Source organism: Pollicipes pollicipes, unplaced genomic scaffold, assembly GCF_011947565.3.
Source record: "Pollicipes pollicipes isolate AB1234 unplaced genomic scaffold, Ppol_2.1 Scaffold_4002;HRSCAF=4701_pilon_pilon_pilon, whole genome shotgun sequence".
NCBI classification, from domain to species: Eukaryota; Metazoa; Arthropoda; class Thecostraca; order Pollicipedomorpha; family Pollicipedidae; genus Pollicipes; species Pollicipes pollicipes.
This window is the reverse complement of record NW_023596420.1, coordinates 13,969,771-14,020,370: the sequence shown is the minus strand read 5'-3', so window position 1 is coordinate 14,020,370 and position 50,600 is coordinate 13,969,771. Positions and strand designations below refer to the sequence as shown.

The 50,600-nt window shown below is 51.9% G+C and overlaps 1 pseudogene; it reads left to right on the top strand.

The window, feature by feature from the left end:
• The first annotated feature begins 12,942 nt into the window (after window positions 1–12,942).
• LOC119093622 (acid phosphatase type 7-like) lies at window positions 12,943–34,656 on the top strand (annotated as a pseudogene).
• The last annotated feature ends 15,944 nt before the right edge of the window (window positions 34,657–50,600 follow it).

The following is a 50,600-nucleotide window of genomic DNA, read 5'->3' as shown; positions in this document are numbered from 1 at the left end:
TCGTATGTCATCACCCCCGCCCCTCCCCCCCCCCCCGATGATGTCATTTCGCCAACATTTTTTTACATGACCTCCATTGTCCCACCAAAATGTCTTGGAGAACAGCCTTTAGCCGTTATCGACGACGCTGCAAGAGTGGCCGGAGAATCCACTGCGGTTTATACCGCGATGAATTCGCCCCTGCCCATTCGGAGACAAATGTGGCGCGGCCGTGCATCGCCGCCGACGACCAAATTATTGACGAATGGGCAAATTGTTGACGGGTTATTGACAGCACGTCTCTACATCTGGAGGCTGAATGTATTCTATAGCCTTTAGGCCAAGGGGAGAAGGACAGTGCCCCCAGGCAATAAATCCGCCCTTCGGTCGTTCTGTCGGTGCAAAACCCAACGCAATTTAAATTTCATTCAACGTCTAGCCATAATATTCCGCGACCTTTAGCGTAACGGGTTTTCACTTACTTGTTTCATCAAGTTTGCACGCTCCCAGACGTGCTTTCCACCAAATCTTGATTCGCTGTTTTCGAAAGACCGTTTCGCGAAACCAGCTGCAGCGTGCCGCGAGCTTCTTTTCTCAGTATGCATGAAGTAGGCTGCCATGTTTCATCACTTGACCTCGAGAGCCCGTATAAGGAGGTTCTTCTTGTTGATTGAACGGTGTCTGAGTGGCATTAATGAGTGGTTTGTGCAATGCATCATAAACCACATAGCCACGAGGCGTTCCTACAAGAGTTCTTATCTAGGCCTGGCTAGACGGCAATGATTTGTCGCCGGGAGATATGCATCCACATTGCCAGGCGAGCTGTAGCTTTGTGCGTGATATACTCCAATAGATTGTCTTTATATGCGGAAATCACAGTGGGATAGCAAAGTGATCATAATTTTCCACCACATGTCCATGGGCGTTTGCCATATAACCCACCTAAGAAACCCAAGGGGACCGGAAAGTGGATTACAGGACGTTTCGGAAAGGAGACGACAGCGTGTGGTTTGGCTTGAGTGATCTCCACATTTCTTTCACCTAAGCCCATCGGATGTGTGGTTTGACTTGAGTGATCTCCACATTTCTTCACCTTAGCCCGTCGGATGTGCGGTTTGACTGAGTGATCTCCGCATTTCTTACACCTAAGCCCATCGGATGTGTGGTTTGACTTGAGTGATCTCCACATTTCTTACACCTTAGCCCGTCGAATGTGCGGTTTGACTTGAGTGATCTCCACATTTCTTACACCTTAGCCCGTCGATGTGTGGTTTGACTTGAGTGATCTCCACATTTCTTACACCTTAGCCCGTCGAATGTGCGGTTTGACTTGAGTGATCTCCACATTTCTTACACTTCAGCCTGTCGGATGTGTGGTTTGACTCGAGTGATCTCCACATTTCTTACATTAGCCCGTCGGATGTGCGGTTTGACTTGAGTGATCTCCACATTTCTTACACCTTAGCCCGTCGGATGTGTGGTTTGACTTCAGTGATCTCCACATTTCTTACACCTAAGCCCATCGGATGTGTGGTTTGACTTGAGTAATCTCCACATTTCTTACATCTAAGCCCATCGGATGTGTGGTTTGAGTTGAGTGATCTCCACATTTCTTACACCTAAGCCCAGCGGAGATGTGGTTTGACTTGAGTGATCTCCAAATTTCTTACACCTAAGCACATCGGTTCTTCACCTGTAGGAATAAAAACAGAAATCGTCTTCAAAAGTCAACCAGCGACCCTTCCTGATCTAAAGGAAACAAACACAGAACAATAAAGTAATTCCCAGTGGCCACATGCCAGCGTATGCCCGATTTTTGCGCACAGCGCGTGCGCGGGAAAAGGCTGGCATACCGACTCTGTCACTCACAATGGTATGTTTTAGGGCTGAGGGCAGTTATCTTTATCTATCTAGTTCTGATGTTTTGATATTGTATAGACTTCAGCTGTCGATAGCTTCAGGCAGATGGCAGAACACATCAAAACAATACGGTAAAAAGTTCGAGCAATAGTTACAACGAGTATCGTACATAGATAAGTCAGGCCTTGCCAGAAATATTTCCGCCGTTAGTGTGCAACCAGTGTGAAGTGTCACAAATTGGTATATATTGATAATAAATAACTGAAGTTAGATTCCTGACAATTATAGTTCATCTGTGGCCATCCGTTATGGTAAGGTTGGCGAGCAATAAGCACATTTATGGAAAAGTCTTTACATGAGCATGCAATGGTCTCAGTCTTGTTGTAACGGGTCCAAAGCAGTCTTCAGCAAACGTCGCCGTAGGTGCAAAGCGAATGCATGCCATCGTGTGCATCATTCGTAAATTGATTGAATGTTCCATTGTGGCGCAAAAAGGAAGTCGTTAATCATTCTTGCTAGTGAGTTCGCCTTTATCATGTCTACCCTAAATATACCTGTAATTTAGTTTTTTTCTGCGCATTCGCTAAATGTTGTCGGCTGTGGACTTGGTCACCCCAGGAAGGCGGCGTGAGCTTAGTTCCCTCTCAAAATATACCCTCATATCAAGCAATGGAAATTGAAAGGTATACAGTAAACAGGAGCATTGGATGGGTCATAAACACTGGACTTACATCATTTCCACGCCCTAAATCATGTCAGAGTCGAGGCAATTTTCAGGCCCTGGTTCGTATAGGTACAACAGTGTTTCATGTTTGTCAACGCAAGGAATACAATGCCGAGGTAATTTTTTTCAGGACAGACTTATTGACCTGGTGCCGTCAAGTCCTGAACTCCTCGGTCAACCACCCTAGCGCCCACGTGAGCTCTTCCAGGTTCAAACGCGACGAGACTGACGCGATGCGTCAGTACCACACTCTCAGCCCCGCTAAGGTCCGTCGGCAGCCGTGTTCCGCGCGGTCACCTCCGGCGGTGGCCGTGCTCCGCGCGATCACCCCTCACCTCCGTCGGCAGCCATGCTCCGCTGTCGGTGGCCGTGCTCTGCACGATCATCCCTCACCTCCGTCGGCAGCCATGCACCGCTGTCGGTGGCCGTGCTCCACGCGATCATCCCTCACCTCCGTCGGCAGCCATGCTCCGCTGTCGGTGGCCGTGCTCCGCACGATCATCCCTCACCTCCGTCGGCAGCCATGCTCCGCTGTCGGTGGCCGTGCTCCACGCGATCATCCCTCACCTCCGTCGGCAGCCATGCTCCGCTGTCGGTGGCCGTGCTCCACGCGATCATCCCTCACCTCCGTCGGCAGCCATGCTCCGCTGTCGGTGGCCGTGCTCCACGCGATCATCCCTCACCTCCGTCGGCAGCCGTGCTCCGCTGTCGGTGGCCGTGCTCCGCGCAGTCACTACTCACGTTTGTTGGCGGTGGTGCCCCGCTGTCGATGGCCGAGCTCCGCAAAAAGTCACCCCTCACGTTCGTTGGCGGCCGTGCTCCGCCGTCGGTAGCCGTGCTCCGCGCAGTCACCACTCACGTTCGCTGGTGGCCGTGCTCCGCGAAAAGTCACCCCTCACGTTCGTTGGCGGCCGTGATCCGCCGTCAGTGGCCGTGCTCCGCGGTCACACCTCTCACGTCCGTCGTTGGCCGTGCTCCGCAGGTCGCCGTCACCTCCGTCGGCGGCCCGTGCTCCGCGCAGTCACCCCTCACGTCCGTCGTTGGCCGTGCTCCGCACCGTTGCCGTCACCAGCGACCGTGTTCCGCGCGGGTCGCCCCTCACGGGGCACGGCAGGCTGCTGACTGACGCTGCCGCCGAGCCGTCGGCGGGCCGCCGTCACACGGCGACCAGTGGGCGTTCACCGGCGCCCCGGACCGAGCCACCAGGGCTGCTGGGCGGACCAGCACCGCTGGGCGGACTGACACCGCTGGGCGGAAAGTCACCGCTGGGCGGACCGACATCGCTGGGCTGACCGGCACCGCTGGGCGGACGAGCACCGCTGGGCGGACCAGTACCACTGGGCGGAACGGCACCACCAGATAGACGAACACCGCTGGGCGAACTGGCACCTTCGGGAGTTGAGCAACAGACGCTGACTTCACAGACCAGCACCACTCAACGGATCAGCTCCAATGGGCGGATGAGCGCTGCTGACTGGATCAGCACGACTGATCGCACCATTATCACTGCATGGAGCGACGCCACTAGACAGACCAGCGCCACTTGCATTAACAGACCAGCACCGCTGAATATACAGACCAGCACCGCTGAATACAAAGAACCAGGACCACTGAATATAAAGAACAGCTTAGACAACTTCTGCAGCTCGGCAGGGTGCAGAACGCTGAAAAAGTATGGCGGAAATGTTCCAATTCCCCGAGGTCTTTTCATGACACGTCAAGTAAGGGTATTTCTGAGCCAGGTTGCAGACAAAGGGAACCTGGTTTTTACCGGCCAAGTGCGAAAGGTTTTATTTCCAACGGGGTGGAAAGCTGGACAAGCTGGACCCGCCTTAAGTTCTTCATGCAAACCAAAGTTCAGAACAAAGGACAGAACTGAACATTCCTGGTCGTCACCGCTTCAATGAAATCACATGATACCCAAGTTGGCATGAACCTCACGCTTGCGACGAGTTCCTTCACCGACTAACTGGGTCTGACCGCCTTCAAGCGCTGGCCCATTGTTCAGACATCCCTTAATCGATAGGCGGGCATCAGTGGTCGTTTTCGTGTGCCACTTCAATTCCAGAGTAGTGGTGTGGTGTGAGCTCAAAATGGCCTTGCGCAAGCTCGTTCGCTATGGTCTCAGCTCTCGTAAAAGGAAGCCTTAACACACGCTCGATCAAGTAGCTCAGATCTTACTATAGCTTGCGAAGATGACAACGGCCTGAGTTACAGCTGGGCGGATTTACAACGGCCTGAGTTACAGCCGGGCAGATTTACAGCTGTCGGCTAAAAATCAGCTCACCAATCCAGAAAAACTAGCCTAATCAGCATTTACATACAGTCAAGGTGAATACCCAAATGTGAAATTGAAGCAATGCCGCCGGCAACATGCTGGGGCAGATCCAGGTTATTGAGAGCAGTCCGTCCCAACCCACTGGCGGCTATAGAAAACAAGCCTGACCGAAAACAGAAAACAGCCTGACCGCTCGGCGGTCACCGCCCAAAACGATGAAGAGACATAATTAGGTTCCTTTTGTCTTAAAATTCGCGTGAACCACACGCTATTTGAGGCTGGACCCCCACGATCCAATGTACTGACCCGTTCTTAAACATGCTCGGTGTGACCAGTTAGCCCAGCGTAACCTCACCAACATAAACAAACTAACCTAATCTTGCTTAACATGACGCCTGTTACGTGTTTCGGATGCGTACGGTTTTGGCTTGCAGTGAGCTCCATCTGCGGCCGATTCATGAAACGCCGCGTCGCCCTGTACGCTCGCAGCGTCTCGACTCGCCTCGCCTCTCCGGGAGCGCGCCGAGGAGGTCGATCACGAGCCAGCTCCATGGCGACGCTGGTCACAGTCCAGCCCCAGTGCCTGTGCACGCTGCTGAGGCGGTCAGTCACGAGCCAGCTTCAGGGCGACGCTGGTCACAGTCCAGCCCCAGTGCCTGTGCACGCTGTGAGGTCGGGTCCCGATGCGGTGAAGGCGAGGTAGCTATTTCGACCGACTCTTGTTGGTCCCAGTGTCAAGCCGCCACGGACCTCTCTTGTGTATTCCGTAGGTATGCAATGAGATAAAGTAAATTATTACTACTATGGATTCTTTTGTTCCCCTCAAACTATGTCTCTGTATCGCACTAGTCCATTTTTTCTTCGGTTTCAATACTTATTCCCGCCAATACTTACCATGCGGATATCTTGCGCTTCGATGATTTTCTATTTCAACATCCATCCATATCGATATTCATCACACCGATATTGTGTCTTCAATCATCTGCTGTGCCCGTATTTATGATTGTCAATATGCGTTCTTGCTTTCATGTTTCTTTCGGTTGTGGACGTTCGGGATCTTTGCACCTGATCCTTCAGCATTTGAATTTCACCCGGTAGTCCGCATTTTCTCATTACTAGACGTGTGACACACGACGTCAGGTACAGCGACGTCCTGGTGGCCACGTGGGTAGCACATGGAGCTCACGTATCAAAAGCTAGAGACAGACGGAGAGGGTCGAGACGGAAGCAGTACCATGAGTGGGTTTCGTATTGATCTACCCCTAAAGAGGCGTTACATTTCCCGGACGATTTGATACTTTTACTACGGGTGGCTGTCTCATTAGCCGCGTGCCGCGCTAAAGCTGCTCCATTACTATTGTGCTAGCATTTGGAACATAAATTATTCCTCAAAGGACTTGAAGCCAACTGGGCGATGGTGTCTAGCAAACACGCAACAAGTCCCGCTAATACTTGGTGAGGATCCTGCCACGCTGCGGGCTCAAACAAATACACGCGGTAAAAGTAAAAATATGCGTTTATGAAGCCACTATGCGATATATTTGCTTGACGAGCAAGGCTTGTAGTGGTCTGCTTCTTAATCACTCAGTCAAAGGAAATCCGGTGTACGGGTTTTTGACATGGGGAAAACAGTTTTTATCACACTTTGGTGATGCAGATGGTCTGTGGCGACGGGACACTGAATATTTGTTAACAGCGTTCCTTTAAGGAAATCCTTTGTGAATATACACGAGTGAAACATCGGCAACCCTCATCATCTTCAGAAAAAACAAAATTCGTCACGGAAACCTGCTCATAACTTTTTCATTCTCATCTGGCGAGATAAGAATCTGTCCCTCTCTCCAAATGACTGAAGTTGTCAATAATTCATCTTTGAAACAACAACGTGAGCGCATGGAGTTCTTCAGAGAGGCCCCGGGTCGATGAATTAGTGAGCTTCACTATCAATACACGCCGATTTTATGTGTTGTAGGAAAATTTCATGGGTTAGGTAAAACAATGGACATCAATATGAAATGGGCAACAAGTTGGGTTGGGCACACATTTAAGCGACATTTCTGGCATTGGTAAGACACTTACGAAAAGTCAGACCCCGATTCTATCTCTCTTCAACATGCGTTATGAAAATTAATGGCCTTTTCGGACAACTAATATAATATGACCTTTTAAATCTGAGCTTTCTTTTTAATCCACACTGAATAGGGTACGAAAACGGCAATGTTTTTCCGGGGTTGGCACTGCACCGTCGCTAGGTGCGTAGTTTCACAAAATAAATGGGGACTGAAGCTAGGGAAGCAGCGATCACTGGCTCAAGATGTCTCCAAAGTACGCCCAGTGAGGTTCCCCTGGCTTTGGTCCACAATTCTTTCAAAGTTGGATGGGCTGCAGCCTCCCGATCGAATTGTAAACGACAGTCCTGACCATGGACGGCGGCACGTGTCTTGGATGAGGGAGATAGTTATGGTCGACTTCGGTTTGTCCGTACTCCAGAGTTTCTTTTCGCTCCTTCCCCCCCCCCCCTCACACACACGCAGACTGTAAGCATTATGGTCCGAAATGTGTCAAGTTTGCTGTTTCGTGTGGCCCTACTTCTGTGACTCAGCGCGTCGTGGGAGCAAATTTAATTTTCTTATGCCGGTTCACTGGTATAAGAAACATGTATGTTAACATTTTGTTTTGCATGTTGTTCGCCCCCTGCAATGGGGCGTTCCAATGCCGATTTTTCAGTTTCAGTTCAGTTTCAAAATCAGTTTAGTGTGAGAGTTGTCAAATCTGGATGGTAAAAAGCGCGACTTGGTTTCGTTTTATAATAAAGATGTTTCCTAGATTTCCCATGCGCACTTACTCTATTGCAAGTATGACGCAATGACAGTGCAAATATGACGCTCTAGTGCAAAGACGCAATGGATCGCTTACCGACTGCCTTTTTCAAAACCGACTCATCCAGCGGGCACCGAAATCGCTTGTCCCGCACAACACGGTCGGCCCGTCGCTTTCCCAAACGTCTCTCCGCTAGCGTCGTGTACCTCAAGCGGTCTGAGGCGGCGCGGGGGGGGGGGGGGCAGCTGCTGCTCAGGGGCGTGGCAGGGATGAGAAATCGCGCTTAGACGTTCCGCTCCACACTAGCCATATACCAAGCGTGTGGCCATTATAGTCCACGTGTTGCCGCAACGATAATCAAGCGATGCTTGGCGAGATGCACCATTCTAAACACCAAACTGAACAGCACTGGTGAGTCGGCCAGTAATCCTACAAGGAGTCAGGTAGCCGACAGGAAATGGCCAAAATGATTCTCCTTTGTTCGACTACAGTGCTTTGAATAGACAATTCAACCCGAAACGTATAATACATCAGTTTAGGACCATTTGCATGCCACCCTGGTGCAAAAAAAAACCGGGCGTTGGTGAAAGGGTGACAAGGGCGACGGCGACATACCCACACTGCAAGCACAAACTGTTGGTCCAATATAAGAAAGGGAAGAGCAATGCTGCAGGTGTGATGAAATATACTGGTGCGTTTGACAGAGAACGTCAGCAAAAGAGACCACAGCGCTGCGTGGGGTGTATTCATCCAGAAACCACAATCTGCATGACCTTCTGGAAGTAGGGATTTCCTGTGTACATCTCGCGGGACCGCGGTGCCGACGAGTAGCAGCTGCTGTCATCCTGAAGCCGTAATATGCGCGGCCTTCTGCAAGTGGAGGCATCCCTATGCACAGACTGCAGGGAGCTTCCTGTCGGGAAGTTCCCTCAGTCTGGACGGCCCACAATGATGTCGCCACATTACGACCAGCCACCGACGAGGTTGGCACATCCAGCGCACTCCGGGCCAAAGGAGGGCAGTACCAGCGGCCAAGTGGAGCACAAACCAGTGGCTTATACAGACCGCATGACACTAGAAAAATTCAGTACACTTTCACAGCACTTGCAACACGTTTGCAGCACCTTTTAACACTTACATACACTTCTGTAGAATGCATTGAGAAGATGAGCGCAGAAAAACAAACCTGATAAAGCACAATTTGCTAGCAAAAGCGCAAATCGTGTAATTGAGAGACTTAAAACACATTTGAATGATGAAAAGGTCATTTGCGGATGGTCTCGTTGGAAAAATGCTCGTTTGGTCTCAGGGTTTCTGTATAATATTTGCTTTGGAATGCAGCACGAGCATCAGAAACAGATTGGTCACAATGATTAGTTCGCCGCGTATACGCGACGAAAGGATCATGCACCATGTATACACGATATGAAAGACGGTGAGAAAAAGCACCCAAAAGTTTTAGAGTGCGCAGCAGCTGCACGCGGTACAAACCAAGACGATGTAAGCATTCCAAAGCGCGATTATTTGAATGTTGAGCACGGAAAACATCTCAATCCAAGACATCTATAAATTTACCGACGGATAATATCCCCAATTGGCAAATATATAAATCTCGGAACATGTATCTTCACCAAAATGAATTTCAGCTAACTGCGCTCGACACTTCTTCACAACATCCTACGGACGAGGGCAATGTGACGGAGTAGACAGAACAATAAGGAGACTCTCCGTTCCAGCCAGTTTCCAAAGGCCGACGGGCAGTCAGATCATACCTCGAGCATATGTTTGAGTTCTTAGCTGCCGCCCTAAGTGCCTCGTACGTTTTCCGGAACGGTAGCAATGTTATCCCGGGCCGGATCCCACCAGCTGGTCTAAGTGGTGATCAAGGCACCGTGCGTGGACTGAAACATTTGAACCAACTGGGTTATTTTTTTCGATCGGTATGCACGCTGTCACAGTTCAGGTGATTACCAGGGCATGATTTAACATGGTATCCGATGGGTGAGATTTTTTTACGGTTTCGTTGATTCCATGCGTTTAAAAACAGGGGGGAGGGGAGCCATGGCTCCCCCACTTTTCAAGGGGGGGGGGGGGGGGCAGCAGCGTTGACTGCCCCCCTCACTTTTCGGGTTAAGGCTGTGTTTAGCTTACATTTGCACTACACTAAACATATACGTCAGTTTACTTAGTTCACCAGCCATCTTCCACAAGATGCGTCATCTTTTTCGTTTGCTTATTGGCCATCGCTAAATGTCATAACCACAGGACCGACGTCGCGCGGCCTATGGAGACTGCAACGCCGGGTGCCGAGGCTGTTGTTACTACTACTTGCGAGCGCGAACGTTCAAAACCATATTGCATGCTTTTTATCAGTAATCAATTCTGACTGGATCTTGAACATCTTAAGATGAACATGGATTAGCCATGTGAATAAAAATTGTTGACCTCATTTTATCTACAATCTACGTTAAGGGAGTCCTCAATATCTCTGGAGAACACCGAAAAACATGGAACTGGAGTCCATGTGACAATTATTGGACCACCCGCGGCGATCAGGCATGTCGTTGCATCAGTAACGGTTCCTGCACCGAGCCGGGGCCAACTGCGTGGGTCAGAAGGCCCCCGCGTCAGGGAAGGGAACGTGATACGACATTTCCTTCTAACGGCCTCCGGATCGACCAGGAGATCCCGCCCCGTGTCGCCAGAATGGCAGCCAGAAGACATTTCGCGATGTGTTGGAGTGGCCCCTCAGCCCTTGGCTGGAAAAGATAATGTGCCCCTCGTGTTCTATTCAAGGGCCCCTTGCCCGGAAGGAGATAAGGGTTCTTATCATTGTTAAGTAGAGTGGGGTCTCATTGTTGCTGAAGAGAGTGGGTCGAAATGAGTAAAAAGCAAACCAACAAGACCATCTCATGTTTACCTGAGCAACTTCATTTTCAGAATGGATTAGTGAAGCGAATTATATCAAAAGGTTTGAACATGCCCACCCGCAACCTCGGGAGCAAGGACAGCGATGACCTGGGTTGCAGCTTGTGTAAACCGAAAGGCATCCTCCACTGCCAGTGCCACCAGACAGCAGGCGCCGCCGTGATTAATAGTTACAGAAACACGGAAAAATGAAGTTTCTCCCCTTACTCTTCCAGTTCTATCACCAGATTCCAGCACCGCCTCGCGGTAATTTAGGGTGTCAATCCGTTCTTATCATCAGTCTAAAAATCGCACACATGAAAAATCGCACGCACGCCCAGGCTGCCTTCTAAATATAACATTTGATGTCCTGAAGCGTTTAAATGAGCTGTCTTACAAGCGTCGTTATTTTCGTCCACCAGTTGCCACGGCTCAGTATCAGCTGCTGGGCCGACGCTGCGCGGCCCTACGGAGACCTGCAAAGCCAGGCGTCGACGTTTTGTTTCTAATATTTGTGAGTGCGCATGCTTAAAATCACGTCAAATGATTTGTATCACTAATAAATTGAAGTGTTGAAAGGTACTTATTTCAGAAGTACCATCATTTTTGTTCATCAGTGGGCCAAGGCTAAAAGTTAGCTACTGGGCTAACGCTCCGCGAAATAAGGAGGACTGCAGCGCCTGGTGTCGAGACTTTCGTTGCTAAGATTCGCGAGCACGCATGTTAAAAACCGCGTTACATAAATTGCACCCCTGGTCGATTTTGACTGAATGTTGAACATTTCCAGACAAACATAGCTTGTCATATTGATACGCATTGTTAGCCACTCGATCTGCGCACAAATTTTCATTTTTAAGTTTTGATCAAACATATCGATCTACCATCTACCTTTGCGAATGTCCATAATGTTTGTGGAGCCCAGATAAAATATTCTGACACAACTTCTGAATGCTATCGTTTTAGAAAGAGCCCACTAAAACCGTTGCAAACCAAGGATGCCAGAGATTAATCCATGCGGGCCGTTCAACGCCTGTTTTATGCAGTTATGGACTTCAGAATACAAGCAGAATTAATCTCACGGCAGCTTCTGGTTTCTGTTCTGGTTACACAGTAAAAAGGCAATAAAACGAAAAATACCGTGTCCCTTGTTAACGTGCAAGCTATATCCGGGGATTTTTTTAGCGGGGGGGGGGGAGGGCTTCATCATAAGAAATGGCTTTTGTCAACCCTGTGTTCCCCCTTGGCAAGGCTTTGGCTACGCCCCTGCCTACACACAAAAACAGATCAAGTCGTCTAGGTTGAATGATGGGCAACCAAATGTCCGTTGGGCCAACTCATGCCTACGGCAGGCAGCTTCCCGGAGGCTTTTTGCTGCGGTGGTGGGGCGTAAGGAAAGATAATTCTGAAAAAGATGCTGTTGCAGGTATCCAACACATGCTTTGCACACCAATTACTGGCAATGCTGATCCAGAAATGTGTAACAAAGCAGCCATGCGATCAGTTCGCGGTCAGTCATTCGGAAGGACAGCCGTGCCAGGACAGTGGGCCGCCGACGGCGTACGGGAGCAGGGCTCAGATAAATAACATATGACGGAAGGGCATTCATTCTGTGGGTTGGTTTTCAAAGGAGAGCCTCCTGTTGTACGGCTTTTGTTACATTGTTTTTGGCAGTTTCAAGCTTCCTAATTCGTTTCCGCCTCAAATGCTGCGGCAAGTCTCATCTTTTGGAAACCAGCCCCGCGAAATCAAGGTGCATGAAAAATCTGTCCGGCTATGAGCCATCGATCCAATATCAAAATTCTCACTAGCCTATATCCAGGCCGTATTTTGGCACTTACCCTGTGGAGGCAGGACGCCTCCTCAATGACCCAAAATGCCTGCCCGCTCGTGGAATTTCGCCTCCCCAGAAAAGACAACATGGAATTCGATGAATTATCCTGGGAAGATGGATAGCCTTATTTGCCGAATGGTATAGATGAGTCGAATAGGCAAGAGTGTGCAACGGTGAGAAACAGCTCTAGATGCATATCTAGACTAGCAGTCATTACATTTGAAAGAGCAATAACAGCCTCCATCTGCATTCCCCCTTCCCCATTCATCGGGCTGCTTTCCAGAAAAAGTTCCTGAAGTACACCCCGAGCTTGCCGTCCAAAACATTTTGAAACGTTCCTACGTTTCATCAGGTTGATCCCGATGTTAAATGCATGTAGATTCCAAACATCAGATTTTTTATAACACGTTTTTAACAAAACCTTACAAAATATCGCTGCAACGCACCTGATCGACGTAAACAAAGAGAATCGCCTGTGAAACCCGCCTTATCGCAGCAAAGCCGGCCCGTGACGGACCAGTGACAGGGGCTGGCGGGTACTGGGTCGGGGTTGTTGTGTTCGGGACAAAGAACATTGTACCGGTGTGTGCTCAACGGTTAGTATTAACATGTGATAAATTCAATGACTGCATTCTGTTTTCGTATTCAGACGGTTCGTGAACGTTGATTAACGGTGAGGTGTACTACCTAATTTATGGGTTTGGTTCAAACTTCGCTGCATCCTCAGAGCAGATTAAGACTGCGCAAAGCAAGGTTGCTTGCATACAGATGTAGACAACACACATTTAGGATTATGTCCCTGGTAGTGTTAGTTTCCCAGCTCCAGCTTCTACTTTGTTGACAATAACCACTATTTCCTGTTGTTATATTTCTTTCTTCAGATCCATGCATGCCCATTCCTTAAGGTTCTGCTTAAATTTTCGAATGGTTGATATATAAGCTACATTATTAAAAGGCTTGCCTCTAAATGATACAGTCAATGCTTCTGTTCTCTGACTTGATTAATTAGATTAAGGTTGGCCTGAAGTGTATGGTCAAGATTTTTCTTCAGCTTTATCAATTTACCCCTTCTTGGCAAGTAATTTAGAAGCCCATTGCGGCTTCCACATCTTTGGCAACACCTGATGGAGTTAATAACATGATGTCTGTTAATTCGTAACTTATTTTTCAGACAGCTGTTTTGAAGAAATTAGGCATCAGAATGCTTCCCCTCAAGCTAAGATGTCTCTTTTTGGCAATGCTGTGTCTGTGTGAAGCAACGGACAAGTACCAACCAGAACAGATACATCTCTCATATGGAGGTTGGTATATGCTTTAGTATTTGTGGCTGCATGGCTGGTGTTTGTATTCACTACTTGTCCATCCTGTCATGCTACTATGGTCTGTTACCAATTTAATAGCTCAGGAGTGCTTGAAAGCTGAAAGAAGGATGCTAAATTCAAAGAATTTGGGATCAGTGACATTGCTACTGAATTTCACCACCATTGGTCCTGGGTCCATGTGCTGTTCTTTGCTTTGGGGACTGTCCTCTGCCCTCATGTATGCCATCCACACAAAATGTGGTATGCACAGTGCTCATCTAAATGTACAACCTTCTGAAGCAACAGCATTGGCAGCTTAGCCCGGTGAAAAAGCTGATAGATTTTTTTATGTACATTGAAACAAAATGCTCCATGTGGAGAGTAGCAGTGAATGTTGAATAAGGAAAGAATGTAAGAAAATGGTTCATTTGTTATAGCCAGCACCACAAAAAGTCTCCACGGCACCAGCCGGAACTGTAATTTGGGAGATGTGAACAGGCAGCTGGGCATTTTGTGTCAATTGGGTGCAGTGAAGAGCAGCAAGTTGTTCCAGCCATGCAAGCACAGGCCTTACTTACCTGACATGTCTTCATGCTTAGGAGACCTGCTATTGTAAGTCTAGCTTGAACACACCTTTGGATCATAAGTTTCACTCCAAACTATGTTGAAGAGATAGTGACACTGAAAACAACACTCTTGGCCTTTAAAATTATGTTGAAAACATGAACTTGCCCTGGGTAGTCAAATCAAGAGTCACCAGGATCACAAAGATAATGGTTTAGCACTGTGAAGTGCAGAATTTTATCATTGTGCTGATGCATTTCAGTTGTATGAAGGCATCCTTGCACGAACCAAGCCAGATCTCGGTACGTTATGTATGTGTATGCCATGCACCTGTGCAAGAGAGCACAAATGGGACCAGAACACCCATTGGCACTATCAATATTTTGGTGTACTTGCTAGAGTTTGTTGTACAAACTATGAAGAACGGGAATGAATGGTGCAGCGCATCCGTTGGTAAACTCAAGACTGCCGAAGCCAGTGTATGGCTAGGTTAACAGACTGCATACAGCACATGCTTTGATGTGAACAAGAGTGAAGATATTGGTGCTGGTAAGATTGGTGTTGTGCTCGCGTTCGTCTTTCGTTTTCACTCGTTCAAAGTCAACATCGGTCTTCGAAAATTTCTTGTCATTATTCCAAACACCAAACCAATCTCCAATCTCAGCAAACCGCACGCACCCGCACCCTCCGGCCGCCATCCGCTAAACCCCGCGGTGCGCGCACTACCCCGTGCCCCCGCGGAACTGCTCAGCTGATCACACACATCCACGGTCCCGGAACTGCTCAGCTGATCACACACTCCCCTGCCCGCCTGAACTGCTCAACTGATCACACACTCCCTGCCCGCCGGAACTGCCCAGCTGACACACACTCCCCTGCCGCCGGAACTGCTCAGCTGATCACACACGCCCTTTGCCCGCCGGAAGCTCAGCCGATCACACACTCCCCTGCCCGCCGAACTGCTCAGCTGATCACACACTCCCCTGCCCGCCGAAGCTCAGCTGATCACACACTCCCCGTGCCCGCCGGAACTGCTCAGCTGATCACACACTCCCCGTGCCCGCCGGAATGCCAGCTGATCACACACTCCCCTGCCCGCCGGAACTGCTCAGCTGATCACACACCCCTGCCCGCCGGAACTGCTCAGCCGATCACACACTCCCCTGCCCGCCGAACTGCTCAGCTGATCACACACTCCCCTGCCCGCCGAACTGCAGCTGATCACACACTCCCCTGCCGCCGGAACTGCTCAGCTGATCACACACTCCCCTGCCCGCCGGAATGCTCAGCTGATCACACACCCCCCTGCCCGCCGGACTGCTCAGCTGATCACACACTCCCCTGCCCGCCGGAAGCTCAGCTGATCACACACTCCCCTGCCCGCCGAACTGCTCAGCTGATCACACACTCCCCGTGCCCGCCGGAATTGCTCAGCTGATCACACACTCCCCTGCCGCCGGAACTGCTCAGCTGATCACACACTCCCTGCCCGCCGGCTGCTCAGCTGATCACACACTCCCCTGCCCGCCGAACTGCTCAGCTGATCACACACTCCCCTGCCCGCCGAACTTGCAGCTGATCACACACCTCCCTGCCCGCCGGAACTGCTCAGCTGATCACACACTCCCTGCCCGCCGGAATGCTCAGCTGATCACACACTCCCCTGCCCGCCGGAACTGCTCAGCTGATCACACACTCCCTGCCCGCCGGAAGCTCAGCTGATCACACACTCCCCGTGCCCGCCGGAACTGCTCAGCTGATCACACACTCCCCGTGCCCGCCGGAATTGCTCAGCTGATCACACACTCCCCTGCCCGCCGGAACTGCTCAGCTGATCACACACACTGCCCCGTGCCCGCCGGAATTGCTCAGCTGATCACACGCTCCCCGTGCCCGCCGGAACTGGTCAGCTGATCACACACTCCCCGTGTCCGCCGGAACTGCTCAGCTGATCGCACACTCCCCTGCCCGCCTGAACTGCTCAACTGATCACACACTCCCCGTGCTCGCCGGAACTGCCCAGCTGATCACACACTCCCCGCCCGCCGGAACTGCTCAGCTGATCACACACGCCCTTTGCCCGCCGGAACTGCTCAGCCGATCACACAGTTCCCCTGCCCGCCAGAACTGCTCAGCTGATCACACACTCCCCTGCCCGCCGAAGCTGTTCAGCTGATCACACACTCCCTGTGCCCGCCGGAACTGCTCAGCTGATCACACACTCCCCGTGCCCGCCTGGAATTGCTCAGCTGATCACACACTTCCCCTGCCCGCCGGAACTGCTCAGCTGATCACACACTATCCCCGTGCCCGCCGGAATTGCTCAGCTGATCACACACTCCCCTGCCCCGCCGGAACTGCTCAGCTGATCACACACTCCCCGTGCCCGCCGGAATGCTCAGCTGATCACACACCTCCCCGTGCCAGCCGGAACCTGCTCAGCTGATCACACACTCCCCGCGCCCGCCGGAACTGCTCAGGCTGATCCACACTCCCCGTGGCCGCCGGGACTGCTCAGCTGAGCCCCGACCCGTTACAATTGGTATCGATGGACTAGGTGACCTAAACTCGTGCGTAACCGAGAAGGGAGGGTGTAAATGTTGGTACAGGAATAACGAAAATACTGTGAAAAGGGGCCAAGTGCTGGAAGTTTGTCACTAACTCCTACGTTTTGAACATGGGGTAAACACAGTCAGTTATGGTTGAAATGTTCGATAGTGGAAAGTATGCCAACTGGCACAGGAAAGTGTTCATTTGCTAAGAAAATGTGGATCTTGACCACTGTGGCCCAGCCTAGTGTGTAATCACTTGGTCTAACTGTATATTTGTGTCAGCATTGCTGCTTAGTGTGCATATTAAATTAAGAACGTCGCCCGTTTGCTGAAAGGAAACACCGATAACCGATGCGTAGAAAGAGCCTAGCGCCCCCAACATGCGCCGCGCCGAAGACACTGTGGCACGTGCCTGGAGCGTAGGCGGTGAGCGCTGCCTGCCATTCCAGAGGACCCGTCTCACATGGTGGTCACGTGGAACACGGGTGAGCTGGTGGCCTCGGAGGCGTACTTCGGCGAGTCGCGGCTGCACACGCAGGTGGTGGGCAATGCGAGCCTCTTCACAGACGGCGGCGTGCTGAAGCGCGCCCAGTACGTGCACCGGGTCAGCATGGGCCCGCTGAAGCCCGGACACCAGATACGGTGAGTGCCCCGGGTGTGACGTCACTGCCGGCGATGGTGGCTGCCAGGGGCTCTGGCGTCACCAGCTGTGCTGTGTAGTACTGAATGGGGTAATAGATGGGTTTGTATATGTTCGTCGATCGGTCGGTTAACCAGGGCGGTCCTTTGTGTCGCAACAAGGACTCGAATATCGCCCTAGCCAGCGTCAGTGACACTGCCGTTGCCCGTTAAGTGCGGCCCGGCAGCTTACTTCAAGCGGCTCTGTTCCGCAGTGTATCAGGTCGGCAGCGACGCCGGCTGGTCGGAGGTGTTCACCTTCACCTCGATGAAGGCCGGCGTAGCGTGGAGCCCGCGCCTGGCCGTCTACGGTGACCTCGGTTCACTGAACGCCCAGTCACTGCCCAGGTCAGTGGCCCCGAGTCTGCCCGCCCCGGCGCACGTCGCTGACTCTTGGACTGGCGGGGCACCGAGGTTGACCCTTGACCCGAGCGTAGTGATCCCCGGTCGGGCAGTTACCCGATCCGTCGTCCCCTGTCGGGCAGTGCCCACTGTCCAGGCCTGGCGCGTCGGGGCAGGGAATACACCCGCTGTTGGTCACCTGACTCCAAACAGACAGACCCGTCCCCGTAAGCTCAATATTTTGTTGTCAGTTTTAGAGTGTTGCAATGCGGTTGGACATTTCTCAAGGCATCCGGTTTTCCCACTCCTTCGCGAGCTCGGACATGTGTACCTCACGTGAGCGTGTCCTGTGCGCCGTACGCGTGCCAGGAGCTGACTCGTCTGCACCGCAGACTGCAGCGTGAGGCGCAGCAGGGCCTGTACGACGCCGTGCTGCACGTCGGCGACTTCGCCTACGACATGGACACGGACAACGGCGAGGTGGGCGACGAGTTCATGCGGCAGCTGCAGCCACTGGCCGGCTACCTGCCCTACATGACCTGCCCCGGCAACCACGAGCAGAAGTAGTGAGTAGTGCGCTGTCTGGCGCTGAAAACCACGGCTGGATGTAGTGAGTAGTGCGCTGTCTGGCGCTGAAAACCACGGCTGGACGTAGTGAGCAGTGCGCTGTCTGGTGTAGTAGGCTTGAAAACCACGTGCAGATGCCGTTGGCAGCACGCCGTCTCGTGTTGAAAACGACGGGCGGATGCAGGGAGTGGTGCACTGTCGGGCAGTAGAAACTTCGGCAGATGCAGTGCGTAGCGCACCCTCGAGCGCCGGCAGGCCCGGGCGGATGTCATGCAGTGCGCAGCGTCAACCCAACATGCTGTCAATGGTAGGCAGGTGCAGTGTGCGCGCGCCGCGCACCCTCGAGCGCCGGCAGGCCAGCCGGATGTCATGCGGTGCGCAGCGTCAGCCCAACATGCCGTCAGTGGTAGGCGGGTGTAGTGCGCGCGCTGCCTGGTCTGTCGCGGCGTCGTCGAGCCACGTGTGCAGTGAGTGTCCTGGTGTCTGGCGTCCTGGCGTCTGGCTCGGACAGCCGCCGAACCGTCGGCTACCGACGTTGGCAGCTAGCACCGGATGTAGCGACTAGCACGCCTTCCACCTGTGTTCCCCTCCTGTTGTCCATGTTCGTGTTACAAGCCATATTTGAATAACGTTCTCATGAAGACCCCACTTTGCTGTGTTTCGCATCTGAACACCCATCCTGTTGTTCCAGCAACTTCTCCAACTACAAGAACCGCTTCACCATGCCTGGGTCCGGTGACGGTATGTTCTACAGCTTGACATGGGCCCGGTTCACTTCGTCTCTGTGTCATCGGAGTACTACTACTTCCTCAACTACGGAATGAAGATGGTGGCCAACCAGTTCAAGTGGCTGAAGAAGGACCTGGAGGTAACATTTGCAATCTGTTCCTCACATTGCAGTTACAGTGTGGTTTGCAATCTGTTCCTTCGGTGTTCAGGAAAGGTGGGGTCCATTCTCTGGACTGGATGTAGTTTTTTACATTACTACGGTACGTTGCACGGGACTCAGCCACCATACCTAGCATTATCTTCGAATATCCATCCCCCAGTCGCTTTAGACTTACGGCACGACGAGTTGATCTTCGTTTGCCGTGTTTTTGTCGGCGTGCGACTGCCTGCTTCCAACACCAGCTCGCGCGCCGGCCGTCCGCTCGCGGTGACCCCCCCCCCCCCCCTTCCGCCCTCTTCCCCCGTCCGCCGCTGACGGGACGCCCCCTGGCGGCGGCCGCAGAAGGCGAGCCGGCCGGCCAGCCGCGCCCTCCGGCCCTGGATCGTGCTCTTCGGACACCGGCCGATGTACTGCTCTAATACGGACAAGGACGACTGCACGCGCCAGGCGGACGCGCTCCGCGTCGGCCTGCCACTGCTGCGCGTGTATGTACCGGCCGGACGCGCCGACGGCAGCGCTCTCGCTGGTGGCCCGCGCGTATGTACCGGCCGGACGCGCCGACGGCAGCGCTCTCGCTGCTGGCCCGCGTGTATGTACCGGCCGGACGCGCCGACGGCAGCGCTCTCGCTGCTGGCCCGCGCGTATGTACCGGCCGGACGCGCCGACGGCAGCGCTCTCGCTGCTGGCCCGCGCGTATGTACCAGCCGGACGCGCCGACGGCAGCGCTCTCGCTGCTGGCCCTTGCGGTGGTCACGCTCTGGAAGGCTGTGTTTATCCGAGACACTGTCGGAAGAATCTATGGCTTATTCTTTTGAGCTTTTGTCGGAAATCGGCTGTTTCTGGCGTTTCTCCGATCGAGATTCCGTGTTTAAACCTAGCGCATTGCACCAGGCAACAGACATCGCTGTGCATTGCGAACAGCCGACATCCCGGGCTCTGGCTATCACGAACGAGATCACCTGCAGGAGGATGATTTACCAGCTGGCATGACGCACACTGGGCCATGACATCCCGGCACCGGCCGTCGTGCTCCGTCAGCTGCACCCGACCGTGCGCCGCCCGCTGACACCGCCCGCTGGCGCGCCCGCTGGCGCCGCCCGCTGATGCCGCCCGCTGATGCCGCCCGCTGACACGCCCGCTGGCGCCGCCCGCTGATGCCGCCCGCTGACGGCGCCGCTGACGGCGCCCGCTGACAACGCCGCTGACACCGCCGCTGGCGCCGCCCGCTGATGCCGCCCCTGACAACCGCCCGCTGACACCGCCCGCTGATGCCGCCCGCTGACGGCGCCGCTGACGGCCGCCGCTGACACCGCCCGCTGACACCGCCCGCTGGCGCCGCCCGCTGGCGCCGCCGCTATTCCGCCCGCTTACACGCCCGCTGGCGCCGCCCGCTGATGCCGCCCGCTGACGGCGCCGCTGACGGCGCCCGCCGACCTCCGCCAGGTTCGGCGTGGAGGAGCTGCTGATGCAGTACGCGTCGACCTGGCCGTCTGGGCGCACGAGCACTCGTACGAGCGGCTCTGGCCCGTCTACAACTACCACGGTGTTGAACGGCACGGCGGCCGACCCGTATCTGAACCCCGGTGCGCCGGTGCACGTCACCACCGGCTCGGCGGTGAGTGACGCGGCCTCGGCGGCCTGAGCGGGCCGCACTTGGCCACGTGGGCGAGGCCGGACCATCGCGTTGATGGGCCATTGGTTTTGCTGCTCGGGCGAGGCTCGCCTTTTATGGATTGCTGTCCTCAGTTAAGGGATTAAGACAGTTGCTGACAGGTGTTGTTTGCTGAAGGAGTTCCCTCTCTGACCCGGTTCCATGCTGATTTATTGCTCCGTTGTCTGTCATTGGTTCCTCCTGACCAAGTGAGCCCAGCTAGTGGAAGCTTTTCATATTGCAGGACAGTGTAAGGTGCTTGACTTTAAGTCTGGCTCCCGGCCCAGTATTTGCTAGAGCCACTTCGACAGTGTTCTTGTGTTGTGGACAAGGCGTCGCACCTGTTGTTTATTCATCAACCTAGAACGTTTGTAAGAACAGTGCCATCTTCTCATGGCCAACTAATGAACGTCAGCTATTGGACGGTACCAACGGTCTTTCAGCTTAAGGCTAATTGCTTCGGTAAAAAATGACGGTAAACGGACACTTGTATTTACAGTAATTATAAGTTTACCGTTGTTTGTATCAACTCATCTGGCTAGCGCTCGCTGTCAGTAGCCATTGTGTCTGCAATTGAACCAGAGGCTGGAAGCTGAAAGTTAGGATGGGGCCCAAGGTGGCTTTGGCCTTTATTTTGAACATTGCTTTGGCCTTTATTTTGAAAACTGACTTGTAAAAGGCTTCGCAGTTTTCCCGATGCTATTCGATTACCTCCCGAAAACATGACACAAACTGTTCTACCTCCCGAACATTTCTTCGGAAAGATTTGGGATTGTCTCTTTTGTTTTTGATCAAGTCGCCTTCTAGGGCAGTGCGCCTTGGCTCGCCGCCCGGCAGCGTTCCACAGCGTCACGGCACCGTCGGTGCCGGTCACGTGACGTGCGATGTTGGGTCGATGTGTAACAGCTCAAGGGTAAACTGACCTTCCGGCTCAGCAAAGAGACCCGGAACCGGCTGCAGGCTGCGACCCGTCTGGGTTGACGGTGCATTGCAACGTGTCTGCTGTCTGCGTTCAAAACCCAACGAAAATGACGCTGTCTCCTTAAAATTTGTCCGCCTGAGGCTGGATGCGAGGCCTGTCCCGTGGCTCGGTGCTCCGATGAGCGTGTCCAGCTGACTCGTGCCGCGACGTGCTGTGTACAGCGACGTCCCTTGCGCCGCCGCCGCCGCCGTGCCGCCGCGGGTCGTCCCGCCGCCACGTGCGCCGCTGGTGACGCGTCAGAGTAGCTGAGCTCGTGAACCGGCCCGGTGCCGGGTGTCTCTGGCCCGGTCGACTGTGGACCGGCTCACTAGCTCAGCCGGCGCGGCACCGGACACGGCGGCAGGGTAGCCGAGCTCGTGACCGGCCCGGTGCCGGGTGTCTCTGGCCCGGTCGACTGTGGACCGGCTCACTAGCTCAGCCGGCACGGCAGCGGACACTACGGCAGGGTAGCCGAGCTCGTGACCGGCCCGGTGCCGGGTGTCTCTGGCCCGGTGGACTGTGGACCGGCTCTCTAGCTCAGCCGGCACGGCACCGGACACGGCGGCGTGGTAGCCGAGCTCGTGACCGGCCCGGTGCCGGGTGTCTCCGGCCCGGTCGACTGTGGACCGGCTCACTAGCTCAGCCGGCACGGCAGCGGACACTACGGCAGGGTAGCCGAGCTCGTGACCGGCCCGGTGCCGGGTGTCTCTGGCCCGGTGGACTGTGGGCCGGCTCACTAGATCAGCCGGCGCGGCACCGGACACTGCGGCAGGGTAGCCGAGCTCGAGTCGCACAATTTTCGCCTGACTTCCTTTTGTTGCGTAACCTCACTTCTGTGCAGTCCAAGATGGCAATATCGAGATTGTGTTGTCTTGGTATTGAAGATAGATACAAGATACGCTATTTGGGCAGAATCGCGAAGTAGGCGAATTTTTTTCCAGGTCTGCTTTTCTTATGTGATTGTTATGTGTTCTTGCCATCAAACGCCCTGTCTATGTTTTCGGCTGCTTGTATTTCGAAAGGAGTGACCCAGCATACAATGGGGATGGCTGGATCACCAGAGTACCTATTCAGCCCATCAACTTGCCCAGGGCCCTATAAGCACTTAATGCAACTGTGTAGTGCTGTTCTCTTGTGCGATCTGGCCGGCTCACTTTGGGTCCCACGGATGTTGCGTCGATGACCACTCCCCGGTGGAAATTTGATAACCGCTTGAGAGTAATGGGCGATTTGAACGCCGAATGGAACACAGTGTTTGAGGTGTGGAAGAGGTGTTTGAACGGTTGTTCAGGCTCGAGGTGATACCGAAATTATCTATAGCACCATCCTAATGCAGAAGAGCGCTCTGCTCCCAGTCCAGGGGCGCTGGGTATGACGCCGAGAAAGGGCACACTGTGTGACCAAGTGATGTCAAAAGATCAGCTGGCAACTAGCCAAAGTGGAGCTACCTCTTGGACACACGTCACCGCCTCTCCCGCCTCCCCCACACCTTTCCGACACAGCCAGGACGGTCGTGCTGCGGTTTTGCACGGCCTACGGAATCCTCCACAGTCCTGTGTCGAAAAAGGCCGGGGACAGAACTGTCCGATGAAGCCGACCGGTCCGTCTTGTGTCGTGGGTTCAGGACACGTGGCTTGGCATGACATGACTCTAAAAAAAAAAAACTATCTGTGCAAGCCATCCGAATTAAACATCTCGGACCAAGCTCCTAAATTCACGAAATATTTCAAGACGGCGTGGTGGCAAAGTTTGACCAAGTGGTTTTGCAGGTCACCATTCACCATGCACTGTGACCTCATTCTTTGCTTAAATTCATGTACACTGTGCAGTACACAGTAGGCACCAGCATGCGCAGACACTTTAACATCACTTAAGGTGCAGCGTTAGGCCGTGGCGAACTGCGGCCGAGCCTGCACATTTCAACGTCCATCGTTAACGGACCACGACCGTCACGTCTGTCCCGGTGCACGATGTCGTCACGGTTCGACGCCGCACCATAGCTGGGGTCGGCGATGGCCGGTCGCCACGCCCCCCCCCCCCCCATTCCGAGAACGCGACACTCATCGCCGTGGCCGCGCTGTTGATGGATGACGTCACTGGCTGCGCTCGTGTGAATTAAGCCGCCTGCTCTATTGATACGCGCCTCGTGCCATGGTCTCTCATGTCCTTGGCTGTTCACGTGGGCTCCGTCGCTGGGTGGCCGAGGCTCCTGTCGCTGTTAACGTGAGTTCCGTCGCTGGCTGGCCGGGCCTCTGTCGCTGTCCACGTGGGAGCACTACAGTTATTAAAAATGAGTTCGCAGGTCGAGCAAGCTGAAGCCTTCAAATACCCATAGTTGGCCACTGCTTTTTTTACCACTGCTGGCCATTGCCTTCGTTTGCGTAAAAACTGTCAACTTTTACTTGTGCTACCGCTTCGCTAATAACGCACCGCAAAAGGTGTCTTACTGTTACCTAATACGCGCCCGGACGGCCGGTTGAATACCTTTTGCTCGTGTGGGGGCCAGTTCGACCCCCTGAGATCTTAGAAATTAAGTAGGCCAGAGATACCAAATTCACAGGGTGTGTTAGTCTGTGCGTGAACTCACATGTGTCACAATTTGAGGCTTCTAGGCCGTGACCTTCGGGTGAAATAAGGTCAAACACGGTCAGACTCCAGATTGGTGTTAAAAGGTTCCCAAGCCTTCTCATGCAACCACCGTGAACCTATATGCCTGTTTCATGGACAATGTCACTAGCGTTTATTTGAATTCAGTGACCTTTTGTGACGTTTTGGACGTCATAGTGTCCAAAATCATACTGCTTGTATATTTGCATTGCAATGAGCGTCAAGGAGAAAGGTAGGCAGAATGTTCCTAAAATCAAGTTGTTGACTTGAGTCATTTTGAGTCAGTGGCATATGCTGGCCTTAAAAAAGTCCAGGGAAGATTGTAATGCGGTTCCTGTTACCAATAAATTCAAAATAAACACCAGGAACTACCCCATTCAGCAAGCACTAGAGAAATAAAACAGGCTAGTTTTGACCTTGGTCTGACCGTTATTCCTGACCCCAGATCAATGACATTTGTTAAATCGATTGCTTTTTTGTCAAGGAGACTATCATATATATATATATATATATATATATATATATATATATATATATATATATGGCTTCGTCTAACACTCCGTCGTTGCATCAGCTTGAACGATTCCCTAGATATCGTCTTCGCTGAATCCACGGACCTACTTTGACCTTCTGTAGGTCAGTATCCTTACAAGGCATGTCTTAAGTTTTGATACTAAATGGTCCAGTATTCAGTTGTCTACATCTATGCAAAATTGGGCACGGCTATGCTGCGCCGTTCGGAAATCATTCCGGAAAGCCCTCCCGCCGGGATCAAATTGACCCCCGCCCCCACCCGAGCGTGTGTTGATAGCATGACATACAGAACTGTGAAAGATCTAGCTCGAAATGACGAAAATTGTAGAACACGGGGCAGCCATTGCATAGTTGCTTAATACATAGATAAGACAGTAGTAATAGCTTTATTCCTGGGAGAAAAAAAACAGCGGAATGGAGATGTGGATGGTTTGATATTTCGGCAACATGCTTTTATCGGAACAATTATTGTTTCGACACAGTTAAGGTCAGTGACGTATGCTGACAAGAAAAAAGTCCATGGAAGACGTATGACGCGGTTATGCTTCGATAAAGGCATGTGGGAAAATATCAACCCATCCACATCTTCATTCCGGTTTTTTTTCTCGAATGAGTAAGGCTATTACTACTGTATTATCTATGTGAATAATGCTCTTCGCAAGTGCGCTAACAACTTACAACGTACGTAGTTAAATGCAAGTAAATAGCTACATGTTGACGGAGCGTGTAAAAACTTCACCTCCCAAAAAGCTAAACGAATGTCTGGAAATTGTCACGCGGTTCGTAGGATTTACCTTATAAGGTAACTGGCTCACAGCAGGCCAGTCATGTCATGGATTCAGCGAAGGCAGTTTCTAGAGAATCAATCGGCTTAGCTCAATCTGATGCAACCACGGAGTGTTTGACAAATTCATCTATATCTGTGATGTTTTTTTAGGCAACACAGCAATCGAATTAACATTTCATTGACCTAGGGTCAGCAATGAAGTTTATGTGTGGTGTACATCGGCTTCCACATTTCGGTGATATTTGGAATAGTTGATAACTCAAACTATCCAGGCTCCCCCTAACCTTGGTAACCTTGATAACTCGGCCACCAAAGCTGTGCTCCTCTGGTTTATCGTATAATGTCGCGTCTGTCTTTTTTCCCACTCAGGACTGCAGAAGGCTTTATTTACGTACCGCACATTGCTATGATACGGCTGTCCCGGTACAAGTAGACCCTGTACAACAGAAGCACCAGCTGATTTTTCGGTGCCGGTCGGACCAAACAGCGCACCCGTCCCTGGACCCGCACCAAGCACCTCTCGACAACAGCATGTTCCCCTCCAAACGGTGGAGGCGGCACGCTGTCTCCCCGGCCTGGCGGCGCCCGCCGTCGGGGGCGCCCTGAGCGGCCACGTGCCGCCGCCACGGCGCCGTGTCCGGGCGGCGGCCGTGGGAGTCTGGCCACCCGGCGACGCGTGCCGAGCCGGGCCGCAGCACGCCCCGTGTCTGGCCAACCGGACCGGGCCAGCACGGTGCCTGGGTTTGACAGGGGGCGGCCCGCCTCGTGCAGGCAGCGCTGTGGAGCGGCCATCGCGCGCGTCGTGCTGGGTTGGTGCCCTGGCGACAGCGCCGCTGAACGGCGACTGTGGGGAGGTGCGATGGGGACGGAGGTGGCGGCATATGCTTGTTGACAGTCCGTGAGACTTTGCACTCATGTCACGCCCGCTGTGACGGACAACTGCTGGAAATTAGGACTCGTTGGGTCGGTGAGAGTGGTCGTTTTTATGGAGTCTTCTTCAGAAGCGCCGACAACTGCCATCACTCGGTACGCTCTGGTGGTGGAATTTCTGGACGTGCGGGATTTTAATTAGGTCGGGTGTTTCGTTACGGAGCTTAGATGTAAATGAACCGAAACGGCCTGTTTTTCTATGGCAGGGCAAACTCAAGGGACCAGGAAATGCCTGTGTATGGTTCTTCTCAGCCAGATCAGTTATGGCACGTTTCCATTCGTATTATCACTCGCTGTGTTTAAAATCTGCTACGAAAGACGGTGCCGTTTTTTCTTTCGTGCCCAGCTAGGGAGTTCATTTGTATTTTGTCAGGCGGTCCTTTGTGAGACGAATTCTCTGGTTATCACATGTACGTTGTCAGGCTCTTCGTCTCCCTAGAATTGGTCGATGAAAGGTTATTGCTTAGGATATCTTTATTGGGTGCCTGATGTCACGAAAAGGTCCCAATGTTGTTAATTCTGATTATGTTAAGCTGACAGTCACGTGTTTAGCTGACAGTCACGGCGCGGACGAGAGAGCGCGAGAGCCCGAGAACGCGAGACCGAGTTATTGGTTCGAACGTAGTCATGAAAAAATGTCAATGCACTCACGATGGGCATTTCACATTTACAGATATATCGCAGTGTTCACATTTGCCCGCTCTCGTATTTACGTGCACCGTCGTAGCAATGCTCGCGCCCGCGAACTTCACCAAGCATTGGCCAGTGTGCTTCAGAGGGCAATCGCTATGTCAATGCTGGAAAGTAGCGCCTGGGCCGCGGCACCAGTGCGCAGTGTTCAGTCCTCCGCCGAGGTGGGAACAGGTTGCCCTGGGGTCAGTCAACACTCGACACTAAACGCGGAGAGTACTGGCGGCCGGGCGATGTAATCGCCAGCATGACCAGCAGCCCAGCTGTACTGCACGCACTGTGTGTGTGGTGCACGCGGTTCGCGCGTGCGTACTGCTCGACCAGCAGCCCAGCTGTGCTGCACGCGGGTCGCGCGTGCGTACTGCTCGTCATGACACGAGGGTGGGAGGGGGAGGGGGTGCGGTGAAGGCGTTGCCGCAGACCGGCCCCGTTCACCGGCAGCAGTTGTGCAGGGTGCACGTCAACACATCGAAACATGGCCCTGGCGGCGGGTGCCGTCATTCGGCAGGGTTCTGGCGCCCAACAGGGCCCGGGGCCTCTGCGGAGGTCCGACTGTCGACTGCGACTGCCACGCTCAGTAATCTGCCAGGACGCGGCTGGCCCACACCCACGTGCCTCGGCACGGCGGGCCAGCACCAAGCGGCGTTCGCCGTGTCACCCTGGGGCAGCGGCGCGCCGTCCTCATAGCACGTCGCTGCCCAGCTGCGGTATGCCGCCGTGCAGGGCCACGTCGGGCAGCAGGTCCCGGGCGTCCCGCACCGCCTCGTACATGCTGGCGTCGTAGAAGTGCTGGCAGCCCTGGTCAGCGGAGCGGAGCAGCGGCTCGGTGACCTCGGCCTTCCAGGCGGCGGCGCGGCCCGGCGCGGCCGGCTCCAGCCTCGCCTGGCGCAGCACGTCGTGCAGTCGGGCATCGCTCACGTTCAGGCCCAGGAAGTCATACAGCATGTGGCCCACCTCCGCCGGGTGCTGCAACAGAGGACGGGGGGCTGGCGGGGCAGGCAGACGCGCAAGGTGCGGAACGTGGCGGAGCGGCTCATCGGCGTGAGACAGCACGAGCAGTGGCTGTGGGGCGAGAGCCGACTGCTCAAGTTTGTCAGGCAGACGAGACGCGAAACCGGCTCTAACACGCGCTGGACGGAGGCTGCAGATCGATGCACAGCGACTGAACTGAACGGTGACATGGCAGACGAGCCGTGGCGGTTTTCTCCCGGTCGGGACGAGCGCGGGAATCATCAGCGTCGGGATTCAAACGACAAACACACGTGAGGATGCAGCTCGTCTGTCGGTCCTCGGCCACCTCCGCCGTCATGCCGGCGCCACTCACCTCGACCAGGTGTTCGTACAGCAGCACGCGGTGGAAGCCGGGCTCGACCGCCTCGTGCTCGTCGCTCAGCTCTACGTCCTGCAGCATACGCGAGCAGAGGGCGCGTGCTGCGTGCTGCCAGTCGCGCTCCGTCTTGAGCGGCGGACCGGCGCCGCGCCGCCGCCGGCTGGCGAGCACGGCGCGCGGGTCTCGCTGCACGACCAACACCTTGAGCCGGCCGCGCCAGCGCGTCACCAACGACCGCACGTCGTGGAAGAAGGCGCGCACCACGTGCACCGACACGGTGTCGGCGGCGCGGCACACCCGCTCTAGACACGCCGCCACCGACACGTTGGCCGGCACGCAGTGACTGCGGAACACGGTGCGGAAGGCATGCTGGCGCCACAGGTGCGGTTGGTGGAGGCGCGCAGCGTTGGCGCTCAGATTGCAGCGCAACGTGTCATCCAGCAGGCGGAGGCCGTCGGCGAGCGGACCGGCCGCCAGCGGCTGGACGCCGCTGTGCCGGCCCTCGTCGTCCAGCGGCACCAGCGGCTGGTGGTGGTGTGACACGGCCGGCAGCAGGTTCAGCAACTCGGACGCCGCCGCGCCGCCGGCGCCCTCGTACGAGAGCACGAGCACGGCCGGTGGCGCGCGCCGGGCCGCTGGAGTCGGTGGGGGCGCAGGAGGAGGGGGGTGGGGCGGTGTCGGCCGCCGCGCCGCCGACCGTGGCCGGGCCGCGCGGAAGCGGTGGTCTGCGGCGAGGCGGCGCAGGACGGTGTTAGTGAGGTTACATTGTCCGACAGTCTACACAGCACTAATTTCATTGTTAAAAATCGCGCAGCTGGTGGGAGGTCCGTTCGTCGTCAAAGGGGCGACGCCAGTAGCTGACTAGGCTCTCTTGCCTTTAATGCCATTAGTCACGACAACGCGGTTTCATTTGTCCGTCACTTGGCACGGCCTGTGCTGCCCTCGACATGCCAGGATTACCGGACGTGGTTTCTCTAGGTATGGCATGGAATTTGAACACAATCAGTTTGCAAACCCTAGTTCTACGTCAGTCAGTTACTGTTTCTTTGTCGGAACAGTTTCGCGGGAGCGACTGTGCCCGCTGGCCCGACTACTCACGTTTACGCGTGCTGAGCAACATGATTGTGTTCACGATCACCAGCACGATCAGGATTAGGATCAACGCGTGCTTGCAGCTTGCGGTACATCGCAGGAACATGACGAGGCCAGGCCAATGCGGCGCTGTGGTGCCGACCGTGCTCACTAGCGTCAGTTCAGACGCGCGCTGGGCTGGAGGAAGTCCGACCGCATTACTGTCCTGGTGTCAAGTGTGTCGTCGATAAGCCAACAGCGAAAAAGTGCGCGGCACTGGCTGAGTTCACGGTGCGGTCAGTTTCTGCTCAAACAGCCACAGCTGCCGTTCGGCCCTTGGTGTGGTGGTCAGATGCAGGCCAAACGGTCCGGGGTTTGTCAGCCCGTGTCGTGGGAGCGCCGGCGCCTGGTCGCGCTCGGCCTCCTGGCGCCGCTGCTCGTCCTGTTTGTACTGGACGCACACGGTGCCGAGTAGCTAAGTAGTCAGGTGACGGTGGGGTGGAGTCTCGTCCAGCTGGAGCTGTCAGGTGACGGTGGGGTGGAGTCTCGTCCTGCTGGAGCTGTCAGGTGACGGTGGGGTGGAGTCTCGTCCTGCTGGAGCTGTCAGGTGACGGTGGGGTGGAGTCTCGTCCTGCTGGAGCTGTCAGGTGACGATGGGGTGGAGTCTCGTCCAGCTGGAGCTGTCAGGTGACGGTGGGGTGGAGTCTCGTCCAGCTGGAGCTGTCAGGTGACGATGGGGTGGAGTCTCGTCCTGCTGGAGCTGTCAGGTGACGATGGGGTGGAGTCTCGTCCTGCTGGAGCTGTCAGGTGACGATGGGGTGGAGTCTCGTCCTGCTGGAGCTGTCAGGTGACGATGGGGTGGAGTCTCGTTCTGCTGGAGCTGTCAGGTGACGGTGGGGTGGAGTCTCGTCCTGCTGGAGCTGTCAGGTGACGATGGGGTGGAGTCTCGTCCTGCTGGAGCTGTCAGGTGACGATGGGGTGGAGTCTCGTCCTGCTGGAGCTGTCAGGTGACGATGGGGTGGAGTCTCGTCCTGCTGGAGCTGTCAGGTGACGATGGGGTGGGGTCTCGTCCTGCTGGAGCTGTCAGGTGACGGTGGGGTGGAGTCTCGTCCAGCTAGAGCCCGCCCACTTCTGCGGCAGGCTCAGTCTGGGCGTGCGGCCGCACTGCCACCGCGTCACTCGCAAGCGCACCTTGCACGGGAGACACGAACTCCGCCGTCACTGTGGATGGACAGCGCCGACCGGGCGGGCTTCGGTGTCTTGTTGTCAGTGCCGTCGACGGCCTCGTTGTGGTCCGCGGACTGCGGTCTGGCGTCAGCGGCGTCGCTGCCGTCCGCGACGGATCGCGCGCGCCCGGTATCGACTGAAGCGCCGCGCCGACCCCGCCGCTGCCGCCGGCTCCGTTTCCACGATCATGCATCATTAAGTGGGAGCCGCCCCCTACCGTCTGGGCTGCGACCCCGACCCTGATGTTCAGGACCACCGCATGCACTGCCGCCAGTGAGGGACGCCTTTGTCTCGCTGTCCGGGCCGTGCCCGGCCGCTGTCGCCGATATGGCCGCTGCCCTTGCCGGCTCATGTAGCGTGTTAGTCACGCTCGACTGTGTGCGGCGTCGCCAGTAGTTACAGCAGGTGTGGGGTGCCCTTTATTACGTCATGGCCTTTTGACACAAATGGTGGTTCGGAAACCGTGTGGTTCGCCGACGCCGCCTGTGGGCGGGGCTGAGGGCCGGCACGGCTGGCGGGGCTCGGTGGTCCAGCTGGCGGGGCTCGGCGGTCCCAGCTGGCGGGGCTCGGTGGTTCGGCTGGCGGGGCTCGGTGGTCCGGCTGGCGGGGCTTGGTGGTCCAGCTGGCGGGGCTCGGTGGTTCGGCTGGCGGGGCTCGGTGGTTCGGCTGGCGGGGCTCGGTGGTCCGGCTGGCGGGGCTTGGTGGTCCAGCTGGCGGCGCCCGGTGGTCCGGCTGGCGGGGCTCGATGGTCCGGCTGGCGGGGCTCGGTGGTCCGGCTGGCGGGGCTTGGTGGCCGCTGTGCTGCGAGCCGACCCGGTAACCCGGGCGTGGTGTGTGGGGCTCCTACGTTCTCTCAGTGGCGTTCTCGAACGAACGCCCCCACCAAACTCGAGCCGGCTTACCGACACGAGCTGAAATCACCGGCGCTCGCTGAGAGCGGCAGGAGTGTGGGCGAGAAGGACATTACTCATCAGCTTCGCAAGAAGTAACAGTTCTGACTTTTTTCTTAGTTCAACGAAAGTTTGCAGTATTTTTTCTTTGGTCGTTTTTCTTACACTATTTTCTTCTATCTTTTCATGTTGCAAGTTATGCTCACCCACACAATCGGGGTAAGACATTTCCGTTTTGGATTTAAGGGCCAGTTTCTCCATTTCTTCAATAATTTCCACTGTGTATTTTACTTCTGCAGAATTTGGCTGAGTTTTTACATCGTTTTGTTTTGTTTAATGCTATAATAACCTATTTTCGTTCACAATGTGTTAGCGTTTATTGCGGTGCTGTCATCCATCTACGGCCGAAGTAGTTCTTCGACAGACTGAATAACTCAATAAGACCATATGAGACTGCAGAATCTGATTTCTATAAGAATGCATTGTTGAAAACATTCCAGTGTAGCGTAAACTTGGCCGCGTAGCCTTCGGTGCAAGGGGAACAGATCGGGTGTCAGCAACACAGCTCCGGCCAGCTTTTTTAACGTTAAATTTCAATCAAACTGGACTGGCATTCATTGCGGAGCATTTTGTGGTGGCCGGAAAGGCGGCTCAATGAGAATCGGGCACTTTTTTATGTTTTGTTTTTTTAGTTCCACCGGGGTTTTCCTATCCGATGAACGCGGTCACACTGTTCGTTACATACGCGCTCAACGGAGGATTCAGTACGGTTTGTCACCCTTGCGGGACGGTTCATCCGCTTGCGCTCATGTTGCACAGGTGGCACTTGTACACACGCTGGGACCACCCTGGTGTCGGGACTGTCCTGACTCCTGAAGCCTGTGAATCAGGAGGACTGCGACACGGAGTGAGGTGACATGGAGTGAGGCCGTACCCCCGGGAAATGCCAACGGACCGAAGGGTCTATTTAAATTCAGACCATGTTCGGGAACCCACAGCCGTGGGCTGGTGGCCGTTAATCCCGCGTTAGCGCGATTACCCCCAGCTGCTGTCACTTCCTAGGTAGAAGATGGTCGAGGACTTGATGCCTTGATGCCAGACTTACCGAGGACAGACTTGAACTACAGACCTGCCACCAGCCTTACACGCGCATTAACCAACCGCGCCACCGAGATGGCCGAAAACACTTCGCGCATGGTCAAAGTCACTGAGGCATCGAGTTTGCTGGCTGAATTATCAGGGCGTGCTGGCTGAGGCATCGGATGTGCTGGCTTAGACATCGAGTGTGCTGGCTGATGCATCGAGTGTGCTGGCTGAGGCATCAAATGTGCTGGCTGAGTTGTCAGGGTGTGCTGGCTCAGACATCGGGTGTGCTGGCTAGGGCATCAAATGTGCTGGCTGAGGCATCGGATGTGCTGGCTTAGGCATCAAATGTGCTGTCTGAGGCATCGGATGTGCTCACGACACCTGTGGGACGACAAATCGGTCACATTAAGCCCCAATCCTTGCATCTGCCCCGTCCGCGCCCGTCGCGCCCGCCCTGTCCTCGGCTGATGGCCGGAGCGGCCGATAGTGACCCCCACTGTGTCCGGTCTTCGGTGCAGGGCTGCAAGGAGCGGCACGACTTCTTCAACAAGACGCTGCCTTACTGGAGCGCCGTGCGCAGTTCCGACTACGGCTACACCGCCTGACTGTGGCCAACGGCTCCCACCTCTTCATCGAGCAGGTGTCCGACGACAAGGTGAGCCTGAGGAGGCCAGACGGCCCGAACTGAGCTGGTCGCGGCTCTGATCGGGCCATAAAAGTGCAGATGAATGTCGTAGGGCCGTGCTAGTCTTGATAGCTGATTGGTTGTGGCTCACACGCTCTTTTCTAACCGAGTCTCCGCTGCAGCCGGTACATATATGCTGTTTGGTGGGCCAGTGATAATTTAATGTACGTGATGGTCAAATTACCTCCTGTGTCTTGCATTTTGGCTGCTATGTTGAGGGGCTTTTCAGTTTATCTGGCGAGTGGGTTGGTGGGTTGGTTGGATGCTTTAGTGGTTTTCAAGAAAGTGCTTTAAAGGTGGTCTAAGGGTGGTAAAAAGTGTATGTCAGTGAAAAAGTGTTGAATAAGGGCTAGTCGTAGTCGTAAATTCCCCAGTTTAGGCGAATGCGTCGGTTGATAGGCTCTCAACGCTTGTTTGTTTGACCCAGTGCACATTTAGTTCCACCTAGCATGCATCTCATCTGCTGCGGATGTCTTGATTGGTCTGATGAAGCTAAGCGCGCAAACACTTCCGCTGTTGCACATACCGTGGGTTCCAGCGCCGACCAAATATGCAGAGGAAGGTCGCCCGGGCCCTGGTGACCCTTTTTAAAGCAGTGTTCCCGGCGCGCCCGCAGGATGGCGCTGTGATCGACAGCCTGTGGATCCGGAAGGAAGCCCACAAGCCATTCAGCCAGCTGCGCAAAACAGAGCGAGGGTATCTGTAGTGGCGCTGCTCCTCTGCTCCGTGGAGAGGCCGGCTACGGGGACGATCAGGGAAGGCCAGCCTGCACGTCTTGGCCTCCCTGTTTTCTGATTGCCACAGTGTACTGAACTCGCAGCAGGTGTACCCGACGGAAGCATCAATCTATTGAAGGACCTCGTATAATGATCTATTTTAGCCGTAGGCTCTGGTCAAGAGTTGAAGCAACGTGCATAGGTCCATATGTACCATACCCTTGTACTCGATCTCCCATGCAGTGTGTTTACCGATGTTTAAATCTCGTGTTTTATCACCGGGCTGATCGCGTATTTTGTCTGTGAACAGGCTGTGTCATTAATCCCGCGGGATTCGGCTTATACGGATGTTGACTGTGCATGAGGGTTGTAGCAGGACATGCGTCTCTCCGGGTTAATGGTGAAAATAACGGGTGTAGGCCGTCCAAAATAAATGTCCCACACATGCGACTACTGCGAAAGGTGGAGGCCAGTTCGGCGCGATATGGGCGCATGCTCTAAGACCTAACGAGATTTTTTCTTTATCTCATGTAGCCTAAAATCGTGTCGCAAACTGGATGTGACTACTTGCACAAATTTGTGAGCTTATGGACAATGATCGTAGTTGATGAGACTGAACTACGGTCTTTTTGTGTCATCAGTCGACATTTTATTAGAATGCGTGTATGTATAGGTGGTACGCTGTAGACTGGAACAAGCGTGGGAGTTCCGAGTTTGCTCCTGAAGCAACGGACGCGCTGAACGGCCCGCTGCACCACATGTGTGTTGCACAGTGGTGCATGTGTGCTGTTACACAGTCGTCTCCGCTTGTTCTCCGTCGTATGCGCCGACTCGGCCAGTTTGTTCTTGTCATGCACCAATTTAAAATGTGCGAGGCGACTGGAGTAACGGATAGGAAGAAGTCGCCTGGCTTGTTCTTCGCCAGATATATTGGTTTACTCTGCATGCAAACCGCTGTGAAGGTGTCATCGGTTGGCGCGGTGGCCGAACTACTTACCTGAACGATGACACAGCCGATTAGCGTACATATAGTACATAAAGTGCTCACATGTGTTGCACTTTGTGTTTTGCAAAGGTGACCATTAATCCCAGCATGCACGTATATCAATAAACATGCAGTATATCATATCAGTATGTTGTATATCAGCAAACAAACATTGGTCTCGGTGATCCTTCATAGCCCCAGCACTAGGGGTACCCTGGCATGGGAGCCTGCGTCGGCAAGGACCCCCTGAGCTGTCACACAACCCGTGCAGCCGTGCTCTCGTGGAACAAGGGGCGGTGACGACACCAAGTCCAACCGCAAGTGACGTAACTGATGCAGTTGCTCGCTCGCGGTGCCCGGAGAGCCCTATCCACCTTTTCGCCGACAACATTGGTGATGGGGTTTGTTCCTTCCGTCTGGATAGCAGGCTGTTGCCGCGCTGTCTATTTGGCCGAACAACGATGTCCGTACATCGCAGTGAGAGGACGTTACGTCAGATCACGTCACGCTCCTGAAAGTGTGACCGATTTTCCATTATCCTTGTTTTCCATCACTTTGCGCAATGTTTCATTTCATATCTATTTATTTATTTATAACACGTCAAGCTCACTCCAATTAGAATGTGGCTTTTACAGAGCCCGTGTCATGGAAATAAAACACCGTAGATCAGGGAGGCTCGCGCAAACACGTACACACGTAGGCACACATACGCAGAACGCACTCACATTCGCTTAAGTCATTTGAAGTAGGTGTCGCTATCCGTTATTGATCTGCCGCTGCAGGATATAACTATGCAACTCGCAATTGAATTGTGGAAGGCTCAGCTCGCGGATATTCTGCTGTAGTGCGTCGTAGGCGGTCACGGTGCGGTAAGCAAAACGCCGCCTTCCCAATTCAGATCTGATCACCGGCACATGTAACATATCCTGCCTCGTTGTGCGATGGTGAACATGACGTCTATGGATAAGGTGATCACATAGCGACTCCGGCTGGGATCTTGCCAGCATACGTTTCAGAAGTGTCAGTGTATGATATAAGAGCATGTTGTCAGCAGACACCCACTCGAGATCTAGTAAAACATCGCTCGCATGATCATATTTCCGACGCCCAGAGATGAATTGTGCCGCGAAGTTCAGCAGCTTCTGCAGTCGTGATGTTTGAGTAGTGTTACATGTTCCGTACACACAGTTGCAGTAACGGATTACTGAGATGACTAGACCCTGGACTAGAGTAATGAGTGTGGCCTGAGGCAGACTGTGCCGGCTGTGGCTGAGGCCGATAAGAACGCCAGTGCATCGTCGCACGACGTCATCAGTGTACGCAGTAGACGTCATTCACTGGTCAAATACAACGCCCAAGTTTCGAACGGAAGAAGAGCTGACCACAGTGGCGCCCATAAATTCGATGCTAGTCGGTGGCAGGTTCCGAAGATTTTGACGTGTGCCGAGGACTATGAGCTGTGTTTCTGTCGTTAATTTTCATTCCGTTTTTGGCAAACCATTTGGACAGGTGTGAAGGATGTTGCTCCATGGATGTGATCAGCCTACCAATATCACCGGCCTCCCACTCACCAAAACCTGCGTGTCGTCCGCGTACTGCACCGTATCCGCAATATCCGTTGCTTGGTATGACCTACGCTGTACAGTCAAAGATGTCGGTGCGCTGCGCGGCGATGCCAGATTTGAACGTGGTTCGGCCTTCGGCGTTCTGATGTGTTTCACCAGCTGATGCTCCTCAACCTGAAAAATGGCCTGGCCTGGGGAAAAGGAAGGGGTCGGGTAACCTGAATTCAGACCGTAACTGCCAAGGGTCACTTTATAAATGTTACTAACTGTAACTGTAACTGTTATTTTCTAAAATCCTTTGGGGGGGGGCGTTGAGCTTAACCTACAGTGTTAATCTTACCTTCCCTAAAACGTTATTCATCCCCAAATTCCGGGCATAGTATTGCTTCAGAGAAGAATGACTCCCTATTCCAAGCCCATACGAAACTAAAGCTTTGTTTGGGGGGGGTTACGGCTGGTGTAAATCACACAGAATATCTTGGTAAGACGGTTCGATACGGTCACCGCAACAAGCTCTCATTGATCGTCCATGGAGGGTGGTCCGAGCCACAAGACAAATGGCCGCAGAATGACGTAACCCGACACGTGCAGACAACAGAAGATTATGCACATGATTAGCCGCGGAGGGGCTAATCATCATGTATCGCATCATGGTGCACTGCCAGGAAGTACCTAGGTAGCGGCACGAGGTCAGCATATCAAACGTGGGCCACCAATAGGTGGCGCGAACGAGTGTTATTGTTGTGTGCGTGACATTGTGTATCGTGTGAGAACTGAATGTTTCCATAGGTTCATTGTACTGTTTTGTGTTGGTAAATAATATGAGTGATGTGCTTACTAAGAACCACAGCTATTGTATGACCGCTAATGGCACATTGACTACAATCCCCGGGCAGGTATTTGCTGCTGTGAAGTTATGTCACACCGACCCATAGCGAATCAACAGAGCTCACGTCGACCCGTTTGGTGGCCATACACGTGTCTGACGAGACCTAAACAAGTGGTTTGGATAGCACCCGTCTCCGTACAACGCCCCCGGTTCCGACCCTCGCTCGTCTTCGAGCACCCCGGGCCTGCTCGCTCTGATGCTGACTCTCGCTTGTCAACGACCAGTGTTCGCCTGCCCTCTGAACCAATTCTGGAACCTCTCGGCACTTACGTTGGCGTCCAGCCTCGTGATGAGAACGTGTTATTTCGGAAAATCAACGTTTTTTGGCCATCAAAACAAATCGAGGAAATCTGCGGTTCATACGAGCTCAAAATTGGAGCACCGGCAAACGGATCACTGATCAACAAAAAACACAAAAAAGCAACCGCGCACAGTCCAAGGCTCCGCTTAAAACAACTGAATTTTGGGGCAAGCAAGTGAAAGTCTCCCTGCAACATGCCCGGGACATCAATAAAGGCACCATCATTGCGCCTGAGTTCCGTCTAAGATGGAGGACGAGGTCCTGGCTGGGCTCAGAGACGAGCAAGTTTGCCATGTCCGACGGCTGACGACTTTCAGAAACGATCAGCGTCGCGACACCAGCCTGCTCGTTATCACCTTCACTACCAACCGACTTCTAGAAACGCTCACCGCTGGTTACCTTCGTTATTAAGTACGAGCATTCATTCCAAATCCACTCAGGTGTTTCACATGTCAACGGTTCGGACACGGCAGCGGTACTGCAAGTAGAGTGCCAGATGCCTTAATGGGAATATTTCACATTTGAATATATTAGGATAAGCATCAGACGTGATGGGAAAAGCTCACTTGTAACCAGTGGTATGCTTTCGAGGTTTAAAAACGACCCTAAGTAGCAAAATGTCAAAGTTTGTAAAAATGCGCCCCATTGCGTCAGTTTGATGGCGTCGTGGAATCGTTTTGTGTCGACAACAATGTCTGACAGCATCTGGCAGCCAGACCTAAAGAACACCTCGCAACGCACGAAAGCTGACGCCAGCTGGCCATTCTTGTCGCGGGTGATGCGTTAGGTGGTGGATTAGTGAATGGCTTGTTTGTGGATTTTTTGTCTTGGTCCTGGCCATAAGAGAAGTTTTGGTGGGCTGCTTGGCATAAGTAACGTAGCGCTCGCCAGCTTTTAGGACAGATTATTAACATCAAAACACAACATGCTGTGGAAACCGTCACATAACGTCGTGAATCCCTTACCGAAACCTGCCAAGAACTGTTGAGAATGTCTACTGTATCGTCGACGTATCCCTGCCTGCAGTGTTTATTATTTGTGATCGTAAATGCAGTTGCATGCATTTACAGGCCTTTTGCTTTTCATTTCATTCAGATTAACAAATCTGTAGCATTGCTATGAATTTATTGCCAACGCATTGCTGTTTCTCTGGTAAAGATGGCAAGGTTGAGCTACCAACAATCTGTTTCCTGCCCAGGCTTATTTATGCAATTACTAGTTAACCCTGATATAACCATTGTGGTGCAACAGCATTCTCGCTGGTGATAGCCCTTCGACGTTGTTAAACCAGTTGCTACCAGTCATTTATAAATTATAAAATGTTATCTCATAGGCTTGACAAGGAGTAGTCAACCAAGTGGTATATTGTGTACTAGCACGGGTTAACGGTGTCATCGTCACACTACCTCAGTGCCGCACTGTGGCATGGCATAATGAACAATAATACAGCTTTTGTACTGCGATCCTTGCTGCTTTCATAATAAATTACATGATGAAAAGATGGGTCAGGCATGCATTATTGTATTAACTCCACATCTGACATATGACTGACCAAAAACACACGATACAATACACAAATCACGCTCAGCAAAGCACGCAACCAATAAGTGGCATCACTTGCTCAGCCTGTTTGGGAATCCACAAAATATAGGTGACAAATATGCAAACACGTCTTCTGCTTCCACAGCCATGCAACATGCTGCAGCCATCAGGCTGCTTTACTAAGAAATGCTGGCAACATACGCAATAGCACATGTATGACAAGAAAACACTGCCATGGAACTGCAAACCTGCTGACCTTGCACAAGGCTGGAGGCATGAAAAGTGCATGTAGTCATGGTTAGGTGGGCGAAATGCAAGGGAGTGATGAAGCTGCTTGTGCACTCAAGGCTCATGATAAAAATATTGCGAAGTGCCATCCAAGAAACCAACAGCAATACTTTTCCACCTTTTCCAGCACGGAGCATCTCGCACAAGTTGCAGTGACTAGGACATTGATGACTTACAAGCAATACTAGGCTGCATAAAAATTTCTTAAAACAGTAGTATGTGCAGCTATGATAATGCAGCACTACATTTCCAGAATTCTTAAGGGAAAGACAATTTTGCAGAGTCATATCATGCGAGCTTATACCATACATGTGCATTAATGAGCTGTACGGACCTGCTCCTACTGCCAAAATGAATTGCTAATATGATGGCATGCAATGGATTAGGTACGTACTGTGACACCTCAAAAGGCTCAAAATGTTGGCAAGGTCATAATGAGGTAGAAAATTGCCTTTGAACATCGCTGCAGCATGGGTGCTAGTGCTTCTTTCAGTTTGCCGACATAACTACCTTGTCATGTTCAAACGCAAGCCTAAAGATAGAGGCAGGTATCAATATATCACATTTTATTGGGAGTCATAAAATTCAAAGAATGCCAACACAATTCCCTCCCAGAAGTACAAATCTCGCACGACACTCCCCGTCACATTAAGATCAATACAAGCCACTGGCACGCGCCACCAGTGATCACACCCGTTCCAAGTGCCCGATTCACACTTCAATGCCAAATAAGTGCGATCCCACACTTGCGCAGCCCGCGTGACTATCAAATTGCAGGCTTTTCTCGCAATTTCCGCACAGGTTTCGAGTGCCCGCACGTTTCGTTGGTGACGAGAGCCGCACAACCCGAAAGTGCTCACACTTACGTTCGCGACACGCATTCAGCAGCGAAATCTTCACTAACATCCAATCACCTTCCGCAGATTGTATCATACGTGCCGCATCATCCCTCTCGCTAAGATATCGGCGGCCATTCTGTTCTGACCATCAACAGAAAACAGCCTGTAATACAACGGCAATCGTATGACGCTGCTATGACGATATCAATGCCATGGTGAATTTGGAGAAGTCTCCTAATAAACCTTTTCGCACTTTTGTGAGCGTATAACCCGGGAAACCAGAAGGTTTTGGGTCTTAAAAAGGGCATGACCGTGAACCGCATCAAAAGGTCCTCAAGATGGCTATTTCAGTTCAAAAACCCCATGTAAAGGTGGAACATTCCCTTTAAGTGAGGCGAGACTCCTCACGAGGGGACTACCAGCACATCTCCCCAGAATTGTCTCAGCTGTGGGAGCGTTGATCACGCCGCCATCTCCTCCCAGTGTCCCACCCGAAAAAACATTTGCTCAGAAAGAGCTAAGACAGGTGCGTTCTATGCTAAGGCACGGCGCACTGTCAGTCAAAAATGTCCCCAGTCCATCAAAACATATGCACAGGCAACAAAAGCCACGATGGCTACATGCGGGACACAGACAGACTCCATTCTCCAGCTGCCTCCCCCGAAGCTCCTCACTCATCCCTCATCTGCCTCAATTGAGTCGACCACGCAGACCCTGACAAAAAACGGAATTGAGTCGCTCCTGGCTGTGCGCTCGAATGCCCAGGCGCTCGTGCACTAACGTCCCCAGGTTGGCCGGCGTTCCAGCCCGCCGGCTAATGCGTGGTCCACGTGCGACTCAAGCCGTTCGGCGTTCTAGCCCTCCAGCCATAAACAGTCGGCAGCCCGGTCCTTCTGGCCGTCACACGAACATGGCCTCCCCCCCCCCCCCCCGCCCACCACAACACCTGCCAACGCCCGAACGAAAGCCGACGGTCCCGTCCATCAGTGAGGATGGCGATGCAACGACCACGGTCTGTCTCGTTTGGTCGATTTCCACCAACCGATGGGAATGGATCCCTTCATCATTAAATGTTTGTCATCTGGCAGTGGAATTGTCGCAGTCTTGTTTCAATATGGTCTGGAATAAAGGCACTTTTTGTTCTGTTACATGCACGTCGTTACATGCATCATCGTCGTACAATAGACACAGCTTCGTCCCACCGACATATATAACTTTAAAATGCCGAAGTACTTGTTATATCGCTGTGACGCCACGGACGGCAAGCGTCGTCAAGGTGTGGTGGCGCTGTACATCAGTCAAGAATTAACACAAACTGGGATGGGGTCAGACTGACCCCCCGAAGGTCTTTCGGAATTATTTCCGAACGGCGCTACGCAGCTGCGCCAGTCTCCATAGTTGTAGACAACTGAATAGTGGATCACTAAGTATCAAAACTTTAGATGCACCTTGTAAGGTCGCTGACCTACGGCAGGGCGAAGTTAGACCATGGATTCTGCGAAGTCAGTAATAGCAGTGTCCCAGAATTGCCGACTCTGAGTGTAAAGCAACACCCTATGAGGTCAGGGTGAACTTTCCTACCAAACGTTAGAAAAAATCATTGTACACCATTCGTCGTGTTTAAGGCAGGACATATCGTAAATAATCTCAAAACAGGTAGAATCATGCTCCTACCTTCGAATTTCAATAACTTCGATGGCGGGCTCCCGAGCGCCGCGCGCACCGCACCGCCTGGACTCCCCAGCGCCGTTTCTGCGTTGCCGTTGCGTAAATACAATATTTCTGCTTACCAAGAACTCTACAAAATGTACGGGACCAAGGTAAACCATTCGTCGTGTTTAAGGCAGGACATATCGTAAATAATCACAAAACAGGTAGATTCATGATCTTACCTTCAATTTTTATAATTACGATGGCGAGCTCCCGAGCGCCGCACACACACAGCACCTGCGACACCGGCGCCATTACTGCGCGGGTCGCAACATTACTGCGCATCAAGCAGCATCAAGAACCATAAAAATGTACCGGGCCAAGGTAACAAGAATCCATGAAATTTGATCCTCGACGCCAACGGGACCATGGGTTGCAGGGGGATTGGGTGGGGAATGTAAAGCAAAATGAGAACATGGCAGCTAAATAAAGTTCACTATATGACACCTATAAATGACATGGAACATGGACGCCAATGGGACGCTGGGTTGAAGGGGATATAGGGTGGGGAGGTTAGGTTAGGTTAGGTTTGGGTTAGGTTAGGTTGGGTTAGGTTAGTTAGGTTAGGTAGGTTAGGTTAGGTTAGGTTAGGTTAGGCTAGTTAGGTTAGGTTAGGTTAGGGTAGGTTAGCTTAGCTAAGCTTAGGTTCTGGTCTATTCTCAGGTTAGGTTAGGTTAAGTTAGGTTAGGTTAGGTTAGGTCAGGTTAGCTTAGCTTAGCTTAGCTTAGGTTCTGGTCTATTCTCAGTTAGGGTTAGGGTTAGGTTAGGTTAGGTTAGGTTAGGTTAGGCTAGTTTAGGATATGTTCTGGACTATTCTGGCCTGTGTGTTTCATAAATGTACCTAAACTCGATAAGAAACGATTTTGGCTGTTTTATTATTGTTACCATGGTCCCGTACACGCTTTATGGTTCTTGATAAGCAGAAATATTGTGCTTTCGAAACAACGCAGAAACGGCGCTTGGGAGTCGAGGCGGTGCAGTGCGGTACGTGCGGCGCTCGGGAGCTCGCTATTGTATTTATCAAAATTCGAGGGTAGGAGCATGATTCTATCTGTTTTGAAATTATTTACGACATGTTCCGCCTTAAACACGACGAATGGTGTACCTTGGTCCCGTACATTTTGTAGAGTTCTTGGTAAGCAGAAATATTGTATTTACGCAACGACAACGCAGAAACGGCGCTGGGGAGTCCAGGCGGTGCGGTGCGCGCGGCGCTCGGGAGCCCGCCATCGAAGTTATTGAAATTCGAAGGTAGGAGCATGATTCTACCTGTTTTGAGATTATTTACGACATGTGCCGCCTTAAACATGACGAATGGTGTGCAATGATTTTTTCTATCGTTAGGTAGGAAAGTACACCTACACCTCCTATGAGGAGGAATTTTTCACTCCTTTTCCCCATATTTTAGGTGAATTTTTCACTCCTGCCTTACATTGTCTAATCGCACATGCCAAACCCCTACTTCCCTTTCTGAGGTTTTCAGATGTCATCCAAAACCGAGCTCACCTGAAATCACCAAGCATAAACGAGGCTCCGCAGAATCTGGACACCTATGGCTATGTCGCGCCTCACCTACATCTGAATCACGTTTATGTATGCACAGAGCAGGGGCTCCAGGTACCTCCAAGTCCTAGAACCCCATCGACCCCAGCCGCTTGCACACAGTAAGTTTGGTTTGTTTACAAAATGCATCACAATCTGCAGCTGTGCGCCAAATGCAAGGTTTTTACGCATCCCCTATTTGTTTGGTCTCACCACCACACCACGAAAGCGGAGCCTGGTACAAACACCAGCAAGGCCTGGTAGAGAATTTTACTCCACGTGCTTCTTTTTTCCCGGGGGAAACTTGACCACTAAATTGCATCACTTCCGAAATGCATGAGTGGAAAGTTCAAGAACTGTCTTCTAATTTAAACTTGCAAGATGAATATCACCATTTGAGCACTAACATTAACAGATTTTAAGCCAAATCAGCTGATAACAAAATTTTGCGAGCAAAGTACCAGTCTTTATATTTATTTAGCTACTTTTGTTTTTCTTGGTATCATACCAGTGTGATGCCACTTTATGCTTTCTTTCTTTTCGATTGTCTTTAGAGGTACAATCTGCCGCTTAAAATTTAGATTAATTTCTGTGCAAGATGCTCCAAATGCAAATTTGTACGTATTTCATACATAAATTGGATCAATTCGCCAGCCGCCCAAACATGTTTGATATGCACCCAAGCGTGAACAATTCGCAGGGAATGAAGGAGACAATTTGAAGGACGAAACTTATTTTACCGCCATTTTGGCCCTTTTAAATCTTCGGTTAACCGTTTTCTTGCTTCATGGCGGTGCTCAATAATGATAAATCCACGCCTTTCGAGTGTCTAGCTCACCAGGCTACCTGGCAAGGCTATTAAGACAATGCGAGGCTGCCTTATAGAGCCTTGGGACAGACCTGACACGGCTAATACAGAAGTGTTTGATGGCGAAACTCAGCCCTTTGGAGATGTTTGTCGTGCAAACCTCTTACTTGTTTCACATTTTAATCTCGAAGTTTGGTGGGCATGAATGAAATTTACATTTGGGGGGTGAGTCGGATGACCCTGCCAGCATACCATGCAAAAGGTGCTGAATTTTTGTTTTTGAGGGAGCCGGAAGAAGCCAACCATTCTCCTGTGGACCAAGTAATTGCTTACCTTGTCTGCTTTCAACACATGATTGGTACCCAGAGTTGGCCATTTTCTGTTTTAATGCATCGAGTTTTGCCAAAAGACAAATTATGATGTCACAAGCTTATTTTGTTCCATATTCTTGGTTATTTGCCTCAAATTTCTTAAAGTGGTCCCTCATGGCTGCTTTAACCAGATGTTTTCCATAGTTGTCATGGTTTGCTGACCGGCAAATGACTGTACTGTATATATGCACTATATTTTTAACACAGCGATATTCTATGCTGCATAGCAGTTATAACATGAGTTAGACATTGATAGGTAACAAATAGTCAGACCACCCCATTTAAAATGTGAAGCCAACATCTCAAACTTTGTCATTAAATATGAATAAACAAGCCCAAATGGATGCATTTGCTGCAGCTGAAAAGGCAAGCAGCAATACTGGCATGGTCATCTAAAAAGTTATGTCATTTCTTGAGAAAAGAGATTGTTTTGTGGAGCCTATCCATCATTGCCCTTGACATACGTTAACCATGACGATCAAAATAATTTGTTCAAAGTGATTTAAAGTGTTTTGAATTGTGTTTGTCAACTTTGTCTGATGTCAACAAACATACACAAATGACCTGAATAAAAATGCAAGCTGAAACCAGCAAAAAACTAGCTTTAAACATCATGTTTTTATCACAAGTGCTGCTGTCAACAGATAGGTGAGTTGAGATGATGTTCATCATATGGGCTACTCTAAGTTAGGTTAAGTTGGTCAAGTGCATGGCAAGTGACAATAAGAATTGTACAAGAATCAGTAACTCACAACTGCTGCTGTGATACAAACAGGTTATACAGGATGAGGTGATGTAAGGCCTCTTTAGGTTAGGTATAGGCTACTTTCATGGAAACAAACATTGGTATTTTTCATGGAAATAAGCATTGTAACAAACAGTGATAAAATGTTTGTTTTTCCTGACCCCGTCTTAACAGAAGCCAGAAGTATGTCTATTTTGTTTGGCTTGGCGATGGGCTGATGTGTAGGAGTCCAAGGTTTTTTGTTTGAGTGTTTTATGCTTGTTGCATTTTCTGTTGTTATTTTGTCATTGAATTCCTTTGCTTTGTTTTGTTTTAAAAGTGCTGTGAAAGGGAATTGAAAAATGCAGCATCAAATTATTGGTGTTAATAATTTGTTATGCCCATAACACTGTCATGAAATTACTATGTCTTAACACGCGCCCGGTTGGCCGACTAGATACTCTTCGCTCGGGTGGGGGAGGGGTCAATTTGACCCCCCCCCTCTGAGATCTCGGGAACTAAGAGAGCTAGATACACCAAATTTACAGGGTGTCTTGAACTATATGTGAACTCACTTAGGTTAGGGGTTCAGCTTCCTAATCCCCTCTACACCAGACCTAAGTCAAACAATGTCAGACAATTCCAGGTTGTCTCGAAAAGCGCCCCGAGAACCTAGGCAGCTGTCTCTAGCAAAGGATCACAAGCCCATTTGAGGTCACTGACCTTGTTTGACTCTTCGAAGGTCATGGTGACCAAAATGACACAAGACTGCTCTGCGTGTTGCATTTGAATAAGCGACAAGGATTGCGCTAGGCAGTATGTTCCTAAAACAAAACGTTCGACCCGGGTCATCTTAGGTCAATGGTCTGTTCTGACCTCTAAGAAGTCAACTGAAGATGTGTTATGCGGTTCCTGCTATCAATGAATTCGAAATGAGCACCAGAAACTATTCCATACAGCAAGCCCTAGAGTAAAAAATCAGGTTGGTTTTGACCTTGGCCTGACCATCATACCTGACCTTAGATCAGTGTAATTTGCTCATTCAGTATTTGTGATGCCTAAGAAAGCATCTCAGAGATGTATGTCTTCGTCCAGCACTCCGTTGTTGTATCAGATTGAACGATTCCCTGGAAATTGCCTTCGCTGAAACCATGGGCTGACTGACCTGTCATTGGCCAGCGACCTGACAAGGCGCATCTAAAATTTGTATGTCAAACGATCCGCTATGCAATTTTCGACAGCTATGCAAAATTTGGCGAGACTTCGCCGCGCCGTTCAGAAACCATTCGGACAAAGCCCTCGGGGGGGGGGGTCAATTTTCCCCCACCGCCACCCCAGCGCGTGTGTTGTATTCTGTTTTACTCTAATGGCCTGAGGTGTTAAAAAACGTAATAGTTTCGTCAGGTACCTGATATTACGTCCATGCTAACTTGAAATAGATGTCTTTGTTTGCTGAAGCATCAGTCACGAGCTCATAAGCTCCATTTTTTGTGCATTAATTTTTTCACTCCCGCACAGTCTTTTTGCGATGGAATTTTTCACTCTCACCCTAGTTCAAAAGCGATTCTAGCTCTCCGGTTTTACTGAACCGTTCAATCTGATGCAACAATGGATAATGTTAGACGAGATCATGCATCTCTGAGATACCTTCTTAGGCAACACAACATATTGATAACAGGAACTGCATTATACATCTTTCATGCACTTCTCAAAGGTCAGAGCAGGTCACTGACCCAAGATGACTCAGGTTAACATTTTGTTTTTAGGGACATACTGCCTAGCATAATCTTTGTCGCTTATTCAAAAGCAAAACTCAAAGCAGTCTTGCGTGATTTTGGTCACTATGACCTTCGAAGGGTCAAAAAGGTCACCGACTTTAAATGATCATGTGACCTTTTGCTTAGAACACTATAGGTTCTGGGGGCACTTTGGAGACCATCCTGGAGATTGATCTTATTTCGGCCTCACTTGACAAGAAAACAATAATCTAGGAACCTCAAACTTTGACGTGAGTGAGTTCAGGTATAGAACAATACACCCTGTAAATGTCGTGTCTCTAGCCCTCTTAGTTTCTGAGGTCTCAGGGGGTAAAAACTGATCCCCCCCTCGGGATGCGTTCATATTGTCCAAGGTACACCATGTCCAAGGGTACAGAACGTTCAAAGTACAGAATGTCCAATGTACAGAATGTCCAGAGTTCATAATGTCCACGGTACAGAATGCCTAAAACGAGAAATAACTTCCAAAATGGCTCTGTGTGGAGGTGTTCATATTGTCCAAGGTACAGATTGTCCACGGTACACAATGTCCAAAGTACACAATGTCCAATGTACAAAATGTCCAAAGTTCATAATGTCCAAAGTACAGAATGTCCGAAGTATGTATTGTCCAAGGTACGGAACGTCCAAAGCACACAATGTCCAAGATATGCAATGTCCAAGGTACACAATGTCCAAAGTACAAAACCTCCAAAGTACGTAATGTCCAAGGTACAGAATGTCCAAGGTACACAATGTCCAAGGTACACAATGTCCAAGGTACACAATGTCCAACGTACAGAATGACCAATTTTGCTTCTGGGGCGGCCGTCAGGGTATGAATCTTACCCTCTATTGACCGTCAGCGACGTTCCCGGAAGCCTCCCCCGCGCATATACAGCCGGCCGACAACATTACCACTACTCGGAGCGCGGTCCGCCATCTGCCGCCGACCGTTGTCGTATGCGTTAGGCGGAATGACGTAGTGAGATATTTGTCCAATGACAGAGCGGTTTGGGCCGCCAGGGATCGTGGGGAGCCATACAGCGCCTCCCCCGCCCTGCCGACTGCTCGGCTTTTACTGCCTGGTTATGATTAGCGCCATCTACCGAAGTGTGAGAAACTACAAGTGCTTGGAAGGCCCGGTACGCGGTCCGGTTGTTCATTTCCAGGGTAACGGATATCCTTCCACTCTTTTTCGGCTTTGCGTCACTGCCATTCTTAGAAGAGACCTGTAGCGTCCTCCCCTGCGCTCTCCACACTCTCGCTGCGCCTGTGCGAAGGTGCCCGTGGATCGGCTACTTGTCTACTTGCTTTGCGGCTTGACGATGCTTTCCTCCGGGTCGTAAAGAAAATTGGGGTGTACCGACCAGGACGTCTGGTCATACGCGACCCATGTACCAAAATTTGTGCTCCATGCCTCCGAGTTGGATCAGAAATTTCGCAATCTCTCTTCTTAAGCTTTCGCACTGCTTCTGAGTGCCTCGCCAGAGATGGAAGTACTGGGCACGTATACGATATTACATAATCCGGAAAATTCCAACGCGTGCCGTGCCAACAAGCCGTCCGTAGCACTCGGCGGATAACGCCCATGGCTGCTATTTGTTTCGCTGGTTTGCTTCTGATCTGCATTATTTGTACGAAAAGAATCCGGAATTTGAATTTTGAGGCACAAATCAAAGGATTTCACGCCAGGTGCCATAATCCATTCCCCCCCCCCCCCCCCCCCGCTTAGACCCGCATCTGGTTTTTAGTCATAGATGGTTTCTGACAAAGAGTTGAGAATCGGCGCAAGGTACGCTCACCGAGCTCCGGACCGCGCTCCACTTGGAAACAATTCTGGCTGTTCGCTACCGATTTACACCTTTGACGCGTCAAGGACAAGCGGTGATCCACATCACAGTCAGGCAAAAGAGTATTTCCTTCGTTGTATGTCAAAACAATCCTATGCTTTCGTTGCCCAGACAAAGCATATCGATATGTCTCCTTTCTATGGGGCGCCATCGCCTGCAAGCGCCAACGTTGGGGGCCATGACGCAGCAGGGGTTGAATCTGGATTCCCACAAGGTGCTATAAGCGCTAATCACATTTATTACGCCCTCGTTTCGTACATTCACAATGGCCCAACATGGTCACCAAGCTGCTGTTTTGCTAACACTCAAAACTTAAGTGAACCAAGTGCCATTTTTACTCCATGGTATACTGGATCTTGAGAAAAATGCAGCCTTTTGCATGCAGCATAAATGCTCCGCTCATCTTCTGCTCGCTAAACCGAAATTGCTCCGCGGCTTGGTAATACGTATTTACCAAATATGAGTCCATTTCTTAGCGGGACTGTTCTGTTTCTAGTGCATGTAATTAATTCAACCACATGCATGCGAATTGAGAGCTAAGTCGTCCAGCAAAAACAGCGTAGGTGGAGGCTCGCGAATAGACACTGTAAGCAACTTTGGTTTTTATAATTTAAAAAATGACATGACATTAAAGACCGATTCATATTTTGCAAAGGGGCCGTTTTGTCTGATCTTCTCATTTCGCGCAACTACATCCTTGATTGAGCAGGAGGTAACCGGTGATGTGCAACAGGAAAAGAACCCCGTTACTTTTTCGGTGAGATATTGTTTGCTGATAAGCGGCTCATTCCTTGCATGTATCTTTGTGTGAAATTTCGCTGAAGCGAAAGCAGATCCAATAAGATAATTCAACAGGAGCCTTGCAACCGCATTTCTAGAAAAAGATGAAGGAGATTTCAATTGTGACGCAATTGGAAGACATTGATGGGTATTTTTCACGACACCCAGCACTAAACCAATCGCTTGACC